This window comes from Eucalyptus grandis, chromosome 4, assembly GCF_016545825.1.
Source record: "Eucalyptus grandis isolate ANBG69807.140 chromosome 4, ASM1654582v1, whole genome shotgun sequence".
Taxonomy (NCBI): domain Eukaryota; kingdom Viridiplantae; phylum Streptophyta; class Magnoliopsida; order Myrtales; family Myrtaceae; genus Eucalyptus; species Eucalyptus grandis.
The window spans coordinates 19,853,522-19,925,610 of record NC_052615.1 but is presented as its reverse complement, the minus strand read 5'-3'; the positions used below and the strand labels follow the sequence as shown (position 1 = coordinate 19,925,610).

Sequence of the window (72,089 nt, the reverse complement as noted above, 5' to 3'; positions counted from 1 at the left end):
CCTCTCTCTCTCTCTCTCTCTCTCTCTCTCTCTCTCTCTCTCTCTCTATTCGCTTGCCACTCGGCAATCGCGATCTCTTTCAACTTCCTGTCGCTGGCTGCCGTCTCCTTGCCCCACTCCTCGACCAGGCTCTCTGCCGTCGCGCGCGCCGGAATTTTTTTTTTTTTTTAATCAAAAAATGTTGTCATTTTTCCTTTTAAAAAAAAAGAAACAAAATAAAAGATACGATTTTTTTTTCTAATCAAAATCAAGTCCTTTCTTCTCTTTTGATCATTTTCCCGTGGACAAGGTCACTGGAGCATAGGCTGGAGCCTCATATTGAATCCAGTTTTTATAGGTTGGTCCACTCGTTCATTTAAGATAGTCTTTTTCTTCCTAGCAAAAAAAAAAAAAAAAAAAAAAAACTCATATACAAAATGTAATTAAATCTTAAATTTTTTCAATTGACCGTTGCATAAATAATATAGGGTGAAAGTATTATATTACACTTTTTAAAAGATTCAAGCTTCTTTGTATTGGTTTAAATGATGGCATTTATTAAATAAGATCTAGTAAACTTTCTTCCTTTGTACATGGACTGTTGCATCACTAGCATGATAGCATGAGCTCGTCTGGTGCACAATAGTAAAGCTTGTGACAAAGCAATGCTTTATCTTGAAAGGGGTATGCACTCCATCTTGATTCCTTTTGCATTTCTTCCAGATGATCAAGTCGTTAGCTCGGCAGAGGGATGTAAATGTAAATGTGAAGAACTTCGATAAGAAGACCGCTCTCGAAATCTACCAAGTGCATCCTCGTAAAAAGCAAGATGTCGTGGACGAGTTACAACAAAAAGGACATCGAGAAAGATTTGGAGAAAGATTATATAAAGTATTTTTTATTCCTAACCTCGACCTCTCTCTATCAAAGTTTTTCACCGTGAGACTAACTTTTCTTGAGAGATCGGCAATCTATTTCTATATCGAAGATAAATCTACTCGCGAAGTGATTCTTGTAGTGTCTACCTTAATGGCGACTGCCACTTACCAAGCTGCTCTCAGTCCTCCGGGAGGATACTGGCAGGATTCCTCTTCAAATCCCCTGACCAATTCCACTGAAATTGCTCATGAAAAACCGCATCAAGCTGGAAAGATGATCCTCAGCGGCTCACATCTATATCTTTTCACTTCACTCAACAGCATGACTTTTCTCATCTCCATGTGCATAATCTTAGCCGCCTCTGTTCCGCTGTTTCCTGGCACTTCTTTGGTTTGCTGTTCTATGTTTGTTCTCGCCGCTACCTACTTTTCATCCCTCACAACGGGATTCCAGAACTACAATGATGTTGGAAAAAAATTGATAGTGGGTGTTTTCACGGTGGCAATGGGTTTAGTCTTTGGATTATCGGTTTGGATATGGCTAAGGCGCGCCCGAGTCCAACGGAAAATCAATGCCTCAATGAGACGCATCGGCGATTTCTAAAGATCGAAGGATCAGAGATAATTCCCATGCATATTTTACTTTAACTACTCTTGTCCGGTAAGCATATCTTGCATGTTTCTTGTCTTGAGGTTTGCAAGAACTAGACGCTTTTGTATTTGTTGCACGTGATGGACTCATGTAGCAATTTATTAATGCTGAGAGGCTTTAATCTTGCTTGAAGTCGAGACTTCGAATTAGCTTTTTTTCTTTTTTCTTTTTTTCTAATTTAGACTTCGATGCAGTGGAAATGAACATCAACGAGTTACAAAAGGTAAGATGGAAATCTCTTCGGCTTTTTAATTTCTAGAAAGAGGCAAACTGGATGATTCTATAAAACATGACGAATAAACACATTAGCAACCGTTTTTCTAAAAATTACTTCTAAATAAACTACCAGAAAAAAAAAATACTGAGAATATAGTAAAAGCCTAGCCAAATGTTTGTTTTTTTTTTTAAAGATCGTATGATATCTTCCAATCAGAATATTATATTTTAACCCGAAGTTAAAATAATGAAAATAATAAATTCAATTATTCTACACTCGAAGCCCCTCCCCCAACCCCCTCAAAAAAAAAAGAAGGTTCTGTACTACAAATCGGCTTAATTAAAGAAGGAAAAATCAAATTTCAATATCCTAAATTCGTCAAATAAAAGATGTAAATCCAAACTTAGGGCGTCCCACATCATATTCCCTTTATTTAAAAAAAAATTTAAAAAAAAAAAGAAAAAGCCCGGCCTTGAGTATTTCATGTCGGGTTATCTTACAAGCCGCTCTCAAGCGACGTCCCCATCTCGAGTAACGTCCTTCACCCGAAGCTCCTACGTTTTTTTTTCTTTTTTTTTTTAAGACAAATCTCGGCCAAAGCTCAACCCGCCGCCGAGTTATTACCCTCCTTCGGGCGGTCACTCTGACTGCCACTCGTCGGCCAACCTCCCCGCCACCAAACGCCCAAAACAGTGAAGCCCGCGGCCTCTGAGGACCGCCACGGCAGCTGCCAAGGACCAACCAGCTCCTAGCCACCTCTACGGACTCACTGACCGGAGGGTCACCATCGTTCCGAAGCAGACCATACCCGGAGAAAAAACTATGGATCTCGTTCGGACATTATGTCGAATAGCTAGTATATGCTACGGGAACAAGAGATCTTTGGCTCGACCGAAGACCAGAACCCGCGATAACAACAGCACACACAACAGCAGCAAAACGAAGGATGGACGGAGGCGGAGTTCGCATCAGCCAGACGGCCGCGAGCCTGGGCCCGGGATGCCCAAAGAAGGCAAAAACGGGGTCGAGGCTTATCGAAGTTTCGGAGCAGGAAAGGAGGTACGGCGGCAGGTTGTCGGCCGTGCGGTGGCCGGCGGTCTCTCCATCCAACTATCTTGCCTCACTCGCGCTCTCCGTTTCTCTACCTCGAACTCTCTCTCTCATCTCTCCCTCAAAACCAACCCCCGGTCTCCTCCCTTTTTCTCTTGCGGCCCCTCTCTCGCTTTTAAGGGCTAGCGACAGACGCGCATGGCTTCCGCCACCGCCAGCCTGCCGCGGCCGGCCTGATCCCCGCCCCTAGGATCACGGCTGCTCTGCCTTTGCTTGCGTACGTCTCTGTTGCCGCAGACACGCGGGAATGTCGTGAGGGAGGAAGGAGGAAGAGATAGGTACGTGGGGCGGGCCGGGTAAAGAAAAGAGAAAATGGGGCCGGGCCTGAAAGAGAAAGAGGAAGAGGGAAAAGAAAAAAAGGCCGGGCCGGCCCGCCCCAGGCCCGGTCTAGTTTTCTTTTCTTTTCTTAATAAAAAAATAATAATTGATAAAAAAATTTAATGTTCTTAATTAATTTTAGATGAACTTTTTAAAATTTTAATACTAGCAATACAAATGCTCCTAATGTTTATATGCCATGTAATTTAATGAAAATTATTGTCGCTAAAAATTAGAAATTAATACCTAATTTTTCTATCCAATTATTGAATGATTAAACATGTTGCCAAGATTTAAGTGTCAATACTCACATGCATGCTCGAAACATATATGCACTAAGGGCCTAGAGAGAAATCTCTTGATGCCAACACAATGGTGGTGATGGTGATTTTGTTGGTTGAAGGCAATCTGCAAAGGTAAGAAACAGAAGCGATACGCAGTGCTGGTAATGGTGTTTTTGTTGTTGGTTGCAAGACAATCAAAGAAGGTAAGAAGCAATGGCGCATTGGATGACTTGCAGGACGCAGCGGTGGTCATGATGGTGGTTTTGTTGTAGGTTACTTGGAAAGAAGCAAGGTGAGCTCTCGAATGTGCACATGCACGATGAACACAAATGAAATGCTTGACTCTGTCTTAGCATCCTGATCTTGTGACAAATTTTGTATCCGTTTGCTTGGCATAACCTATAGATGGTGTTTGTAGGCACCCCAATTATTATACAACTAGCCCCTAAATTTTGCCAGTATTCAAGGTTGAAGATTGAAATAGCAAACCACCGCCCGCGGTGGCCTCGGTGGCCTAGGACTTAGTACCCCAAATGCAGGGGGAGGAGTTCGAACCTCGGGGTCGCGTTGCTTCAATGCAAAACGCGCGATTCATCCGTGCCTGGGTCTGTGGTGGTGGCGGCCCAGTCCACCCTAGGGTTTACTCTCCGCCGCGAAGCGGCACACGGAGGTTCCCTGGGTCACCAAAATAAAAAGATTGAAATATCAAATTAGAGGTTTTTGGAGTGATTCCCACATATTAATTAATAATTGTTGAAAGTACGTGGATTACATGAGTTGACAAATCATATGCAACTAAGCTCGATATATGTAAGATAAATAATCATAATGGCATATTTAAAATAAAAAATTCAAAACAAAAAGAGAGCAATTGACTGAAATACTATATAGAACTACCACAAAATAGAAGGTTGGATGTGAAAAGGATAATTTACAGATCCAATGTGATCAATTTTGCTTTCGACATCTTGTCTTTAAAATCCACCTCCCTTTCAACCGACTTACCATGAAAGAGAAGGTTGGATGTAAAAAAGATGGAATCGACCATAGCTAATGAACCCGAATCCATTGCTATATACCACTACTTATCAAGAAAGTATGATATGATACATTCATCGGATGAGCATTCACTAGTCAAATTTAATCATAAGTTACGAAATGTGTAAAACCTTGTATTCTTTTTTAGGGACCCATTATGAATCTTTCTATCTCTAAAATATTATTTGTTGCGACTAGCCTGGAAGCGTGAATAAAAACACACAAAACTAATCGAGTAAGAAATAAATTGCATAAAAAATAAAATTTAAAGACAACAAATTTATGTGGTTCTACTATGTGCCTACTATATGGAGAGAGCTCAATAAGATGATTCCATTATAATTGGTAAAGAAGATATTAGAATCGTTCAATCATACTCGCTCGTAAGTGTTTTTCAATTCTAGATTAAACCCGAAATTACAATAATCAATTACAAAAAAAGAATTTTATTACACTGTCACACTCTTGGATGAAAGTTATCAAAGCTCTCGTATCTCATGCAAGTTTTCATATATGTTAAGCATACTCACTGTGCACCCGAGACCAAACTCAACAACAAAATTATTTATATGCAAAACAACCATAAGCCATTCGCCAATGTCAACGTGGGCTTCATCTTCAATGAAGAAAAGAAGTCTTACGGGAAATTAGTTTCGTTTTTCCATCGTGGACAATTCTGTTGGCAAGAGTGCAATAATATGGCCTAAGATTTTTGTGATTCAATTATAGATCGAATTTAAAAAAATAAAATAAAATCTTAACCAACTTCAAGCCATGATCAATGAATCTCCACCTTGGTGAGAAGTCCAATTTCATCTCTTCGGTTGTCATTTCTCCCAAACCCGTATGGGCTCCTTACTTGTTGTAGAAGCTAACCAAGTCCGAATATTATTGAAATTTAGTCAATGCCATATGCTTTGTTAGATTATCCGCCATGTGTACTTTTTGAACGAGTGTGGTTCCTTATGACACAATATCAGATATAAAATTGTACACGACACTAATGTGTTTCACCCACCCGCAATACATTTGATTTTTGATAAATGTCTTGCACTCTAATTGTTGCTAAAGATAACAATCTTCTCCTACAACAATCCTAGATGACTGAACAAATCTTTGAGTTAAATAACTTTCTTGATTGTCTTGGTTGGCATCATATACTCTGCTTCAGTCGCAACCATGCGATTTCCGACTATAACCGCGCCGTCCAACAAAATATGAACACATAACTTGTCAACGACCTCAGTCCATTCAAGTGAGAGGAAAGTCTAAATCCACATAACTTGTTATATTACAATTTAATTTGATAAGTTGCATCTTCTCAATAGGTTAATTAGAACAACTATGATGCATCGTACCTATTAAAAATATTGCACCTTTTGGAGTGAAATTCTCGTCATTTGTTTCTTTGCACTCTTTCATGCAACTGAAAAATCATTTCACTTCAATAGTCAACCGGCTCAACGGTCAGTATTTTATCAACCCGTTTTGCTCCTCCTTTCTTTTTCTTTCTCCTTCGAAATAAAATCTATAAACAAACACAATGTGAGCACTAATCAATTATACACACACACACACAAGCACAAACATACACAACACACAGGGTAACTATGGCGAAAGAGGCGCAAGCGGTAGTGGCTCAAACAAGAAAAGTACTAACAAAATTCTAAACCTATTATATTAGTACCAATTTAATTCTAAACCTTTTAATTATATCAAATTAGTCATAAACCATTTCACATTTCTATAAATTTAGTCTATCTAGCCAAATTAGGCCAAAAATTCTGACGTGGACACTGGTCATCTCTCTTGGCACATTAGGCCTTGACGTGGACATGTCCTTTATAATTTTTTTTTTGAAATTTTCAATTCTTTATTAATTTTTTCTTCTCTTTTCCTTCTTTTTATTTCCCCTACCATGGCTAGTGGGGCTAGAGCTCTCTGGCCACTAGGCAAGGGCCTCAAAGCCCTCACTAGCTGCCGGCAAGGGTCATGGGCCTCGCCTAGATATGGGTGAGCCGTTGGCGGCTATAGGTGAAGGTGACCTCGCCCGCGGCTGGCAAGGCCATAGCCATTTTCGCCTGCGATTGGCAAGGCCAAGAGAGGGCTTTGCATTGCCCAGTGGCTAGTGAGCTTTGGTGACGCTTGTTAGCCACAATGGAAAAGGAAAGGATAAGAAAGGAAAAAGAGAAGAAGAAAAAAGGAAAAGAAAAATTAATTGAAAAATTGAAAAAATAAAAAAAAATATTTAAAAAAATATCCACATTAGTGCTAACCATGCCATATAGGATATATGATATACACCCCAATAAATTTCGGTTTAAATTGGTCAGATGAACTCAATTAGTACTAACATAAAATGATTTAGAATTAAATTGATTAAATTAAAAGGTTTGTGACTGAATTATTACTAATACGATAAGTTTAGGACATTTTTTGGGATACTTTTCACTAGCTCAAATTGAGGGTAGATAGAGAGAGCTGCAATGACAGAAGGGGAAAAAAAGAAAGAAAAAAATCGGAAAGGGACAAAAAATTTAAACAACCAACATCACGTGTAGTAAATATTGTCACTTTATCGCGTAATTTTGGAGATATCAATTGGTCGATTTAGAACCCACATCACCCCTGTCCCAAAAGTCTCTCACCCAGAACACATAACCCAATTCAGACCTATTAGCCTATGTAATTTTACCTACAAAATTATTGCCAAAGTGCTGGCCAACCGGCTTAAACCATGGCTGCCACTGTTCATTGCAAAAGAACAAACAACTTTTATGACCAATCGGCTGATCCAAGACAATATCTTTATTGTTCAAGAAGTGATCCATCAATTAAGGGTGAGGAAAATGACCTGCAAACATCAAGCTATTCTTAAATTAGATATGCAAAAAGCATATGACAGAGTGGAATGGGATTTTCTCTGTGATTACATGCTGAAGTTGAGCTTTCATGCGAGATGGGTTCAATGGATAAAAATGTGCATCTCTTCCGTGTCTTTTAACATCTTAATTAATGGCGAGCCATCAGCTGAGTTTAAACCTACGAGAGGTATCAGATAGGGGGATCCCCTCTCACCCTATCTCTTTATCATCATGACAAATCTCCTCTCCTCCCTAATGCGCACAGCTATTCAAGATGGAACTATTAAGGGCATTCGAGTAAATCCTACCTGTCCAACTCTATCTCATCTCCTATTCGCAGACAACGCCATTTTCTTCCTAGACGGCACAATCCGAGAAGCTCAGAATGTTTCTAATGTTCTAAACCAGTATTGCTATGTCACAGGCCAAACGATTAACCTCAACAAGTCTGGCCTTTTGTGGGTAAGAGCTGCCCTCCTCAACTTCGACAGAACCTAGCTTCAGAGTTGAGAGTAGCTATTATAGAATATATAGGGAAGTATCTTGGCATTCCAGCTGATTGGGGGAAAACAAAAAAGCAAATGTTTGCTTGGCTGTTGACAAGAGTTGAAAGGAAATTGGAAGGGTGGAAAGAGAAGTTAATTTCAAAAGCTGGCAAGGAGATCCTTATAAAAATAGTCATCCAGGCCATTCCTCAATACGTGATGTCTATATTTAAAATTCCAACTTCCATATGTCATACCATAGAGAAAAAAAACAGCTTCTTTCCGGTGGAAACAACACGCTGATAAAAGAGGAATCCATTGGAAAAAATGGGAAGAGTTGAAAATCAAGAAGGATAATGGTGGTTTGGGTTTTAAAGATTTGCAGAATTTTAACTTAGCCATGCTGGGAAAACAGGCATGGAGGATTATAAATCAACCAAATGCTCTATGGTGCAAAGTGCTGAAAAGTATCTACTTTCCTAAAAGTGATTTTTGGGCAGCAAGAAATGGAAATCGACCATCATGGGGCTGGAAGAGTATTTTACAGGGGAGAGTAGTAATTGAACTAGCTATCAGGTGGGAGATTGGGGATGGAAAATAGATCAAAATTCGAGAAGACCTATGATTGCCTACTGGAAGACTCATTGGTCCAGCTAACAAGGAAGAACCACGATTTGTGGTTGATCTCATCGACATTGATAGCAAAATGTGGAATGTGAACAGAGTTACAGCCCTGGATTAGGAAGATATCGCTAACGAGATACTAGCTCAACCCCTCTGTCTACATCCTCAACAAGACAAACTTGTATGGACCGCCAACAAGTCTGGCATCTACACTGTCAAGAGCGGATACAATTGCATACAAAGCTCAGTCATGCATCCCAGCAACCAACCACCCTCCACATCATACCATACACCTAAATCACTTTGGCCTACAATATGGAAACTTCCTACATCCCCAAAAATTCGAATCCTAATCTGGCAGATATGCGACAATTCACTCACAACCAAAGAAAACTTTCACCGAAGGAAAATGTTACCTGATCCATTATGCCAGATATGCGGCCAAGCCCTAGAAACCATGAAGCACCTCTTCATCCTTTGTGCTTGGACAAAAACTGTATGGTCAGATCCTCAAAATCAAGCCGACACCAACCCAGAACACATAACCATAATAGACAAGTGGATTCTCGAGAATCCTACCACCAGAACTGATGATGGATCAAAATCCCTCTTCGTAGCTCTTCTATGGAACATTTGGTTGACCCGCAACACTGCAATCTTTAGGGGAATCAAGCCAGCCCCTCCCACACCAAAGAAAATGCTTGGATTCTAGTAGATCTACACCTGAAATGGGGAAAACAGGGGAAGAAACTGTCAAAGAGGGCTGCGACAGACACAACCAGCTGTAAAACTTGGAAACCCCCTGACCCATCCTCGTTGAAGCTCAACATTGATGCTGCTTGGAGTAGCTCGGACCACACAGGATCGGTGGCAGGGGTGTGCCGAACTGCTGCTGGTCGCCTCGCCGCGGGCTTTGCTGAATCGATTTTCGCTCCATTAGCCCTAATTGCAGAAACCCTAGCGATGCGTATGGCTTTGATGTGGATAAAGGAGAAGAGAAGAAACCTAGCCGCATGAACTGAAGTCTCTCACGGCTTTAACTCTCTCGATCTGCCCATCCACTTATCAACCGACTGCTTATCACTAGCTGAGAGTGTTATGGGCCGCGAAGACCCCTTGGCAGGCTCAACCTTTCATTATGGATTGCAAGTTTCTTGTAGCCCAAATGGATGACATTTCTATTCAATATGAGCCCAGGCAGACCAACATGGCAGCGGATTGGGTCGCAAGTGCACATCGAGCAAATTCCCTTCCGTGTAATTGGGTTAATTATCCTCCTATGCCTCTACTTTCAATATTATGTCTAGATGTACCTGCTTATGGTGCCTATTTTATGGGCTAGTAATGAATATCAACTCTTTTCGACCAAAAAAAAAAAAAAAAAATCAGTCGATTAAAAAGCAATTCGTAAACGTTTCTTTGAACAAAAGAAGAATTGCTTCCACTTTTTAGAACGTGCTCTCTCCAAATTGGGTGTGGCTTATTGGTCTTCTTTGTTTTCTTTTGTATGGTAGGGCAGACGATAGGCTGAACCTTTATTATATGATGGATTGAAGAAGATCCAACTAGTGATATATTTAGTCTCGTCAGTTATCATCATTTATATGGTTCCGAAATTCCAACTAAAGGTCGACTTTTCATAGTCATAGAATATGGGATAATTAAGTTTAAATATGAGAGAATTACCAAAGAAGTCTTAAACCTATTGCAATTATGCCAATTCAGTCCTAAACTTTTTTTTTTTTTTTTGCCAATTGAGTCATAAACCTTTTACAATTGTGTCAATTCAATCCATCCGGCCAAAATTGGCCGGTCGGTGCTAACGTGGATGCCGGCCAGGGACAACTAGCCGGTGAACCAATTTTCAATATATATATATTTTTTAAAAATCGAATTTTTAAATTTTTCTTTGAATTTTTAAGTTTTTTTTTTTTTTTTTCCCCACCTTCTTCTTCCTTTGGTTGGCCGGCGCCGACCAGAGGTGAGGACCTCGCTAGCCACTGGCGAAGGCGAGCCTCGCCCAACGACGGCGAGGCTCGATCTCGCCAGATCTAGCGATGGTAGCCTCGCCGGCCGCCAACGAGGATTGTCGCCATGGCGAGGTCAACCTCGCCATCTAGATCTAGCAACCTCTCGTGCTTATGGTCGTCGATGACCCGGGCCAAGCCCCTGCCGCCCCCTTCGGACTTGTCCACCATTCGTACCCTCTCCAAGGATGCCCTCAAGATCTGGCAACATTCCTCGCTGGTGGCCGGCAAGGCCGTCGTCGCCAGATCTGGCAAGGCTCAGCCTCACCCAACCATGGCGAGGCTTGCCTTCGCTAGTGGCCAACGGGGGCAAGCCTCGCCAGTGGCCGGCGAGGCTAACCTGGCCGGCCCTCGCCGCTTGCCAGAGGAAGAAGAAGGCGAGGAAAAGAAAAAAGAAAAAAATTCAAAAAATTCAAAAAAAGAAAAAATTAGAAAAATAGAAAATATATATATTAAAAAATTGGTTCATCGGCCAGCTGTCCCCCTACCGGCATCCACATCAACGCCACCGGCCGGCCAATTTTGGCAAGATGGACTAAATTGACATAGTTGTAAAAGGTTTAGGATTAAATTGGCCAAAAAAAAAAAGTTTAGAATTGAATTGGCACAATTGCAATAGGTTTAAGACTTTTTTGATAATTCTCTCGTTTAAATATCTAACCCTCCCCCAAAATAAACTAGTAGCTATGTAAACTAATTTTGCATTTCGGTTTTTGCAATACGCAGTCCTGATTCACGAGAGTATTCTTGGAACTTTGGGTTAAATGCTTAGAGATTAAAAGCAAGTGAATTATTTAGCAGCCATCGGATACATGCTTATGGAAAGCTCAACTGCTAGTTTCATTAAAAAGGACCAAGTGGTGAAGAATCCACCAATGATTCACCCCTTTATAGATAAATTGTCAAACTTGTCATGCACCCATGATTAAAAGAGCTTTATTTGCCGAGCTAATTCGAGTTAAACTCAAAACTCAAAATCTTCATTCAATAAATTGTTATAGTAACGAATAGAGAACTTGCCTCCATTTATTGAATTGAATCAAGAACCAATGTGAGGTCTTGAGCTCGAGGAGATAATCGTGTATTTAGGTTTATAAGTGGATTCGTTGCAAATAGAGGAGGGAGGAGATCTGGTGCTATTAACTCCTCAAATATATGATTAAATTCTGCAAATTATCTTATTTGTTTGGGATTAGGCTAACAAGTAAGGCGTGAATGCTTTTCTATTACCTGGAAAAGATTCGATGGGTTATAGGTAGGGAAGTGGCACTTTTGCTTTCTTCTTTTCTTTTTCCTTTATTTTTTTTTTCTCTCAGCTTCGTTCTTTTTTCACTTTACATGGAGAAATGAAAGAGAGGAAAAAGGAAATAGTGGAGAGAGAACTCCCCCGTGAACAAAATCGCAGTTCTTTTGGATGAAGCAAAGAATAATGCAGCTTTAGAAACAAGTATCCATCGCATTTACTCATTTCACAAGCATTGCATATATTCCAACATATCATAAAATATACACCTTATATAAACAATGTAATATAGTATAGTTAGCATGTGTCAAACTCATCCTAAGCTCATGTCAAGAAGACCTTACAGTCACACTACGCCAGGTAATGAGGCACACAAATTATATCCACTATAAAATTAGCTTTGATTAAGTTTCAAATGATACGTTAGTCACGATTAAGCTCCGAAATAGAATTGGTCAGTACACATGTACATCATGTTGTGTCTCAATAAGTAGATTGACTACAAGCATCAAATCGAAGCGATAATACAACATGCCATATTAACATTCCATTTAAAAAATTTCCAGACAAAACTTATCCGAGGCTCCAGAGTATCCTTGATCCAGTTTTGAGAAAGACATACCACACGGTACTTTACAGTTCAACTTCAACATACGGGTCATGACCCACTATAGTTTTTTCCCTCTTTGTAAATCATGTTGTGCAATTCTTGCAAAACATAAAAACTGACCCGTCATTTCCTAAGAATCTGACCAGTACGCAATACGCATTGGTCTAAGATGTGTTGTCTCAAATAAAGTTCGGGTCAGATTTGGGACAACACCTAAAGTTTGTACTTTTTTTTTTTTTGAGACAAAATAAAGTTCGGGCCAGATTTGTGACAACACCTAAAGTTCATGCTTTTTTTATAGAGTTGGCCTTAAATTTATCTGTGCAAAAATCAATTTTGTCTATCTGAATAGAGTCTTGTTCATATAAATCAGGACAGATAGTGCAATTCGCAATTAATGACTTGCGTGAACACTTAAGATGTAATTAATTGTATTTATTGTGAGCATTCTATAAACAATAAAGCCCACATAAATTGCATTTAATTTAGACTTTTTTAGCACTACATGCTTAATTAAATTATCTGGAATAAGCCTGCAGAAGCATGAAATTTGGTCAAGCCCATTGGATAACCCTTATGGCCAAAAACTGCTTGGGCTTAGCACGTGGGCATGCCAAACTAATTAAGATTGCATTATCGAATTACATTTAAGGAAAAGATATATTATCGTTGAGGATTTTAATTTTACGGAAGTAATTACAATGTGATATAAAAAATTCCTAAGGTGAGGAAGTCCATATATCTATTTAGTTTAAAATATGAAAGTGATGTATTGATTGGTATCTTGAGATAACCCTAATCCTCCATATATCTATTTAGTTTAAAATAGGAAAGTGATGTATTGATTGGTATCTTGAGATAACCCTAATCCTACGCCTATAGAAGCACTATATTCTCTCAAAATTGGGGGGGCGACAATATAAATGGGAGGCACAGATACAAAAACTAGGACGTTAATGTTCAAAAACCTGAAAAAAAAAAAAGAGGCGGACCTCGTCTCCTTGGCAACAGAACAATTCCAGCGTATAGTTCACGGGATCGACAAATGGACCTTTAATAACTGTTGGTTCGTGGTTAAATTTTGCGAAGACACAGTAAAACATTGTTCTTGATGTTGTCTGGTGGAATTGATGAGAAAAATTTCTGGAAGTATGTCTTTGACGGAGATTTACTATCGTTTTGTACATCAAGCTTTTCCTATTCACTAAATAATTTATATATTGCTTTGATTATTGAGTGTTAAATTACTGTCTGTGTACCCATATGATCACTCATCTGTGCTAAGTTGGCATGGATTTAGGAGAGTCCTTGCTAAGTATTTACTTAGTAACTCATTAGTTTATCTTTGGTGGTTCATTTCTAGTGAGGGTAGTAATGAGAAGGAAAAAGGAAAAGGGAAGAAAAATGGGAGGAAAGGATCAAAAGTATAAAAAGAAAGAACAACAAATTTGAACAGCCAATAGCACATGACTTTATCTCACAATTTTAAAGGATATCAATCCATTGGTTAGATAGGAATTCATAAACGTGTTTCGTGCATAAAGAAGAATTGCTTCCACTTTTGAGCATGTGCTCCTCCAAATTGGGTGTGAACTATTGGTCTTCTTTGTTTTCTTTTGTGTCGTAGGGCAGACAATAGGTTGAATCTTTAATATATGAATTGATGGTCCGACAATTTATTGTCTTCTGAACACATGGATGACTTGAGCATATTTGGATTCCAAATCTTGCCCTGTGCCAACATCATAAGAAACAAAGAAACACTTTTAAGGGGCTGGAGCCTCACACAATAATCAAGTTTGAAGATGCCATTAACTAGTCAAGGATGTAAAGTACTTTTCGCGTCCAATAATTCTCCAAGAATTCTCCTTTTTTCCCGACAAGGAGAACAAACGATTTACATGTGACAGCAAATTTAGCACTTTCCTTTTTTTTTTTCAATGATTACCAGCACTTTGCTTTTTGGTCTTTCGCGTAGTCATCGCAATTTCGACTTTTAGGAAAGAAAGTGAGACACTATTCTTCTTTTACAAATGGTGTTTGATCATTGATATGTATATTTTTTTTAAGGGGTGATTGTGTATCATGGGAATTAGGACTAGGTTTCTTTTTCTTTCTCCATTTATTATTTTTATTATTGTTTTTTTTATTTTCACACACACACATAGACCTCTCATTTATTGAATTTTTAAAATTGATCTCGATATCGAAATCATGTGTCGGAAACTCATATGTCAGAATTTCGACTCGAGTGTCGGAGAATGTCGAGAAAGTTGATAAAGTGTCAAATTTTCTGACATGTGTTGACCGAGTGTTGAAGAGTGTTGTAGAGTGTTGGACACATGTCGAAGTGTCTGACACAACATGTGTCGAAGTGTCTGACACCACACGAAGGCTCTTGGAGAGTGTCGGTGTTTCATAAGTAATATGTAGAGAACTAGCCTCCATGTATTGAATCGAATTGAAGAATCGATGGGAGATTATGCGCTCGAGGAGATAATCATGTGCTTGGGTTTATAAGTGAACTCGTCTTAAATAAAGACAGAAATAGGTCTGGTGCTATTAAATCCTCATATGTATTATTAAATTCTACAAATTATCTTCATTAGTTTAGGATTAGCAATAACAAGTAAGGTGTGATTGATTTTTTCTTACCTTGGAAAATTCGAGGGCATGACGGGAAGGAAGTCACAATAACAAGATTACCTTACAGTCACACTTTGCGAGGCATGAAGCTCGGTAACCATAGCTGCTATTTTTAAGCCTTAAAAGTGACATCGCTTTGATTAAGTTTCGAAAAACATGTTAGTTACAGTTAAATCTCGAAGTAGATTCGTTCTGTAGCATCAAATCGAAACCACAATATAACATGCCATCGCATATATCACCAATATAAATAACGTTCTATCCAAAATATTTCAAGAAAAAATTCATCAGAGGCTCCAGAATATTAAATGCTTGAATAAGTTTTCAGAAAGAGAATACCATACAGTACTTTACAGTTCGACTTTAACGCACAGGCCATGACACGGTATAATTTTTCCTTCTCGATGAACCATGTCATGCAATTCTTGCAAAACATGACAAGAAGCGAAAGAGCAAAAGTGGAAAGCAAAAGGCACATAAAATTACAAGACTTCGATTTCTTAAGAATCTGACCATGACGCGCCGGTCCCGGTCTAAGAAATGGTGGGCCCTACTCAACCCCCACCTGCCTTTGGGCCCACCTGTACACCTGTTGACTCCCCTAAATCAAATATTCATTGAACAGTGGCACTATATAATATATGATTTTGCAAGTTCGCTACTTCCATCGATCATCGCCAAACAAAGCCCCTCTTCTGCTTCTACATTTCCCTAGAAACACGATGGCCAGGGGTTTGCCCGAAAAAGAAGAAAGAGAGGCTAGGGAGTCTTGACTTCAACTAGCAATCGAGCATGACGATATTGATTTGCTACATAACTCAAATGTGGAGGAGCAAGAGCTCTTAGATCACGTATCTAAGGACCCCTTCCGAAATACTCCACTACACATCGCCGCGGCTGAAGGAAAATTCGAGGTTGCCATGGAGATGTACATCTTGTGGCCAAAGTTCGCTCGGAAGCTAAATCTAGAGGGGTATAGCCCCATGCACTTGGCTTTGCAACATAAGCAGTACTCAATTGTGAGGGCACTAATGACCCTTGATCCTGAGTTAATCCGAGTTCGAGGACGATGTGGAATCACCCCTTTGCATTACATCGCCGATGAAGCAAAAGACAATGAGGTGGAGCTCCTAGCCGAATTCCTTTGCACTTGCAAATCATCCATTGAAGATTTGACGAGTCGATGTGAGACTGCAGTTCACGTTGCCGTCAAAAAACACAACAGCAAAGCATTCGATGTTTTGCTAGGATGGCTTAAGCACGTTCGTCTGACAGAAATCTTGGACTGGAAAGATAAAGATGGTAATACCGTCTTACATGTTGCTGCGTCCAAAGAGCCGCAACATGAGGTATAGTTCACCAATTTCATGGTTTTTCATGCTTTTATCATATGATCCTTGAATTTGACATTATCTAACCCGAGAACAAATTATATGATAATGAAATGCTGGGGTTTGAAAATACATGGATTTAGAAACACACAGAGAGAGGAGATTTGAAACAGCATTTTGTGCAACCGTATATTTTATAGTATTATCATTTAACGGTTAACATTTGTTGATAAATGTCCATCTGAGATTGACATTTGAAATGGTCTAGCATAGTGTTGTAAATTGTAGAAGTATTCATAAATTTGCTTGCTTGGAACGATCAACCGGAATCACAAGGAATTGACTGACAAAAATCATTGATCAATGGATATGACATATTAAAGGTGAATATTGTGATAATTATATTGTATTGAAGCTTCCACAATAAATAAATAAAAAAATCCATCACTTCCTTTTATAAAAGAGAAAAAGAAAAAAAAAATGTTGTGAATACTAATGTATGTTATCAAGATATTATGCGAATCCAGATCTCTCTATATGAAATTTGAACCTCAAGTTTTTGCTAATAAACTTCGTGAAAAAAAAAACCCATTTGTTAACCTCATTATACTATTGTAATGTTTATTAAGAATGAAAATATTTTTGAATGTTAAATTCAGATATAATAAAACTTGACGATGTAGATTTAATCCCTCTCTTGTCATTTTAAATACATATCGAGTCCTATTACAATCATTATATTGATAAATACATGTTTTTCTCTCTTGTGTAGTCGCATAAAAATATTATAAAAGGACTTCAAGTGGTAGGAATGAGTTAATAAATTCATCAGCCTGAAATTTTTTTTACCTTCAACAAATATGGATTGGTTCAAACAAATCAGACGGGATCTTACAATTTGCACATTAGAATGTGTACGGGATAATTGGAAAAATAAATTGACTTATTTAGGTTATGTTTGTTTTGAGGAAAAAAATTGAAAAAAAAAACTTTTTCCTCATATTCTAGCATTTAGGGCGTGCAAAATAAGTAATAAAAAAACGTTTTCCAATCAATAGAAAATATCCTTCTAGAATTGGGAAGATTGATTTTCCTTTCTAAGAAAAAGAAAATTCCTCTTTCTCACGCTTCCTCTCCTCCTCTTCCTCGGCCCTGAAATCCCTCCCCGACCTTCTATCACTCCTCTCGACTCTTCTCTCTGAAATCCTCTCCCTCCCTCCCTCTCTCTCTCTCTCTCTCTTCTCTCCCTCTCTCTTCGCTTGCCACTCGGCAATCGCGATCTCTTTCAACTCCCTGTCGCTGGCTGCCGTCTCCTTGCCCCACTCCTCGACCAGGCTCTCTACCATCGCGCGCGACGGAAATTTTTTAAAATTTTTATCAAAAAATGTTATCATATTCCCTTTAAAAAAAAAAAAGAAACGAAATAAAAGATACGATTTTTTTTTTAATCAAACTCAAGTCCTTTCTTCTCTTTTGACCATTTTCCCGTGGACAAGGTCACTGGAGCATAGGCTCGAGCCTCATATTGAATCCAGTTTTTATAGGTTGGTCCATTCGTTCATTTAATATAGTCTTTTTCTTCCTAGCAATAAAAAAAGAAACTCATATACAAAATGTAATTGAATCTTAAATCTTTTAAATTGACCATTGCATAAATAATTTAGGGTGAAAGTATTATATTGCACTTTTTAAAAGATTTAAGCTTCTTTGTATGGATTTAAATGATGGCATTTAGTAAATAAGATCTAGTAAACTTTCTTCCCTTGTACATGGGCCGTTGGAGCACTAGCATGGTGGCATTAGCTCATCTTGTGCACAATAGTAAAGCTTGGGATAAAGCAATGATTTAACTTGAAGAGGGTACGTACTTCATTTTTATTCTTTTTGCATTTCTTTCAGATCATCAAGCTATTAAGTCCGTGGACGGATGTACAAGCGAAGAACTCCCTTGGTGAGACCGCTCTGGATATCTTCCAAAAGAATTCTAGGAACGATCAAGATGTTATGAAGAGGCTACGCCCTCCAAGACTAGTGCCCAGATTTTCATATGCTCCCCTCTCTCTATCCCAGCTTATCACCAAGAAACTATTTTTCCTTGACATGTTGGAACACATTTTCTATGTCCAAGATGAATCCGCTCGCAACGTAATCCTTGTAGTGTCCACCTTAATGGCGACCGCCACTTACCAAGCCGCTCTTAGTCCTCCGGGAGGATACTGGCAGGATTCTTCTTCAAATTCTCCGACCTACTCCACTGTTGTCACCGCCAATTCCACTGAAATTGCTAATGGAAAGCCACATCAAGCTGGAAAGATGATCCTCAGCGGCTCACGTCTATACGTATTCACTTTACTCAACAGCTTGACTTTTCTCATCTCCAGCTGCATAATCATAGTCACCGCTGTTCCGCTGCTTCCTGACACTGCTACGACTTGCTTATCAATGTTTATTCTCGCCGCCAACTATTTTTTATCCCTTGCAATGGGATTCCAGAACTCCAATGATGTTGGACTAAATTTGATAGGGGGTTTTTTCATGGTGGCAATGTACTTCTTCTTAGGATTATCCGCTTTGATACAGAAAAAGCACTTCCAAGTCCGACGACAAATCAATGCCACAAGGAGACGTGTCGGCAACTTCTGAAGATCGGAGGATCAGAGATAATTCCCGTACATATTTTACTTTAACTTCTCTTGTCACGTATGCATATCATGCATGCTTCTCATCTTGAAGTTTGCAAGAACTAGACTCTTTTGTGTTAGTTGCAAGGGATGGACATGTGGCAATTCGCTAATCCTGAGAGGCTTTACTCTCGCTTGAAGTCGAGATTTCGAATAACTTTTTTTCCTAATTCAGACTTCAACGCAGTGGAAATGAACATCATCGAGTTACAACTTGCAAACACGAATGCGCGAAGCGTCCGTGCACAAAACGCAAGACGGAAATCTCTTCGGCTTTTTAACTCCTAGAAAGAGGCAAACTGGATGATTCTACAAAACACAACGAATAGACACAGTAGCAACCTTTTTTTTTTTTTTTGAAAAATTACTTCTAAATAAAGTAAAGAAAAAAATACTGAGAACATAGTAAAAGCCTAGCCAAAAAAAATAAAAATTCCTACGATATCTTCCAATCAGAATATTATATTTTAACACATAGTTAAAATAATGGAATTTATAAATTCAATTATTCTACACTCCAAACCCCCCAAAAAAAAATATTCTATACTCTAAACCAGCTTAATTAAAGATGGAAAAATCAGATTTCAGTATCCTAAATTCGTCAAATAAAAGATGTAAATCCAAACTTAAGGCGTCTCACATCATACTCCCTTTATTAGGGGAAAAAAAGAAAACGCTCGGCCAAGCGACATCCCCATCTCGTGTGACGTCCTTCACGGAAGCTTCTACGTATTTCTTTTTTTTTTTTCAAGACAAACCTCAGCCAAAGTTCAAGCTACAGCCGAGCTACCACCCTCCATCGGGCGGTCACTCTGACTGCCACTCGTCGGCCGACCTCCCCGCCGCGGAATGTCCAAAACGGTAAGGCCCGAGGCCTCCGAGGACCGCCACAACGGCCACCAAGGACCGACCAGCTCCTAGCCAACCCTACGCACTCACTGACCGGGGTGTCACCATCGTTCCGAAAGAGACCATACCCGGAGAAAAAACTATGGATCTCGTTCGGACATTTTGTCGAACAGGTAGTATATGCTACGGAAACAAGAGATCTTTGACTCGACCGAAGACCAGAACCCGCGACAACAACAGCACGCACAGCAGCAGCAAAACGAGGGACGGACGGGGCCGGAGTTCGCCTCTGCCGGACGGCCGCGAGCTCCGGCCCGGCATGCTCAAAAAAGGCAAAAAGGGGGTCGAGGCTTACCGGAGTGTCGAAGCGGGAAAGGAGGCACGGCGGTGGGTTGTCGGCCGTGCGGTGGCCGGCGGTCTCTACCTCCAACTCTCTTCCCTCAGGCAAACTCTCACTCGCGTTCTCTGTCTCTCCCCCCTCTCTCGGTTTCTCTCACTCGGACTCTCTCTCGGATCTCTCCTTCAAATCCAGCCCCCGGTCTCCTCCCTTTTTCTCTTGGGTCCCCTCTCGCTTTTAAGGGCTAGCGACAGACGCGCATGGCTTCCGCCACCGCCAGCCTGCCGCGGCCGGCCTGATCCCCGACCCTAGGATCACGGCTGCTCTGCTTTTGCTTGCGTACGTCTCTGTCTCCGCAGACACGCGGGAATGGCGCGAGGGAGGAAGGAGGAAGGGATAGGTGCGTGGGCCGGGCCGGGGAAAGAAAAGAGAAAATGGGGCCGGGCCTGAAAGAGAGAGGAAGAAGGGAAAAGAAAAAAAGGCCGGGCCGGCCCGTCCCAGGCTCGGTCTAGCTTTCTTTTCTTTTCTTAATAAAAATAAAAATAATAAAATTTTTAATGTTCTTAATTAATTCTAGATTATTTTTTTAATTTTAATACTAGTAATACAAATGCTCATAATGTCTATATGCCATGCAATTTAATGAAAATTATTCTCGTTAGAGATTAGAAATTAATCCCTAATTTTTCTATGCAATTATTGAATGATTAAACGTGTCGTCAAAATTTAAGTGTCAACACTTACATGCATGCTCAAAACATATATGCATGAAGTGCCTAGAGGGAAATCTCTTGATGCCAACACAATGGTGGTGATGGTGATTTTGTTGTTGGTTGCAGGCAATCGGTGAAGGTAAGAAGCAGCAACGATATGCAGTGGTGGTAATGGTGTTTTTGTTATTGGTTGCAAGGCAATCGGAGACGGTAAGAAGCAGTGGCGCATTGGACAACTTGCGGGATGCAGTGGTGGTCATGATGGTGGTTTTGTTGTAGGTTACTTGGAAAGAAGCAAGGTGAGGCCTCGAATGCACACATGCACGATGAACACAAATGAAATGCTTGACTCTATCTTAGTGTCCTAATCTTGTGTCAAATTTTGTGTCTGTTTGCTTGGCGTAACCTATAAATGGTGTTTGTGGGCACCCCAATTATTATTCGACTAGCCCCTGAATTTTGCCAATATTCAAGGTTGAAGATTGAAATATCAAATTAGAGGTCGTTGGAGTGATTCCCATAGATTAATTAATAATTGTTGAAAATATGTGGATTTCATGAGTTGACGAATCATATGCAACTAAGCTTGATATATGTAAGAGAAATAATCATAATGACATATTCAAAATAAAAAATTCAAAATAAAAAGAGAGCATTTGACTAAAATAGATCCAATGTCATCAATTTTGCTTTCGACATTTTGTCTTCAAAAGCCACCTCCCTTTCAACTGACTTACAATGAAAGAGAAGGTTGGATGTAAAAAAGATGGAATCGACCATAGCTAATGAACCTGAATCCATTACTATATATCTCTACTTATCAAGAAAGTATGATACGATACATTCATCGGATGAGCATTAAGTTGCTAAATTTAATCATAAGTTAGGAAATGCGTAAAACCTTGTATTCTTTTTTAGGGACCCATTATGAATCTTTCTATCTCTAAAATATGATCTGTTGCAACTAGCCTAGAAGCGTGAATAAAAACACACAAAACTAATCGAGTAAGAAATAAATTGCATAAATAAAATTTAAAGACAACAAATTTATGTGGTTCAACTATGTGTCTACTACATGGAGAGAGAGATCAATAAGATGATTCCATTATAATTGGTAAAGAAGAGATTAGAATCATTCAATCATACTCACTCGTAAGTATTTTTCAATTCTAGATTAAACCCGAACTTACAAGAATCAATTACAAAAAAAAAGAATTTTATTACACTGTCACACTCTTGGATAAAAGTTATCAAAGCTCTCGTATCTCATGCAAGTTTTCATATATGTTAAGCATACTCACTGTGCACCCGAGACCAAACTCAACAACAAAATTATTTATATGCAAAACAACCATAAGCCATTCGCCAATGTCAACGTGGGCTTCATCTTCAATGAAGAAAAGAAGTCTTATGGGAAATTAGTTTCCTTTTTCCATCGTGGACAATTCTGTTGGCAAGAGTGCAATAATGTGGCGTGAGATTTTTGTGATTTAATTATGGATCGAATTTTAAAAAAATCTGAATCAACTTCAAGCCATGATCAATGAATCTCCACGTTGGTGAGAAGTCCAATTTCATCTCTTCGGTTGTCATTTCTCCCAAACCCCTATGGGCTCCTCACTTGTTGTAGACGCTAACCAAGTCCGAATATTATTGAAACTCAGTCAATGCCATATGCTTTGTTAGATCATCCGCCATGTGTACTTTTTGAACGAATGTGGTTCCTTATGACACAATATCACATATAAAATTGTACACGACACTAATGTGTTTCGCCCACCTGCGATACATTTGATTTTTGATAAATGTTTTGCACACTAATTGTTGCTAAAAATAACAATCTTCTCTTACAACAATTCTAGATAACTAAACAAACCTTTGAGTGAAATAATTTTCACGATTGTCTTGGTTGACATCATATAGTTTGCTTCAGTTGCGACCATGCGATTTCCGACTATAACTACGCTGTCCAACAAAATGAACACATAACTTGTCAACGACCTCAGTCCGTTCAAGTGAGAGGAAAGTCTAAATCCACATAACTCATTTTATTACAATTTAATTTGATAAGTTGCATCTTTTAAATAGGTCAATTAGAACAACTATGATGCATTGCACCTATTAAAAAGATTGCACCTTTTGGAGTAAAATTCTCGTCATTTGTTTCCTTGCACTCTTTCATGCGACTTAAACATCATTTCACTTCAATAGTCAACCGGCTCAACGGTCAGTATTTTATCAACCTGTTTTGCTCCTCCTTTCTTTTTCTTTCTCCTTCGAAATAAAATCTATAAACAAACACAATGTGAGCACTAATCAATTATACACACACGAGCACAAACACACACAAAACACAGTGTAACTATGGCGAAGGAGGCACAAGCGGTAGTGGCTCAAACGAGAAAAATACTAACAAAATTCTAAACCTATTATATTAGCACCAATTTAGTTCTAAACCTTTTAATTGTATCCCATTAGTCATAAACCATTTCACATTGATATAAATTTAGTCTATCTAGTCAAATTAGGCCAAAAAATTTTGACGTGGACACCAGCTGTCTGTCTTGGCACATTAGGCCTTGATGTGGACATGTCCTTTATAATTTTTTCCTCTTTTCCTTCCTTTTTTTTTCCCTACTGTAGCTAGTGGGGCTAGAGCTCTCCGGCCACTAGGCAAGGGCCTCGAAGCCCTCACTAGCCACCGCAGAGGTTGTGGGCCTCACCTAGATGTGGGTGAGCTGTTGGTGGCTACAGGTGAAGGTGACCTCACCCACGGCTAGCGAGGCCATAGCCACTTTCACCTGTGATTGGCAAGGCCAAGAGAGGGCTTTGTATTGCCTAGTGACTGGCGAGCTTCAGTGATGCTTGTTAGCCATAGTGGAAAAGGAAATGATAAGAAGGAAAAGAGAAGAAGAAAAAAAGAAAAATAATAATTGGAAAATTGAAAAATATAAATAAAAAAAATTAGAAAATATCCACGTCGGTTCAAACCATACCACATAGGATATATGAGGTGTTTTTTCTGTTTATGAACAAAAATTCTGTTTTTTGTTTCCAGAACAAAAAAACATAAACGCGTTTGTTTGCGTTTTTGTTCAAAATCTATTTTTTTTTGCTCCCGGAACAAAATTAGAATAGAAAAAAAAAAAAAAAAAAGTTGTTTTTTTTGTTCTAGAAACACTTTTGAAGAACAAATTTTCTCTCTCCTTTCTTTTCTTCTCTTTTTTTTTTCTTCTTTTCTTCTTCTTTTTTCTTTGGCCGGTCACCGGCCTCGGCCATGGCCGGCGACCTTGCCGGAGCGTTGTCGGCCCCCGGCGATGCTCGGCCTCGCCTTGGTTGGGCGAGCTCGAGCTCACCTAGATCCGGTGAGGCCAAGCTCACCCAGCCAAGGCAAGGCTGCCGGCCCTCGTCGGCCGATTGCGGCCTCGGCATGGCCAAAGACCGGCCAAAAGAAGAAAAAAAAAAAAAGAAAGAAAAAAAGGAAAAATAAAATAAAAATATTAAAAAATTAAAAGAAACAAAAAAAAAAAAAGAATATAAATTTACCAAACGTGTTTCTATTCATTTTTTATTCCCGAACAAGTTTACCAAATGTGTCTTTTTAATCAAAAATTGTTTCTCGGAACATAAATAGTTTTTTCTATTTTTGTTATCTGTAATAATTTTTGAACAAAAACACAAACAAACGCACCCATGATGTCCACCTCAATAAATTTCAGTTTAAATTAGTCAGATGGACTTAATTGGTACTAACATAAAAAAGATTTAGAATTAAATTGATTCAATTGAAAGGTTTATGGCTGAATTGTTACTAATACAATAAGTTTAAACATTTTTTTGGATACTTTTCACTAGCTCAAATCGAGGGTAGAGAGAGAGTTGCATTTGTTCGGGTTGTATTGTAGGGGTTGTTTCATGAGAGAAAGAGAGAAGGGGGCGAGAGGCAATGACGGGAAGGGAAAAAAAGAAAGAAAGAAAAATCGGAAAGGGACAAAAAAATCAAACAACCAACATCACATGTAGTAAATATTGTCACTTTATCTCGTAATTTTGGAGATATCAATCGGTCGATTAAAAAGCAATTCGTAAACGTTTCTTCGAACAAAAGAAGAATTACTTCCACTTTTTAGAACGTGCTCTCTCCAAATTGGGTATGGATTATTGGTCTTCTTTGTTTTCTTTTGTATGGTAAGGCAGACGATAGGTTGAACCTTTATTATATGGATTGAAGAAGATCCAACTAGTGATAAATTTAGTCTCGTCAGTTATCATCATTTATATGGTTGTCCCGAAATTCCAACTAAAGGTCGACTTTCCATAGTAATAGGATATGAGATAATTAAGTTTAAATATCTAACCCTCCCCAAAATAAACTAGTAGCTATGTAAACTAATTTTGCATTTCGGTTTTTGCAATACATAGTCCTGATTCACGAGTGTTCTTGGAACTTTGGGTTAAACGCTTTGAGATTAAAAGCAAGTGAATTATTATAGCAGCCATCGCATACATGATTATGGAAAGCTCAACTGCCAATTTCATTAAAGAGGACCAAGTGGTGAAGAACCCACCAATGATTCATCCGTTTATAAATAAATTGTCAAACTTGTCGTGCACCCATGATTAAAAGAGCTTTATTTTCCGAGCTAATTCGATGTCAAACTCAAAACTCAAAATCTTCATTCAATAAACTATTATAGTAACGAATAGAGAATTTGCCTCCATTTATTGAATTGAATCAAGAACCAATGCGAGTTCTTGAGCTCGAGGAGATAATTGTGTATTTAGGTTTATAAGTTGACTCGTTTCAAATAAAGGAGGAAGGAGATCTGGTGCTATTAACTCTTCAAATGTATGATTAAATTCGGCAAATTATCGTATATGTTTGGGATTAGCAATAACAAGTAAGGCGTGAATGCTTTTCTATTACCTGGGAAAGATTCGATGGGTTATAGGTAGGGAAGTGGCACTTTTGCTTTCTTCTTTTCTTTTCCTTTATTTGTTTTGCTCTCAGCTTCGTTCTTTCTTCACTTTACATGGAGAAATGAAAGTGAGGAAAAAGGAAATTGATAGTGGAGAGAGAACTCCCCCGTGAGCAAAATCGCCATTCCTTTGGGATGAAGCAAAGAATAATGCAGCTTTAGAAACAAATATGTATCGCATTTACTCATTTCACAAGTATTGCATATATTCCAACATATCATAAGATATACACCATATATAAACAATGTAGTATAGTATAGCTAGCATGTGTCAAACTCATCCAATGCTCATGTCAAGAAGACCTTACAGTCACCCTTCGCCAGGTAATGAGGCACAAAAATTATATCCACTATTGTTAAAGTTTCGAAAATCACTTTGCTCTGATTAAGTTTCAAACGACACGTTAATCATGATTAAGCTCCGAAATAGAATTGGTCAGTACACATGTACATCATGTCATGTCTCAATATGTAGATTGACTACAAGCATCAAATCGAAGCGATAACACAACATGTCAATTAACATTCCATTTAAAAAATTTTCAGACAAAACTTACCCGAGGCTCCAGAGTATCCTTGATCCAGTTTTGAGAAAGACATAACACACGGTACTTTACAGTTTGACTTCAACATACGGGCCATGACCCAGTATAGTTTTTTCCCTTTTCGTAAATCATGTCGTGCAATTCTTGCAAAACATAAAAACTGACCAGTCATTTCCTGAGAATCTAACCAGTGCGCAAAACGCAACGGTCTAAGATGTGTTGGGCCCCCCTCACCCCCAACCTGCCACTGGGCCCAACCGTACACTTGTTGACTCAGCTAATTAAATATTCATTGACCGCGGCACTATATGATATATGATTTTCCAAAGTTTGCTACTTCCACCGATCCTCCCCAATCAAACCCCCTCTACTCCTACATTTTCCTGTAACACGATGGCCAGGAGTCTGGCCAAAAAAGAACAAAGAATGGCTAGGCAGTCTTGGCTTCAACAAGGATTAACAAATGATAATGTTGCTGAGGTACGTAACTTAATGGCGGAGGAGTGAGTGCTCTAAGATTGCCTATCCACTCCACTACACATTGCCTAGGCCATCAGAAAAACTGACGTGGCCATGGAGATGGGCATCTTGAAGCCGTCGTTTGCTTGGAAATGCCTAATGCACTTGGTTATGCAACATGAGCATCATCACACTGTGAGGACATTGATGAACCTTGACCCGAAGTTGATTCAAGTCTGAAGATGAGGTGGGATCTCCTGTTTGCATTTTGTAGCAGGGAAAAAAAGGAGACAACAAGCAGGAGAACGTGGAGCTCCCGAAACCCCTATCCAAATTTCGATTTGCTTGCAAATCGTCTATCGAAAATGTGACAATCCAATGTGAGACTTCAATTGACGTTGCTGTCAAGAACCACAACCTCAAAGCATTCAAAGTTTTACTTAAATGGCTTAAGTGAGTCTATTTGACACAAATCTTGAAGCTAGAGATATGATCCATTGATTTTGTAAATATTCTTGCTTTTATTGTTTGATCCTTGAATTTGACATTATGTAATCCAAGAACAAATGTCTATCTGACGATTGACATTTGAAGTTGTATGGCATGGTCTCGTAAACTATAAAAATATCCATAAATTTACTTGCTTGGAGTGATCCGCCGGAAACACAAGAAACGACCAACAAAAATGATTGATCAAGGAGTGTGACATATTATAGGTGAATATTGTGATAGTTAGATTGTATTGAAGCCTCAACAAGAAAAATCTAACATGTTTATACATCAATTGTGATCAATAATATATATCATCACGTTATTTTTCGACTTCCTCTCTATATTAATTAGACTCTTCTCAATTAACTTAGTAAAAATCCATATGTTGAGTGTCTTATCATATAGTAATATTTATTAAGAACGAAAATTGTTAGCTGTTGGATCATCATCATCATCATCATCATCATCATCATATTTATATGTCAAAGTTCGATTGTTATATTGAAAAGTCGACAATTTGTCGATTTGATCTCTTTCTCTCTCTCTCCCCCTCCCTGTTAAGTTCTCATCGTATCCTTTCAGAATCACTATATTGATTTGTACACGTCTTTATCTCTTGTTGAACTTCCCACCATCGCATAAAAATATTAAATAAATACTTCATGCGAGACATTAATTTGACCTCTCTCTCTGTACATATATAGTGATAGAATTCGATTTAATTAAAGGAAATAAATGTTTGATTTTTCTATTTCCTCGACTCCCATATGCTTGTTACGTAAGAGGGATGGAATTAATATAAATTTATCTGCGCAAAAATCAATTTTGTCTATCTGAATAGAGTCTTGTTCATAAAAATCAGGATATATAGTGCAATTTGCAATTAATGACCTGCATGAACACTTAAGACGTTATTAATTGTATTTATTGTGAGCATTCTATAAATAATAAAGCCCAGATAAATTGCATTTCATTTAGACTTTTTTAGCACTACAAGCTTAATTAAATTATCTGGAATAAGCCTGCAGAAGCATGAAATTTGGTCAAGCCCATTGGATAACCCTTATGGCCAAAAACTGCTTGTGCTTAGCACGTAGGCATGCCAAACTAACTAAGATTGCATTATCTAATTACATTTAAGGAAAAGATATATTATCGTTGAGGATTTTAATTTTATGGAAGTAATTACAATGTGATATAAAAAGTTCCTAAGGTGAGGAAGTCCATATATCTATTTAGTTTAAATAGGAAAGTGATGTATTGATTGGTATCTTGAGATAACCCTAATCCTACGCCTATATAAGCACTCTTTTCTCCCAAAATTGAGGGGCGACAATATATATGGGAGGCACAGATACACAAACAAGGACGTTAATGTTCAAAAACACACACACACAAAAAAAAGGCGGACCTCGTCTCCTTGGCAACAGAACAAGTCCAGCGTATAGTTCACGGGATCGACAAATGGACATTTAATTACTGTTGGTTCGTGGTTAAATTTTGCGAAGACACAGTAAAACATTGCTCTTGATGTTGTCTGATGGAATTGATGAGAAAAATTTCTGGAAGTATGTCTTTGGCGGAGATTTACTATCGTTTTGTACATCAAGCTTTTCCTATTCACTAAATAATTTACATATTGCTTTGATTATTGAGCATTAAATTACTGTCTGTGTACCCGTGTGATCACTCATCACATATGAGTAGTAAAAACAAATTAAAATTGACCAAGACTTCTTCGAACTATATTTTTAAATAAAGAGAAAATATATTGAAAGAGCGTAATATTTATTTAGTGTAATCAAATGTCCATATCTATGAAATCTCTAGTTCATAAAATAAGATGTTTTTCGAGGTTTTACTTGGATTTCTAACAATCCATTATAGATTAATGGAAACTCTAAAATGAAATGATTTTCCTGCTTAATTAATTAAATTAAAAATACTAAAATTGTGATTGGCATGGATTTGGGAGAGTCCGAGTTAAGTTGGCATGGATTTAGGAGAGTCCTTGCTAAGTATTTACTTAGTAACTCATTTATCTTTGGTGGTTCATTTCTAGTGAGGGTAGTAATGTGAAGGAAAGAGGAAAAGGGTAGAAAAATGGGAGGAAAGGATCAAAAGTATAAAAAGAAAGAACAACAAATTTGAACAGCCAATAGCACATGCAGTATCGTATTAATTTTTCGAGAAGATAGATATATGTGACTTTATCTCGCAATTTTAAAGGATATCAATCCATTGATTAGATAGGAATTCATAAACGTGTTTCGTGCATAAAGAAGAATTGCTTCCACTTTTGAGCATGTGCTCCCTCCAAATTGGGTGTGAACTATTGGTCTTCTTTGTTTTCTTTTGTGTCGTAGGGCAGACAATAGTTTGAATCTTTAATATATGAATTGATGGTCCGACAATTTATTGTCTGCTGAACACATGGATGACTTGAGCATATTTGGATTCCAAATCTTGCCCTGTGCCAACATCATAAGAAACAAAGAAACACTTTTAAGGGGGCTGGAGCCTCACACAATAATCAAGTTTGAAGATGCCATTAACTAGTCAAGGATGCAAAGTACTTTTCGTGTCCAAGAATTCTCCAAGAATTCTCCTTTTTTCCCGACAAGGAGAACAAACGTTTTACATGTGACAGCAAATTTAGCACTTTCCTTTTTTTTTCAACGAGTATTAGCACTTTGCTTTTTGGTCTTTCGCGTAGTCATCACAATTTCGACTTTTAGGAAACAAAGTGAGACACTATTCTTCTTTCACAAATGGTGTTTGATCGTTGATATGTATATATATATATTTTTTTATCGATTATCATATTTTTAAGTTACCGATTGTTTTTTGAAAGTACTAATATTCTTTTGTACTTCCAGGATTACTAATTGTTTTCATAATTAAACAATCTTAATTTGTATAACTTACCAACATGATAAGGTGCTAACTTTTATTCAAAATTATCAATCTTAATTTAAGTGATTTTCCCATTTTTCTTCCATTAAGTCACCTATTAATTTTAGCTTAACGACTACTGTTGGAGTCGCTTGTTCGCTTTTATTGGATTGTTTCGTAATTACTGATTGTTTTAGTGTAATGCCAACATTTATTTGCGCAGTTTAACAGCTAATAATGCTATTGTCTATCATATATAATTACCAACTCTTACATGAATCCACTCACATTGCCACAAAATTACCAACTATTCCAATAGTTCACAACATTTATCTTAGAAGATATCATTGGGTTAGAGTTACCAATTCTTACACAAAATTACCAACTTATTTCAAAATTAATGGTTCTCTTAAGAATTGACTGACATTTATTTGTGGAGCTTAAATTATAAACACTTACATGAAATTACCAACTTTAATTTAATCAATTACTGAAAATTACCAATTGTTCCGATATTTTTTAGACGTTTTTTAGGATTTTAAAAATGTGTTAAAATCACTTGTTATTATAAAAAATTAGCAACTCTTATTTGGGTTAACTTACCAAAGTTTATTTCATTGTTTCAGCAGTACAAATTATTTCAATAATTTAATTATTTATAGAGCTTACTAATGGGTTAAATTTACCAACACTTTTAAACCATACCCGACTTTATTTGGGAAGCTTGAGTTACCAACTCTTATTTATATTATACCAACGAACATTTGGTTATTTCGAAATTATTAATTGTTCCAATAATTTACCTAGATTCATTTGTAGAGTTGATAGACGTGTTAACATCATAAACTCTTATGCGAAATTACCAATTCTTATTTAAGTCCACTTACCATTATTATTTTTAATTGTTTCAAAAGTATCAACAATTCCTACAATTTACCGACATCATTTTATAGGAGCTTATCAATTAGTTATATGTAGCAAACACTTTTCAAAATAATCAACGCTTTGTGACACTCGAGTAACCAAATGTAGAAGACAGTTACAATCTCACTTGAGTCGGTTATCATCATTTATATGGTTGTTCCGAAATTCCAACTAAAGGTCTGCTTTTGATAGTCACGGGATATGAGATATTTAAGTTTAAATAACAACTCCTCCCCAAAGTAAGCTAGTTGCTATCTAAACTAATTTTGCATTACCGTTTTGCAATACGAAGTATAATTCACGATAGCATTCCTAAAACTTTTGGGTTAAAAATTTTGTGATTAAAAACAGGTGAACTATGATTAGCAGTCATTTGATTTATGACTATGGAAAGCTCAATTCCCAATTACATTAAAGAAGAGCAAGCAATGAATCACTGTTCAGTGACTCACTAGTTAATATATAAATTGTCAAATTTGTCATGCATCCATGATTTAAAGGTCCTTTTTCAATGTAATTCAATACTAAACTTGAAAGTCAAAATCTTCATTGAATAGACCATTTTAGTAACGAGTAGAGAACTTGCCTTCCTATATTAAATCAAATCGAAGAACCAATGCGAGGTCATGAGCTCGAGGAAATAATCATGTACTTAGGTTTATAAGTGGTCTCGTATCAAATGAAGGAGAAAACAAGTGCTATTCACTCTCAAATGCATTACTAAATATTGCAAATTATCTTCTTTAGTTTGGATTTAGTTTTAACAAGTAAGGCGTGAGTGCTTTTCTATTACCTCAGATTCGATAGGTTATGGTAGGGAAGTGGCACTTTTGCTTTGTTTTGTTTTTTTTTTGTTTTCTTTTCCTTTATTTATTTTGCTTTCAGCTTTATTCGCTCTTTATTTTATATGGAGAAAAAAAGAAAAAGAAAAAAGGAATTGACAGGTTGGAGACAAAAGCACTGTCTAAGCCCCACTTGGCAATCGCCCTAACCTGGCATCGGACCCACCTGTACACCAGACGACTCACCTAATTGAAATTTCAGTGACCGCGGCTCTATTTATGATTTTGCAAGTTCAAGCGCTACTCGAACTTTCATCGACCATCAACAAGCAAATCTTCTCTGCTCCTACATTTCCCTAGAAACACGATGGCCAGGGGTCTGGCCCAGAAAGAAGACAGAGAGGCTAGGGAGACTCGGCTTCAACAGGCAATAGCACATGATGATGTTGATGAGCTACACAACTTAATCGGGGAGGAGCATCAACTTCTAGATCGTCAATCTAGGGGTCCCTTCCAAAACACTCCACTACACATTGCCGCGGCTGCCGGCAAAACTGACGTGGCCATGGAGATGGCCATTTTGAAGCCGTCATTCGCTCGGAAATTGAATTCAGATGGTTACAGCCCCATGCACTTGGCTTTGCAACATGAAAATTATCTCACCGTGAGGGCACTTAAGACCTTCGACCCTAAGTTGATCCGAGTCCGAGGACGACGGGGTATGACCCCTTTACATTTTGTTGCTGAGAAAGAAGGAGACAATGAGCTCGAGCTCTTGGCGGAATTTCTATTTGCTTGCAAACCATCCATTAAAGACTTGACGAACCAAGGCGAGACTGCGGTTCACATTGCCGTCAAGAACGGAAACCTCAATGCATTCAATGTTTTGTTTGGATGGCTTAAACGAGTCAATCTAATACATATCTTGAAATGGAAAGACCACAGTGGTAATACCGTCTTACATATTGCCGTGTTAAAAAAGCAGCCCAAGGTATAGTTCATGCCACTACAGTTCATGATTTTGTGGTTGTTCATGCTTTTATTGTACGGGATCAACTTGTTTGGTTTCTTTTAATAGGCCTAACAATATTTTGGTTGGAGGATAAAGGAGTGATGTAGAGATCACCTTGTCTGCAGTTTATTTATTGGAGAGTAAAGGCATGATTGAATTTATTTCCCTTCGAACCCCTATAAAATTCAGTTTTTAGTGAGATCAAAATCTCTAAGTTATACCTAATAACTTAATTCATCATCGTCTATTCTTCGTTTTTACTATTGATTAGCAATTTTTTTTCCGTCTTTCGAAATCGGTCAATCCAAACATATTGTATGAGATAGAAACTAGTGCGGTGCAAGCTAACATGGACAATCCCATACACCCATAGAATAATCACTTTGTAGACCGGAAAATTACTCCCTGACCAGTTGAATGTTATGTATAAAGGCTATAAATATAACTATCTAAGCTAGTCTTCCTCTTCACAGCTTAATAAATATACACGAAGCAAATTGTAATTGAATTCTAAACCTTTTAGTTGATGTGATTAAGTTCTAAACTTTTATGAATAATCATAGTCATTTGATTCATCGCTTATGTGATCATCTATGTTATAACTCACTTGGGCAACTCCTACTCATCATGTGGATAATTCCAGGTGAAAGGACTAAATTACACTTTTTGAAAAGATTTTGGATTTTGCTACATTTGTTGAAATGATTGTGTTTGATAAATAAGGTCTAGTAAACTTTTTTCCTTTGTATATCAGTTGTTGGATCACTAGCATTATTCAAACTTATGGCATGAGTTCACTTTGTGCACAATGGTTAAGCTCGTGACAAAGTACTGATTCAAATTAAAGGTATACATACTTCATTTTGTTCCCTATATTTCTTCCAGATCATCAAGCAGTTGATTAAATATACGGATGTAAATGTGGAGAACTCTCAGGGTGACACAGCTCTGAAAATCTTTGAAGAGAATCCTTGGAATGATCAAGAAGTTGCAAAGAAGCTACAACCCAAAAGATGTTCTACTCGTGAACCCCCCCTCTCTCTATCAAAGTTTTTTAGCTCGCCACTAACTAGCCTAGAGAAGTATGAATTTTTCTTTGGCTTCGGAGATGAAACGGCTCGCGACATAATCCTTTTAGTGTCAACCTTAATTGCAACCGCCACTTACCAAGCTGCTCTTAGTCCTCCGGGAGGATACTGGCAGGATTCCTCTCCCCCTTCAAATTCCTCGGCCGCCAACCCCAACGGCACTGATACTGAAAATCTACATCAAGCCGGAGACATCATCATGAAGGGCTGGAGTCTATATTTCTTCTCGATTGTCAACAGCATGGCTTTTTCACCTCCATCGGCGCAATCTGGGCCTCCGCTATTCCACTATTGCCTCGCACTAACATGGTTTGCATCGCTATGGTCATTCTCGGCACTGCCTTCTCTTATAGTCTTGTGTCCCAATTCCCCAAATCTGAGGAGGGCCCAGCAAATTTGCTCAGGGGATTCTATGTGTCGTTGGTGTTCGCCGGGTTGGTGATCCCCGTGGTTGTTTGGAGAGTGCACGCCGGAATCATAAAGCGAATCGATGCCAAAGGAAGACCCATCGACACCCTCCTAGGGTCAAACGGTCGAAAATGCAAGCCTTGATTCCTTTAGCTATCTTTGTCGCATATCCATGTAATCCGTGTGTCTAGTCTTGAGGTTTGCAAGAACTAGATTCTTTTCATTAGTTGCTTATTGAAGTCGGGTATTACTTTCTCAATTCCTAGACCTTTAGTCTTGCTTGAAGTCGGGACTTCAAATAGCATTTTTCTACCGCAATGAAATCAAAGAGCACCGAGTCGATGCTCGGAAACACGAACACCCAAAGCTTACACGGACGAAACGTGTAGAGCGAAACTTCATAATTTTTTGTACTTCTATAAAGAGGCAAACGGTGATGGTCCTATAAAACACAACAAATAAGCATGGTTCCAACCTTCCTTTTCTTTTTTCTTTTTTTAAGAAATTATTTCTCAATAATAACAGAAAAAGAAATACTGATAATATAACAAAAACCCCCTTACCAAAAAAAAAAAAAAAAAAAAAAAAACAAAAACAAAAACAAAAACCTAGCTAAATCTAAAAAAACAACTAGATGTTATTGTATTATTTAGTTAAAACAGTAAAAACAATAACTTCAATGTTCCATACTAAGTGAATATCCTAAACTAACTTAATTAAAGAAGGAAATATCGAGTTCCAAATTCCTTCCATTTTTCATGTATGTTTATTTAAATTTCTTGTGGTTATTTTTTTTAAATATATTCATCAGAAAAAGGATGTAAATCCAAACTTAAGGCGCCCCCATCATTCTCCCTTTATCAGAAAGAAAGCTCAAATTTGATTTTTTAAATTGTCGGGTTATCTTATAAAGCATATTTTCTACAATTCTCATGGAATTTTGAACAGTATACTACAAAATCACACAAAATTTCTTGCTTTAGAAAAAACGTCCCAATCAAAACATCAAGATCGGTCTTTCAGTTGACTTTTGACATTTCCTGGTATATAATGCTGTTATTCTTTCCCTTCAATTACCTATGCCAGGATATCAACTACATCTAAGTTCAGATCAACATGAGAGGGACTTTTCCCAAAATCATCTCTCCATGTCATGGAAAAAATGCTCACCCGGAGATTCTTCATCAAGCTCAAAATCCTCCAAATCCTCCTGTTCTTGAAAAGGAATAAAAGACTTGGACTTCTTGTTCTTGAGGCTCAACAACGACCTTATCAACGGGATGGTCGAACTGTAGCTGTTTCCGCAACTGTATAATCAAAGCCAAAAGAATTTTAAAAAAAATCAAGAAGTTATAAAAAATAGAGACGGCATGAGTCTAAAAATTGCGCAACCTTTCGGTAAATGACGAGTCATATTTGAGTTCAACCATATATGGTATATTGACTTATATAACACATATCAAGCTAAATATTGTAAATATTTTTCAACATATTTTTGTGAATTATAAGGTAATGTTTTGCTTGAGATCGATCCTCCTAGGCTTATGACACATCAATTGCAGAAGATAATAGTAAGGCCCATCGGGCCCTGTACGTAAAGAGAAGTAAAACCATATTTTGTGGGACCGTCATTTATATACCCGACTTGGTAAACGGTCGGATCCAATGTTTCATGTGCAAATTTGAAGTGGAATTAATGATAATTATTTCGCTCTGCAAGTTCATTAAGGGCAAAATAAAAATAAAAATAAAGAATGAATGGATAATGTGTTGACAGTATCCAATCGAGCAAAAATTTAGATAGCATCCTTGGTGTTTTAGAAATTAGATGACCTAGTTGATTACTTTATCTATTGGGTTCAAAAATGTAATAAGATAGGTCTAACATATGCTTACATTGAACTGTTATTGACCCCAACTCGAATTGGCAAACGTATATTCACGTGTTTATTGTGTAGAAATGTGTTTGAACGCATATTGACATGTTTAAATATATCTAAAATCATATCAACCCGAGCAATATGTTAACCTATTCAATGAAAGGGGTCTAACTATGTATAAAATGGTTGAAAGCATGAAGCATATGTTTGTTGTTTGTGTATTAAGTTGGGCTGATCTGGTCATGTCCATGGACATAATTGAGCTCCGACTCAGCACCCATAATCAACTACACGACATGTAAACAAGTTTACCTCCAAAATAATGTTTTTTTTCAATTTAGTTTTCTGCTTTTCTCTTATGCAATGACGTCCCTTAACAGGCCCATTTGTGCACTCAATTATATCTTCATCACTAAACAACATTAATCTGCCATTGGGTCCATTTCTATGTGATATAAAACGGATGGGGTCTTTACGAATATTGGGACACGAGAAGATTTATAAGAGAAAAATAAAATGAGGAACAGTGAAGATGAACACGACAGATTTATGTGTCAGAATGTACGCCCATGAGGAGGGTTAGCAAATAATTCGCTATAAAATCGGAGCATCACAGAGTTACAATCTCTTACACTCAAGTGTTTTCCAACCTTATAATTTATACCTGAAATCCACGCTGTTTGATCCGACTCAAAACGAAGGAAGTGGAGACTCTTATACCCCGAAGCTGAAGTTTTCGCAACCATAGCCCTTTATTATTACATCGTGCAACAGAATTAGTAAAGAGACGAAGGGAGTTTTGCTTTGAGGCTTTTTGGATAGAGGGCGCTGAATGTAAGAAATCTGCAAAAGTGGCTTGGGAGCAACGACTGCTGGACGATGCTGGTTTAAAGGAAAAATTGCTAGCTATTACAAAGGCTTTAATATGCTGGAGCAAAAGAAAATTTCCCAACAACTCTCGTCGTATTGAAGCACTTAAGCAATAGCTACAGGTTTTAACTAATGGAACCAACATCCGCAGGATAGTAGTAGAATTCAAAATATTAAGGAGGAAATTGAAAATCTATGAAGGAGAGCGGAGACATGTTAGGGTTTAAGGTCTAAGATTAAATGGCTGAAATGGGAGGAAAATATGAGATATTTTCATGCCACCACTATCCAAAAGAGGCAACTAAACAGAATTTTGATGCTGAGATCCTAAGAAGATAACTAGATAATAGACAAGCAGCAACATTAAAACTCAACAATTTCCTTCTTCCTAGATCTATATACCTTGCTAGGGCCTAGAAACTTTGAACCTGTACTGAATCTATGTCCCAGAAGAGGTGGTAATGAAATGAACAATCCGTTAGTGGCAGAACCAACCATGAAGAGGTAAGGATTGCTGCATTTCAACTTGGAGTGAACAAGGCTCCTAGTCTAGATGGTTTAAATTGATTATTCTACCATTATCACTAGGAAGTAATAGAAGAGGACATTTTTAAGGCAGTTAATGGTTTTTCACATCGGGAATATTGGATTCGGCTTTGAACAGAACCCATATTACTCTTGTACAAACAATTCCCAACAAAAGACTTGAGTAGTTTCGTCCAATTATCCTTTACAATTTTGCATATAAAATAATTTCAAAGATAATGACAAATAGGCTTAAATCCTAGATGCTTGAGTTAATTTCTAGAGAACAAAGTGCATCTGTTAGTGGAAGACAAATCCAAGACAATACCTTTATCGTGCAAGAGGTGCTACACCAATCGAGTGTAAGGGAATGAAAGGAAAAATTCCAGGTTGTTCTAAAATTAGATATACAAAAGGCTTATGATAGGGTGGAATGGGAGTTTTTGAAATCGTGTTTGCTAAAAATGGTTTTTGTGAGGGATGGGTAAGTTGGGTTATGCAATGCGTCACCACAATATCTTTTAGTGTGAAATTAAATGGAGAATCTCTACCCTTTTTTCACCCAACTAAAGGTATCAGACAAAGGGACTCTCCATCACCTTTCCTCTTTATCCTGGTATCAAATTGTTTATCCCTTTACAATTTTGCATATAAAATAATTTCAAAGATAATGACAAATAGGCTTAAATCCTAAATGCTTGAGTTAATTTCTAGAGAACAAAGTGCATTTGTTAGTGGAAGACAGATCCAAGACAATATCTTTATTGTGCAATAGGTGCTACACCAATTGAGTGTAAGGGAATGAAAGGAAAAATTCCAGGTTGTTCTAAATTAGATATGCAAAAGGCTTATGATAGGGTGGAATGGGAGTTTTTGAAAGCGTGTTCGCTAAAAATGGTTTTTTGTGAGGGATGGGTAAGTTGTTATGCAATGCGTCACCACAATATCTTTTAGTGTGAAATAAAATGGAGAATCTCTACCATTCACCCAACTAAAGGTATCAAACAAAGGGACCCTCCATCACCTTACCTCTTTATCCTGGTATCAAATTGTTTATCCCCTTTCAATTTTTGAAATCAGGTTTAATTTCGCAGTTAATTTCAACCGGGCACGATTTTAGCGTGACTTAACCTACCGGATAGCTTTTATGAATTTTTAACGCATTTGATCTGTGGTCGATCATTTTGGAACCACATTGTACATCTTTGACTCATTGGCAACTCTTGATTGTCATGAAAATCTCAAGATTTCAAATACGGACAAAGGGTACATAAATGATAGAAAAATCGGTTTAGTGCTATTCGACGAGAATTTTGCAATTATGTGGAATCACTCACACTTTAATCACATGCCTTTGTCGAAATGACCTATCTCCATTCTCTAATCGATTTTGACATTGCTGTATTGACCCTTGCTAATTAGCACGGTCGAGCAATCGTTTTCTGGTCGAATTCTCAAGTTTATTACGTTTAGATTCCTTAACGGTTTTACCTGATAGACAAGTTATCTTGTGAGTGATCAGCTTAAGGAAAAGAACTATAGGTGTGTAGATGAAAAGCCCAACTCATTCAATTGAAAACAGAATCAGATAATCATGATGTCACATAAGGTTTCTTATGATAAAAAATATAACACCTTAATGCATAAAAATTCAAAATAATGAAAACAATAAATTCATATATTATATTAAGTGAATATCCTAAACTAGCTTAATTGAAGGACATCAAATTTCAATATCCTGAATTCGTCAAATAAAAGATTAAAGATGGTATTGGTAGTCAAGTCTGCAAAGTAGATTGCTTTTCGTGTCTCCAAGAATTCTCCTTACGGAGATGATAATCCATGCATTACATATATGATAGCCAGGTGAAAATATAAAAAGGAGCTGACATGTAGCAAGACAAACACTACAAAGAGAAGAGGATAGAAGAGGAAGTCTGTCGGGTAAATGAAATGGAGCATTTACATATGCAGATACATATACTGCATATACCCCTCACCATATCACAAAGGCTAGGGTCGGTCATGGAGTAAATGGTCCACGGAGTCTTGGCCTTGCTATAAAAGACTCATTTTCAGTCTTCTATCATCCTAGCTTTATAATTCTTGGGCCTTTAGACCATCAGGAGAAAGGAAAGAGAAAAAGGAAGCCTTTTGCATGTGGTTCCATATGCACTCCCTTTTTCAGTTCATTGGTCAATTAATAACCGATGATGCCATGATTCTTTTGCATAGAGGCACGCGGGTTTATCAAATACAATGTGCTAAAAAGCAACTTTTACCCATACGCAGCTCCATGCATACAGCTGTGAGCTCCACACGCTATCTCTATTTCACTTCCTATTTAAAGGCTTTGTAGGTCTTGGCTTTATTGCTGTGTGGTCCTCTCTCTCTCTTTCCTCCCCCCCCCTCTCTCTACACTAATGGAAGCTAGCATATGACTTTCTTAGATACTTTTTGGTCACGTATTGCTGCAAATTCTGTATGATGTTCTTTAATGCTCTTTGGTCTTGATTTAGTTTTCTTCGTAGAGCACAATAGGAGGAAAATATGAAAAATAATTTGTTTATGCAGATAATTTCTGAGTAGTTTTTAGGATAAATATGTTGAATGTAGTTAGATACGCGTATGCTATATCACTTTTGTTCTAGAGTAGCTTAAATTTGTGGAAAAGTAAAACAATTTCTTTTCTATGACAAGATTTAACGTTCTTATCGAATTTGATGAGTCCGCATAGACTTCAAGATATAATTTGTACAACTTGTTAGATGAAGTGCCTAATTTTTTCACTTACTTTTTGTTAATGGAATGCCTAGCTATTAAATTATTACTCGGTGAGACTTGGCCAACTTGAAAGAGTCATAGTTTCTTTAGAATACATGCATTTAGCTAGACTGCTCTTTTTTTTTTTTCAAATAAAAGAAAAAGTAGGCAAATGCAATTTTGTAATAAAAGATGATTCATATTTGAGTTCAACTAACTTATTCTAAATCGACTTATGTAACCCAGACCAAACTAAAGATGTAAAGATTTATGAACATGTATTTGTGCATTACAAGGTAATGCTTTGCACGAGATAGAACCAAGTAGGCTCATGACATTGACTCATCCATGATAGAAACGAACCAAGAAGATAAAAGCAAGGCCCATCGGGCCCTCTACGTAATAAAAGACGATTCATATTCGAGTTCAACTGACTTATTCTAAATCGACTTATGTAACCCAGACCAAACTAAAGATGTAAAGATTTATGAACATGTATTTGTGCATTACAAGGTAGAGAAGTAAAACCATATTCAGTGGGACCATCGTTTTTATAATTTACTTGGTAAATGGTCGGATCCAATGTTTCATGTGCAAATTTGAAGTGGCATCAATGACCATTAATTCCTTTCTGCAAGTTCATTAGGGGTAAAAAAACAAGAAACAAAATAAAGAATGAATACCATGGATTGATAGTATCCAATGGGGCAAAAATTTAGATGCCATCCTTGGTTTTTAGAAACTAGATATCGCCGTTGAATAGTTTTTATTTATTGGATTAGAAGCTCTAATAAGATAGGTCTAATATATGCTTAGAATTATACTAGGAATTGACAAAAGTCCATTGTCATGTTTAATGTGTAGAAACGTGTTTAAATGTATCTAAAATCATGTTGATGTGATCAACATGTTAACTTATTCAAGTAGACATGCCTATTGCCTAGTATGTCATAAATGGGTTAGAATGGTCATTCGGCGAACCGCACATTTGCTATATGTGTTTATAATTGGGTTGACATATTCATGACATGAACTTAATTAAACCCAAATCGAGCACTCTTAATTAACTAATGACGTGTAAATAAGTCACGTCCAAAAATCGCTACTGTTAGGTGTTGCATTGAGTCATGTAGCATTGAATACACAAATTATATCTTTTCACGCTAAAACTATAGCACAACAAAGCATAGTCACAGTACAAACAATAGATTGGACGGAAGTTTACCTCTGAAGTAATGTTTGTACAGTTTACTTTTCTAACTTTTCTTTATGCAATGAAGTCCCTTAACGTGCACATTTTGTGCAATCAAATTTTTCCGTCACTAACTTCGTGTTAGGGTGCACATGACAACGCTTTTTGGCTGGGGAAGAGTTTTTTTTTTTTTTTTTTTTCAGAAATAGTTCTTTTCTATTTATATTCCAAAAAATAATTTCTAAGTGAAAGAACCCGTTTGGTAACTATACAAAATTTCTACTCTTGGAATAGAAAAAGAATAGGTAACGTAATAGTTTCTTTTTTGTATTTATTCGTTTTTTATTCTTGCTCACGAATCGCCGGCCACTGCCGCCGCCCTCCGCCGCCTGCCGCCACCACTGCACGATCGCTGGCTGCCGACCGTCACCGCCGATTGCCACTGCACAGCCCATCGGCCACCGACGACCACTAGCCGCCGGCCACTAGTTGTCGCTTGTTCCCGGTCGCCGCCGCCCTCCGCCGCTGATGGGTTGTGCGATGGCGGTCAACGGTGATGGTTGGCGGTTGGCAGTCATGCAGCGGCAGCAATGAGTGGCGGAGGGCAGTGGCAGTTGGCGCTCGGTGCTTGGTGGCGACCGGCGGCAGCGGCCGGCGGCGCGTGGCGGCAACCGGCGGTTGGCGATGGGTGGCGGCGGTGGCCGGCGGTCGGCGGTGGCTCTGGGCGGTTGGTGGTGGTCACAGCAAGAGAGAGGAATAAAAAAAATAAAAAGGAAAATTGACTTGTTTCTAAAAATTGTTCCCGGGAATAAGAAGTAAATCTTTTTTGTTTTTTGTTTTTGTTCCAAATCTATTCCCAGGCTAACTTTCTATTATAGGGAATAGAAAAACAACTTGGCATTATCAAACGGATTTTTGTTCTTTTTTTGTTCCGGGAAACAAAAGAACAGAAATTCAGAAGAATAGAAACTTTACCATGTGCTGCGTTAATCCACTGATGTGTCACTTTCTATTATTAGGGAAAAGAATAGAAAAAGAGAATTCCGTTTGTTGGTAAAGATATTGAGGTGTGATGCAATCTTGCTCGTTTCCTGATGATTTTACTCCTTGTCAGCTTCGAGTCAGACATTAGTGGCGACGTAGAGGGTCATCCATCCTAAGCATTTCATAGGGGGAGAGAACTTGCCGAAAGCAGGAATGGGTCGCAAAGCTACTCTCTTTGTACTTGGCACTATTGTTAAACCTTTCATATCGACTTAACTGCATCATGAGAAAACATTGACAGACATTGAAACAAAGAATATAGTACTGTTCATTATTGAGATTGCAAAAGAAAAGCAATCAACGTATCCAGTCAGTTTCCCGTATAAATATTCATTTTTATAAGCAATCAACGTATCCAGTCAGTTTCCCGTATAAACATTCATTTTTATAAGCAATCAACGTATCCAGCCAGTTTCCCGTATAAACATTCATTTTTATACTGTTTATTTATCCTACCGCAATTTGACATCGACCCACTCCGGCCGGCCCTCTCCAGTGTACAGACAAGAGACGACGCGTGAATGCGGGCCTTGAAGGGAACTACGTGGATGGAGATTGTAATGAACACATGGAAAAAGACAAAGCATGTGGATATGGCCGTCCAGATTTGTCTATTAATTTCACATGACTTCTTGACTTCCAAAAGGAATCTTTGCAGATTCAGCTCAATACCCATTCAACAGCAACATAGAGAGGTCCCAAAAGAATCAGACCACTAACATTCTCTCCTTGGACTGTACTCAGAGCCTGAAAATGATCCATCATGACCAGCTGTATGTAGAGACCACCGAAAATGAAGGCATAATCCAAGCGAAGTTGACAAATGTGAACGTTACTTATATACCCGTATTTCTCTTGCAGGCAGATGCTATAAGAGACTAGGATTACTACAGCGTGTTAAGCCCGTCTTCTTTAGGAAGTGAAAAACAAAATTGTCACTGATAAGAATGGAGCAACCCGATGATTACTCCGGAGTTTCCCTCTCCTATCAGCCCAAGAAGCTTGAACCTGATGGTCACAACCTTGAAAATTCTGATGAATGAATCTTTCTTTAGTGAACTTTTGATGTTGGGTATCGAGATAAAGCAACTTCTTTTCGTTGTATGATGTTTGTGTTGAGTTATGTTTTTGGATTTTTCTTTGCTCTCTGCTGAATAAAAGGTGTCTGATCTGTATATGAATACCACAGTGAGTTTTTACGGCAAAGCCAACTGAAGCAGAAGTGCAATTCAACTGGGAAATTGGTTATTAGTATAATTTTCACTGCGAGTCAATCATGGGGGTTTAAATTTGAGAGAAAATGCCCTGCTTAGAACTCAACTTACTATTTGCTTCTGCATCTGTTGAAACATGACCAAACCTCTTAATCAGCATGCGTGTTAACATAATGACCTTTGATAACTGAGCAAAAGCATGTCTCAGAACCGATTGTAACAAGCAGTTCGAAAGGTGAAGGGGTTCATTCGCTTTGTTTGATGAATGGCATGAGCAATGTTACATAACCCATCTTTTATTGGAACTTTTATTAACTGTTGCCAAGTTGCTCTCAACAATCATTCACCAGTGGATGATGAATTGTCTGCAGATGAAATAAATGATTCTCCAATTGAGGAAGTGAGGTTGACCGTTTCAATTAAGGATGATCCGACCTTACCCTGCTTGACATTTCGAACATGGTTTCTGGGAATCACCACGTGCGCAATTCTGGCCTTTTTGAATCAGTTCTTTGGCTTCCGCCAAAACTCACTCTCTGACATCAGTTTCTGCTCAGATTGTGGTACTTCCTCTGGGAAAATTTATGGCAGCAGTTCTACCGCAGGAAGTGATTCGTGTCCCAGGAACAAAATGGTCATTCTCATTGAATCCAGGACCCTTCAACTTGAAGGAACATGTCATGATAACCATATTCGCCAACGCAGGCTCAAGCGGCGTGTATGCTATCAACATCATCACCATTGTCATCACCTTTTATCACCGTCATATTCATCCTCTAGCAGCTATGTTGCTGGCACTCACTACGCCCGAAGCACTGGCTCGGCCAACGTGTGCAGCACACGCGTCGGTCGGCGAACCGGCACGTGCGCGCCGCCGGCCGGCGAAACGGCACGTGTCGGTCGACGGACCGACGCGTGCTGACGTCAGCATGATGTCACCCAATGATCGGTAACCGCTGGGACGACGCCATCGATGACGTCAGCGCCGACGACGGTTGGCCGGGTGGCCACTAGCCGGCGACCCGACCCGACTCGACCCGCGGACGCCTGGCACGCGCGGCACGTGTCGGTTGACGTTTGCGTGACATCAGCCCACGCACGCGCGCGGCACGTGCGGTCGAATCGTCCGACCCGGCCCGACCGACCCGACCCGACCCGCGGACACCAGGCACGCGCGCAGCGCAAGCTGGATGACATCTGCATGCCGTCATCCCACGCACACGCGCGGCACGTGCGGTCGGCCCGACCGAACCGACCGACCGACATGAGCAATGTTACATAACCCATCTTTCATTGGAACTTTTATTAATTGTTGCCAAGTTGCTCTCAACAATCATTCACCAGTGGATGATGAATTGTCTGCAGATGAAATAAATGATTCTCCAATTGAGGAAGTGAGATTGACCGTTTCAATTAAGGATGATCCGACCTTACCCTGCTTGACATTTCGAACATGGTTTCTGGGAATCACCACGTGCGCAATTCTGGCCTTTTTGAATCAGTTCTTTGGCTTCCGCCAAAACTCACTCTCGACATCAGTTTCTGCTCAGATTGTGGTACTTCCTCTAGGAAAATTTATGGCAGCAGTTCTACCGCAGGAAGTGATTCGTGTCCCAGGAACAAAATGGTCATCCTCATTGAATCCAGGACCCTTCAACTTGAAGGAACATGTCCTGATAACCATATTCGCCAACGCAGGCTCAAGGGGCGTGTATGCTATCAACATCATCACCATTGTCATCGCCTTTTATCACCGTCATATTCATCCTCTAGCAGCTATGTTGTTGGCACTGACTATGCCCGAAGCGCTGGCTTGGCCAACTCGTGCGGCACACGCACCAATTGTCGAACCGGCACGTGCGCGCCGCTGGCTGGCGAAACGGCACGCGTCGGTCGATGGACCAACGCATGCTGACATCAGCATGACGTCACCCAATGGTCGGTAACCGCTGGGACGATGTCAACGCCGATGACGGTTGGCCGGGTGGCCACTAGCCGGCGACCTGACCCAACCCGACCCACGGACGCCTGGCACGTGCGTGGCACGTGTCGGCTGACGTTTGCGTGACATCAGCCCGCGCACGCGCGCGGCACGTGCGGTCGGATCATCCGACCCCACCCGACCCGCGGACGCCTGGCACGCGCGAAAGGCATGCTAGATGACGTCTGCGTGCCGTCATCCCACGCACGCGCGCGGCACGTGCGGTCGGCCCAACCGAACCGATCGACCGACCCGACCCGACCCGCAGATGCCTAGCACGTGCGCGGCACGTGCCGGATGACGTTTGCGTGACGTCATCCCGCGCACGCGCGCGGCACGTGTGGTCGGTTCGTCCGACTCGGGCCGACCGGTCCGACCGGTCCGACGACCGTTGACCCGTTGACCGTTGACCGTTGACCGACGACCATTGACCGTTAACCGTTGACAAAAAAAAAGAAAAGAATTTGTTTCTTTTTCAATTATGTATGTGTGGGTTAGAGGTAATCCATTTTTTATTCTGCATTCGTTGTATGAATCATGAAAAATTATGTATTTTCCATTTTGTTTATTGTGGATTACAAGTGATCCATTTATTGGTTCTGCATTTGTTGCAGGAACTATGATGCGTTATGCAAGGATACCTACAATCCCGAGAACGGACGAAGGAAGAGCTAGACAGAAAAGGCTGTTAAAAGAGTTAGCTGATTATCGGTGGCATGACGGTGATTTAGTATCACACGTGATCAGGGTCAATCAGATGATACAGGAAATCATCTAGAATGGTTATCTTATGCCGGATTTTGAGAAGGTGCCGGCTTTGATGAACACTCTTCCACCTGAATGGCAAGCAGTATTAGATCGGCTATGGGAGGTCAACGTGGTCCCGGGTTATAGGAGGCTAGTGGAAGCTTTTGTAAGAGAGCATTATAGGATTGAGTTGGACTAAGCTTCAACTCTTAGATTGAGCGCCACATGGCGCAAAGTGAATGCGCCTTGGAGGTGACATGCGAGCTCTCCAAAAAAATTTCCATGGTTGGCAAATGTGCCTTCAAATTTTCTCAGATGTTTTGACTGATAGATTAGAAGGGACATTCCTTATTTATTTCTTAGATTAGTTTGAGATTTTTTTTTTTAGGTGTGAATATCTCTTTCTATGTTGATATTTCTTTTTGGACATATTACTTAGTGTAATGAATTGTTGTATTAGTTGAAAGCATTATTATTTTATTGGATGTCAATTATCTGTTTCTTTATGTTAATTGCCGATTGCTGTGGGTAATTAGCTGTGGGTAGTTATAGAAGTTTTTGTAACTTCATAGAATTTATTTTGCATAAGACAATTATATTAATGATAGTTTTAAGTTAGGATTTTTTGAGGATGATTGGAAACATAGTCGAGATAAAACAACTTCTTTTTGTTGTATGATGTTTGTGTTGAGTTATGTTTTTGGATTTTTCTTTGCTCTCTGCTGAATAAAAGGTGTCTGATCTGTATATGAATACCACAGTGAGTTTTTACGGCAAAGCCAACTGAAGCAAAAGTGCAATTCAACTGGGAAATTGGTTATTAGTATAATTTTCGCTGCGAGTCAATCATGGGGGTTTAAATTTGAGAGAAAATGCCCTGCTTAGAACTCAACTTACTATTTGCTTCTGCATCTGTTGAAACATGACCAAACCTCTTAATCAGCATGCGTGTTAACATAATGACCTTTGATAACTGAGCAAAAGCATGTCTCAGAACCGGTTGTAACAAGCAGTTCGAAAGGTGAAGGGGTTCATTCGCTTTGTTTGATGAATGGCATGAGCAATGTTACATAACCCATCTTTTATTGGAACTTTTATTAACTGTTGCCAAGTTGCTCTCAACAATCATTCACCAGTGGATGATGAATTGTCTGCAGATGAAATAAATGATTCTCCAATTGAGGAAGTGAGATTGACCGTTTCAATTAAGGATGATCCGACCTTACCCTGCTTGACATTTCGAACATGGTTTCTGGGAATCACCACGTGCGCAATTCTGGCCTTTTTGAATCAGTTCTTTGGCTTCCGCCAAAACTCACTCTCTGACATCAGTTTCTGCTCAGATTGTGGTACTTCCTCTGGGAAAATTTATGGCAGCAGTTCTACCGCAGGAAGTGATTCGTGTCCCAGGAACAAAATGGTCATCCTCATTGAATCCAGGACCCTTCAACTTGAAGGAACATGTCCTCATAACCATATTCGCCAACGCAGGCTCAAGGGGCGTGTATGCTATCAACATCATCACCATTGTCATCGCCTTTTATCACCGTCATATTCATCCTCTAGCAGCTATGTTGCTGGCACTGAGTACGCAGGTATATTTATTAGTAATCACTCGAGACCTGGGGTTTGACAATCATTATTGTTGATGTTTTCTTGCTCTATGATTATCAACCCTCCATGATGGACCAAAATGTACGAAAATTGCAGATGCTCCGATATGGATGGGCGGGGATTTTCCGGAAGTTCCTTGTTGATTCGCCATACATGTGGTGGCCAGCGAACCTGGTTCAGGTCTCCCTCTTCAGGTATGCCTCGAAGACCATTTCTTTATTTGCTTCTTTCTTCTCAGTTACTTCATTCGTTGTCACAAATCCTGTTTCTTGGACATTCAGGGCACTGCACGAGGAAGAAGTCAGGCCCAAAAGAGGATTGACGAGACTGCAGTTCTTCCTCGTAGTCCTAATATCGAGTTTCGCGTACTATGTTGTTCCAAACTATCTGTTTCCATCCATAACTGCCCTATCATTCGTATGTTGGATATGGAAGCACTCAGTCACGGCACAACAAATCGGTTCTGGACGTCGTGGTCTTGGTATTGGCTCTTTTGCCCTGGATTGGGCTACCGTTGCTGCCTGGAATGGATCTCCATTAGCCTACCCGGGCTTTGCAATTATAAACATAAGCATTGGTTTCTTCCTCACGCTGTACGTGTTAATCCCGATTGCTTACCAGACCAACGCATTCGAAGCCAAGCGGTTCCCCCTTATCTCGTCACCCGTGTTTGATGCTAACGGAAACAAATACAATGTCGGATTAGTCCTGAACGAGACAAACTTCCAATTCAATCAGCATGGATATGATGATTACAGTAAAGTTCGCCTGAGTATCTTCTTTGCTTTTGTTTATGGATTGAGCTTTGCGACCTTGGCAGCTACAATATCTCATGTCGCTCTCTTCCATGGCAGGTGAATGCTTTTTACTCTTCTGCTGATCATGAGTATCACTAGATGGATCGATAACTACATCGATTCTTTCTTTTAATCACCTGCAGAAAATATAAAGACACCCCACAAAACTTTTTCCGTAAACCAGAATAGTATTTATTAATTAAATGATAAAGACCATGAGGTTCACAAAGTTAATGGTGCACAAACTTGCATTGGGAATGAATTATCTCAAAAAACGGATTCCGACATTCCATTTACAGGACTATTTGGCAACAAACAAGGACAACTTTTCAGGACAAGTTTGATGACGTGCATACTAGACTGATGAAGAAGAACTATGATGCTGTCCCACAATGGTGGTTCTATTCGCTGATGCTGATAATGACCGTACTCGCCATGGTTGCTTGTGAAGGATTTGGCAGACAGCTTCAACTTCCGTACTGGGGAGTCCTCCTAGCACTCGGATTAGCTGTATTCTTCCTGTTGCCAATTGGAGTAATCACGGCCACCACAAACCAGGTATAGTCAAATATAAATCGTTTCCAATCTTCTGTGAAAATCTCCTCTCGTTATTGATGAGACATGGACTTTCGTGTTCAGCAACCCAGATTGAATGTCATCACCGAGCTGATAATCGGTTTCATGTATCCTGGGAGGCCTCTGGCAAATGTGGCATTCAAGACATATGGTTACATAAGCATGGTGCAGGCGATAACTTTTCTCTCAGACTTTAAGTTGGGCCATTACATGAAAATCCCACCAAAGTCCATGTTCATTGTTCAGGTAATTTCCTGAGTTTCAATACTACACGTTACCATGTCTCGTCTTATGTTTAGTACTGTTGTCAGATAATTATACACGTTCAAACAGTAGGAACTAACATTGACTTATTTCTCCTGAATGAAGCTGGTGGGAACGGTAGTCGCATCTTCAGTCTACTTTGGCACGGCCTGGTGGCTCCTCGCATCTGTGGATAACATCTGCGACCCTTCCAAATTGCCCGAGGGAAGCCCGTGGACATGCCCTGGGTATGATGTATTTTACTATGCCTCCATCATTTGGGGCGTGGTCGGACCACTCAGAATGTTCGGCCGCCTTGGGGTATATGCCAGGATGAACTATTTCTTTCTCTTTGGAATTCTCGCTCCAGTCCCAGTCTGGATCCTCTCTCGGATGTTTCCCGAGAAGAAATGGATAAGGCTCATCAACATGCCTATCATCATAAGTGGCGCGGGGAATATGCTGCCAGCAACGTCCGTGAATTACATTTGCTGGATCACCGTCGGAGTTCTCTTTAACATATACGTGTTCAGGAGGTACAAAAGTTGGTGGGCAAGGCACAACTATATTTTGTCAGCTGGGCTCGATGCCGGCGTCGCCTTCATGGCCATACTTTGCTATTTCACATTGCAGATTAAGGACATCAACGGGATGAGTTGGTGGGGCCTGGAATTGGACGATCACTGCCCTCTCGCTAGGTGTCCTACGGCTCCGGGCATTGAGGTTAAAGATTGCCCCGTTTTTCGTTGATCAGAGGACATCCTGAGTTCTTCGCTGATGTGCAATGTCATGTGGAATAAAATCTGTACTGCTCACTTCATGCTCAATTGCTAGGAACACTAATACTGCCCAAATCTTCAAGTGCAAAAGAAAAAAAATACGAAATAGATCTTGCTGTGGGGATAGATCTTTCGCCCTTCTTTTTGGCTACAACCATTAATTTGATGAACCAATTAGCATCATAAGTTAGTGACCATGGTGAAGAGAATGAGAGGTGTAGAAGCCGAACCAAAAAGAGGACACGCTTCTGCTGACGATATCATAATATCAGTGACCCTAACAATCTACATCACGCTAATCTTGCTATAATTCTTGCTAGTAACCAAGCATTTGTTGGTTTTGACAGGCTTTTTTTTTCTAATTTGAATCTGGAGTTCGCTAAAAATGCTATTGTGATAATTCAATGGAACGAAACCGTGCTGAACGAGAGATGTGTTTATGTGAACGATACTTAGACTTTGTTCATTTTACAGAAAATGTAACATTTCCGGAAAATATTTTTCTAAAATTCATTTTTCAAGAAAATAATGATATTTTTCAGTGTTTGGCAAAAACATGAAATTGAAATGGAAAATATTTTCCATCGTCCAATATCTAATTTGATTTTTCTCCATGCACTTCTTTTGATCATTTATTTTATTTTTATTTTATTGTGTTCTTTTTTATTTTTTTTATATTTAAAATATTAAATATTAAATTATTTTTATTCTTCTTTTCTTTCTTTCTTTTTTTCTTTCCTTTTCTTTTCCTTAGTCGGTTGCCCGCGATAGCCAACAAGCACCACCTCAGGCCTCGAAGCGTTGTCAATCTAGTGACACAAGCATCGCCACCATTTGAGGCCCGCCTTGCATACCATCTAAGGCTCAAGCATATTATCAATTTGCAAGGCTCAAGCCTCATCATCGTCTAGCGATGCTTGAGTGTCACTAAACTAGCGAGCTATAAGGCCCGCAACCAACCAAAGAAGAAGGAAAAGAAAAAGAAAAAGAAAAAAAAAAAGAAAAAAAAAGAAAAAATAAAATTAAAAGATATTTGCCGAAAGAAATTGAGGTGAAAGAAAATATGGAAAATGTTTTCCTCTTTGTCAAAACTGAAAAATATTTTCTCATTTTTAGAAGACTTTTTTCCTTGATGTAAAATATTTTCCAAAACTAGTTCATTTTACATGAAACAAATACTAGACAATTTGGAAAATATTTCCCTTAAAGTTATTTTCGGTTAAACAAACAAAGCCTTAAGACTGAATTTGAGAATGGGATGCAGACAAAGATAAAGAGGCCTAATATTCCTAGATCTTCATGTTGTGAACCATTAAAAGTCTTACCTTCTACGATGGGGGCATCCCGTTATATTCGTTTTTTCGTGAAGCATTCTATACGATCGCTTTTTTTCTTGTGATGATGCATATTTTTTTTATTGACCTTTCAATATTCTTTGTTTATCAAAATAGATTGATATTTTGACATTATTTTTTTCCCCAATATGAGACCAATTTGAGATGTTCTTTTAATATTACTATTTGTCAACGATGAGTCAAATATTAGATGGGGATCCCTATATTGCAAAACTCTTTTAAAATCTTGTCATGAACATTTATTTTTAAACATATGATATATAGGATATAGGTATTGTAAAGTAGAATCTATATATGCATAAACCATTGTATTTAACATTTTATTACTAAAACATTTATATTTCTATTATTTCTTGTACATTAGTTAAAGATATATTATATGAGAATTAGAGATCTGTTGAAGTGATTATCAAAAGCAAATTGTTTAGTATGATATGATAATTTGACACCAACCACTTGGCCAGGCACCTGCCTTTTTTGTCTCATAAAAAAGCACAAACTTTAAATTAAGTGACAATTTTGGCTTTTTTTTTTTTGGAAAAAAATCATCAACTTTCACTTAAATCCTAAATCTAGCCACCCTTAACTTATATTCATTGATTGTCCTTAATCAGACTGCACATTTTTCTTCTTGTTTGACATGTGAACGCGTGCCTTGAAGGGAAGGATAGGGAAGGGGAAATTAACGTATACATGGAAGAAGACAAAGCCTGTGATGCAAAATTTCACAGGTGAAATAGCCCCATCACAACTTGTGGATATGGCCGTTCAGTACAGACTTTTGTGAATGCGTGCCTTGAAGGGAAGGATAGTCTTTTAAATACCACAAGACTTCGTTGACAAAAAAAAAAAAAAAAAAAAAAAAAGAGGAATCCTTACAAATTCTTCTCACATTCATCCAACAGCAACTTGAGAAGTCCCAACAGAATCAGACACCAACCTTCTCTCCTAGCATGTTCCTTCGTCTCTTACTCTTGAGTCTGAGAGTGATCCATCATGTGCAGCGTGTGGTAGAGACTACTGAAAAATGAAGGCATAACTCAACCTGACATGCCAATATAATCCATGCAAAGATGACAAACTTAAAAGTAACTTAACCGATATTCTTCTCGCCGGCAGATGCTATTTAAGAGACTATGATTTTTGTGACATGTTAAGCACTTCTTCTTTAGAAAGTGAAACAAAATTGGCACTGGTCAAGAATGGGGCAACCGGATGACAACTATGGAGTATCACTCTCTTATCAGCCCAAGAAGCTTGAACCTGATGGTCACAACCTCGAAAATTCTGGTGAATGAATCTTTCTTAAGTGAACTTCCGACGTCAGTTTTGAGACAAAGCGGCTTCTTTTCATTGTATGATGCTCGTGTTGAAATATGTTCCAGGATTTTTCTTGCACTCTGCTGAACAAAAGGTGTCTGATCTATAAATGAATACTACAGTGAGTTTCAACCGCAATACCCAATGAAGCACAATTCAACTGCAAACTTGGATATTATAATTGTTTTGCAGCAAGTGAGTCATGCAAGATAGCTTCTGAATCAGTGTTAACATAATGGCCGTTTGATAATTGATCAAAAACATGTCTCAGAACCGGTTGTTACGAGTAGTTTGAAAGGTGACAGGGTTCATCCATTCTGTTGGATGAAAGGCATGAGTAATTATAATATATAACCCATCATTCATTGGTTCTTTCACAAATTGTTGCCTAGTTGCTTTCAACAATCATTCACTATAGGATAATCTGCAGATGAAGTGAATGATGCTCCAGTCAAGGGAGTGAGATTGACTGTTTCGATTAAGGATGATCCAACCTTGCCCTGCTTGATATTTCGAACATGGGTTCCGGGAATCACTGCATGTGCAACTCTGGCTTTTCTAAATCAGTTCTTCGGCTACTGCCAAAATGCACTATCTTTGATGTCTGTTCCTGCTCAGATTGTGGTACTTCCTTTGGGAAAATTTATGGCAGCGGTTCTGCCAAAGAAAGCGGTTTGCATCCCAGGAACAAAATGGTCATTCTCATTGAATCCAGGACCTTTCAACTTGAAGGAACATGTCCCGATAACCATATTTGCCAACACCAGCTCATATGGTGTTTCTGCCATGAAAATCGTCACCATTGTCCTGGCGTTTTATCACCGGCATATTCATCCTCTAGCAGCTAAGTTGCTGACGCTAACTACACAGGTTTATTCATTAGTAATCACTCTTGACCTGGGATTTGACAATCATTAGTCTTCATGTTTTTTTGCCCTGTCCACACATTACTGTGATTATGGACCATTTCTGATGGAACAATATGTACCAAAAATTGCAGATGCTTGGATATGGATGGTCGGGGATTTTCCAGAAGTTCCTTGTTGATTCGCCATACATGTGGTGGCCAGCGAACCTGGTTCAGGTCTCACTCTTCAGGTATGCCTCTAAGACCACTTCTTTATTTGCTTCTTCTCAGTTACTTCATTTGTTGTACTTTCAGGGCACTGCACGAGGAGGAGGTCAGGCCCAAAAGAGGATTGACAAGACTGCAGCTCTTCCTCGTAGTCCTCATGTCGAGTTTTGCCTGCTATGTTGTTCCAAACTATCTGTTTCCATCCATAACTGCCCTGTCCTTTGTACGTTGGATATGGAAGGACTTGGTCACAGCACAACAAATTGGGTCTGGACATCATGGTCTCAGTATTGGCTCCTTTGCCCTGGATTGGGCTACTGTTGCTGCCTTCATTGGATCTCCTTTAGCCACCCCAGGTTTTGCAGTTATAAACATAAGCATTGGTTTCTTCCTCACGCTTTATGTGTTTATCCCGATTGCCTACTAGACCAATGCATTCGAAGCCAAGTGGTTTCCCATTATCTCATCACACATGTTTTGATGCTAGTGGAGGCAAATACAACGTCAGATTAGTCCTGAACGAGACAAACTTCCAATTCAATGAGCAAGGATATGATGACTACAGTAAAATCCACCTGAGTATCTTCTTCGCTTTTGCTTATGGATTGAGCTTTGTGATCTTGGCAGCTACAGTATCTCATGTTGCTCTCTTCCATGGCAGGCAAATGCTTTTTACTCTGTACTGATCACTGAGTATCACTCCCTGGACAGGGAACTGCCTCTATCCGTTCTATTCACCTGTGAATTTTATCAACAAATCCTACAAACTTTTGCAGTAAAACAGAATAGCATTTAGTAACTGAATAATGAAAACCATGCGGTTAGCAAAGTTCACGGCACACAAAGTTGCAGAGCCGTGAGGATTAATCATCTCAAAAATGGATTCTAACATTCCATTTACAGGAAGATCTGGCAACAAGCAAAGGCAGCTTTTCAAGATAAGTTTGATGATGTGCATACTAGACTGATGAAGAAGAACTATGATGGTGTTCTACTCACTGATGCTGATATTGATCAGACTTGCCATGGTTGCTTGTGAAGGATTTGGCAGACAGCTTCAACTTCCCTACTGGGTAGTCCTTCTAGCAATCGGTATAGCTCTATTCTTCACATTACCAATTGGAGTAATCACAGCGACCACAAACTAGGTACAGTCGATATAAATCATTCCTGATCTTCTATGGAAAGTCTCCCCTTCTTATCGGTGAGACCTTGACTTTCTTGTTCAGCAACCTGGCTTGAATGTCATCACAGAGCTGATAATCAGGTATATGTATCCTGGAAAGCCTCTGGCAAATGTGACATTCAAGACATATGGTTATGCAAGCATGGTGCAGGCCATAACTTTTCTCTCAGACTTTAAGTTGGGCCATTACATGAAAATCCCACCAAAGTACATGTTGATTGTTCAGGTAATTGCCAAGTCTCAATATCTGCCATCATGTCTCATCTTATGTTTAGTACTATTGTAGAATAATTATACACATTCAAATAGTTGGAACTAACAGTGACTTATTTCTCCTTAATGAAGCTGGTAGCAACAGTAGCTGCATCTTCAGTATACTTTGGCACGGCCTGGTGGCTCCTCACATCTGTGAATAACATCTGCAATCCGTCCAAATAGCCTGTGGGAAGCCCGTTGATGTGCCCTGGGGATGATGTATTTTACAATGCTTCCATCATTTGGGGTGTCTGGACCACTCAGGATGTTTGGCCGCCTTGGGGTATATATGCAAAGATGAACTATTTCTTTCTCATCGGAATTCTCTCTCTGGTCCCAGTCCAGATCCTCTGTTGAGCGTTTCCCGAGAAGAAATGGATAAGGCTCATTGAAATGCCTATCATCATAAGTGGCGTGGGGAAAATGCTACTGGCAACGTCTGTGAACTACATATGTTGGATAACAGTCGGAGTTTTCTTCAATTTACATGTGTACAGGAGGTACGAGAGTTGGTGGGCAAAGCACAACTACATTATGTCCACAGGGCTCGATGCCGTGTCGCCTTAATGGCCATACTTTGCTATTACACATTGCAGATTAGGGACATTAATGGGATGAGTTGGTGGGGCCTGGATTTAGATGATCACTGCCCTAGTTGTCCTACCGCTTCAGGCATTAAGGTTGGAGATTGCCCTGTCTTCCGTTGATCAGAGGACATCCTGATTTCATTGCTGTTATGGAATGTCAAAGAAAAAAAAATTATTCTGTACTGCCATGTGCTCAATTTCTAGGGTCTGATATAGCGTCAAATCTTAATTTTACTACAACCATTGACCAGCATCGTAAGTTAATAACCATGGTGAAGAGAATGAGAGTGTAGAAGTCGAACCAAAAGGAGAAGACACGTGCTTCTGCTGACATTATCCTAATATCAGTGAGCTTAACCATCTATGTTATGAATCCTTTGCATCATGCCAATCTTGCTGTAATTTTGGCAAGTAATTAAACAAGGGTTGGTTTTTACAGACTTTTCCTCTCTAATTTTGATTCTTGATTTGGCTAAACTGCTGTTCTGATCTTTTCAAAGTAGCAAAACCGTGCCAAACGAGAGTTAAGTATAGATGCATTATAGTTAATGACTGAATTTGAGAGCAGGATGCAGACAAAGATGGAGAGGCCTAGTGTTCCTTGATCTTCACATTATAAACCATTAGATCGTCGCAACACGCAAGTAAAAATCTGAACTGTTTGATGTACTTCATCTGCATAGATTCATTTCTCAACAAAAACTTTGCTGCGTAGTTTAGCCCAGGGCAATTCCAATTCTTTTTCCAACGATAAAGAACATCATCTAGGTTGGAATCTGTTGTAATCGGCGTCGCAGCGGAAGTGGATCGTAAGTTTGCAATTATGTCAGGAGCTATAGAAATCGAAAATAGAAATCGATCGAAATAAAATGAGGAACAATAAAAGAAAGGACATTAGAAATTTACGTGGTTTTGTCCGAATATCGGAACCGGAGAATTACAGGATTACAATCACTCAATGCACTCAAGTATTTCCCAGCCCTACTTGATACCCAATACCCACGGTATTTAACAAAACAACTCAATGGATTCGACTCCGCACAAATCTCTCTAAGCTCACGTCTCTCGCTCTCGGTCTCTGGAGCTCTTTTCCTTTCGCTCTCTCTGCCGAGCTCTATTCTTTCGCTCTACCTTTAGCTTCAGACGTCTTTACCTTTTATCGGTTGAAGGGGAGGAAACAAGACAAAATAAACTTGTATTCTCCAATTGTCAGAACGTTGCCGATTCAAAGCATGCGCCTCAATGCATTTAATGTTAGCGTGTGAGCTGAGCAGCATGTACTGACACACGTAGAAGAGCTTCTGCCTTCTCGCTTTCTTTATCCGCAACAAGACGAAAGAAGTCCCAGAAAAGATGACCAAAGAGAGGGAGAGAGTTCGGCGCCTGCATGATAGGCTTCTGAGGCCACAAATGCTGACCAACTTGTTTTCTACGAGCATGCATGCACATCCATTTAATGATGTAGAAAAAATAGAGGATGAACTCTTCAGAGGATAATTTCATGCTGAAAAAGTGAAAAGGGCCACAAAAGTCAACACACGGATTTGTGGCCTTCATTTCCGACGCCAAGGGCTGGATCTTTTTTTCGGCTCCTATCGCGCACTCCTTAATTTTAATTAAATGCTTTGCAACGTTCTTCCTCGTTTCAGCATGTAAGTGTTTTGCACATATCGGGTATCATATAATGGATTTAAACTTGAGATATAATTCAACATAATCACCCATACCTCGGCAGTCAAAGGCAAACTTTGCGTGTGAGATGCCTGAAAAATGGCCCTTTTGTTTATTGGCACCAAAGAGAGAGGATCAGATTTTTGGTAACTAAAAGTGCTGTCTTGGACTATAAGGACAACTCATCTCTAGGCAGATTTCTTTCATTGGCCTGCAAATATGTCTTACGTGCTAAACGCAGGTAACAAGTGTGATGGTGACTAGAGAATCATCGTTAATGTTCATCTGAAAGAAAGGGAAGGTCCAAGTATAGCTTTGGAACATTGAACAAGAAAAACCAGCCTACAGTAAAAATGGACCAACTGAACTATATAGTGATTTCTATATAGATGTTCTAGCAACGGTATACCGTGGATCCACCAATTGACAATGTATTCACCGGCCGGAACTAGTATATAGAAATCCTTCGGCAAGATGGGGTGGACAAGGAACAAGTAATTGACAAAAAGAGCGGGGAGGAGAGGCAAAAGATGCATTCGAGTATGATAGGAATGCGAAACCGGTCAGGTCCATGACTGTGTTGAGAAAATTAGAGCAAGGGGAAGGGAAGAAAGAGTAGAATTGCTGTCAGAAAATGGCGGTCCCCAGAACATGCGGCTAGCGCCATGAATGTTTTTATTTTTTTATTTTTTATAGAAATTACACAAAGGCCCTAAACTTAGGTTCAATATGTAATGTGATCCATGAACTTTTAGTACATATTCAATTTAATCCTTGGACTATTTGAAAATATTAAATATTGATCCTAATCTTGAATTCATAGAAGGATTAAATTCAATATTTTCATATAGTTCAAGAACTACATTAAACATTTGGTTAAAGTTCAGGAACTGCATTGTATATTGAGCCAATGTTTAGGGATTATTTATGTCATTATCCCCTTTTTTTCAGGCAAATCCGTCTCGTGAGTTAGACGTTTGCTTTCAACTACATAGTCTATCCCAAGGCACTCGGACAAAAGTTTAGAGAGATTGTTCGTTCTTTGTCTGAAACTTCCATACTCTGTTTTTCTCTCGGTGCAGAGCTCGCGGCCTATGTCCATGGAGGTCGCGACCTCCGGATGCTAGCCTCGCGTGGTCATAGAACGGAGTTAATATTTTTGCATTCATCTTTTTTTTGATAAAAAATATCTTTTTTGCAGTGATAATTTGTTTGTTATTGTCATCACTTTCTCTAATGAACGTTTATCATTTCATGATAATACTCTAAGATTTGGTAGATCATTAGTTGTCCCATTTTGCGTAATTTTCACAACAAAATTTTAGTTTTCGTTTTTCTTCACGGTCCTCTTCTGAGTTAAACAAGTAACATGTGTGAATAAAACCAAACGTCTAATAAATAACCATAAACTTTGCTAAACCAAATTCGGTTTCTAAATTTGTATTCATCTTGAAGCATAATTGATATGCCTTTACTTATTATTTATAAATCAATAAAATGGTAACTTAGATCAAGAGATTATAAACATATGAACCCCTAAGAGATTACTTTTTAAGATTGAATAGATTCATATGTTCGAGAAAGAAAAAATATGTTGTTCTGAAAAATATCTTAAGTCGCTAGAAAAATGATGTCAGTGATGAAATTAAAAAAAATAGAATTATGTTATTTGATGCTTTATAATTAACATATATAATGAATAGATGTTCTGTGTAACAAATTAGAACAATTTTATCTGCATCTTCTGCGTAGATGCTCTAGACAAGAGACATAATTTGAAACCAAATTTTTTGTGTTTCCAAAATTATAGATTATTGTTCTTCATACATGACTATATGTTTGCAAAATGTGTTCTAATTTGCCGTTGAAAACACTGTGATGTAAGATAAGATGCGGCCCCATTTGCAACGCAATGTGACTCTTTACTAGTTAAAAAGAGCCAATAATTGCCCGAGAGTGCTAACAACCGTTGATAACTCACTAGACAAGAGTACGTGAGCATGTCGCGTCGTTCAACCTCGGCCGACTTTTATGTAGTAAACATACCCCTTTTCAAAGGCTAACATTATAAGTTTGCCCTTACCAAAAAAATAAAAAAATAAAAGCCTTACCAAAAAAAAAAAAAAAAAAAAAACATTATAAGTCTGACAACAACCCATTCGGCCCCGTGACCTTCTACTGGTCTTTAAAAAGAGCTAATAATTGTCCGGAAATTCTAATAATTATTGATAACTCAATAGATAAAAGCATGTGAACATGTCGCATTGTTAAATCTCGAGTGACTTTTATATAAGATATATACCCCTTTTTAAAGACTAAAATGGTAATAAATTAATTTGACACCAACCCACTCACCCTGTGATGGTCTTCTAATCTTTAAAATGAGCCAACAATGTCCGGGAGAGCTAATAACCATTGATAACTCAATAGACAAAAGCATGTGAGCATGTAACATTGCTCAATTTCTAGCATGATGACTCAATTTGACCACAGGCTAGAAAAGAATGCATGCAAACGCTTGTCTTGAAGGGAAGGATAGGGGTGCAGCAATTAATGAACACATGGAAGACGACAAAGCTGGTGATGCCAAAATTTCACATGTCAAACAAGCCAGTTCCCTTTGGAGGATATGGCCGTTCACCAGGTGACTCGTCCACTTCGAACGAGGATTCTTTGCAGATTCTTTCTCAAGCCCATCCGGCAGCGACTTGAGAGGGTCCCAAAAGGATCAGATCACCAACAATCCCTCCTTGGACTGTACCTTCGTCTGGTGCTCTGAGTCTCAGACTGATCCATCATATGCAGCTGTCTGCAGTAGACAAAATGAAATGCACCTTGACCAATGCTCTCCTTGCCAACAGATGCTCTATAGGAGCCGGTCATCTCTACGGCGTGTTATGCCCTTTGTCTTTAGAAAGTGACAAAAAAAGGTTTATCACTGATGAAGAATGGAGCAACCAGATGACGACCATGGAGTATCACCCTCTTATCAGCCCAAGAAGCTTCAACCCGATGATCACAGTTTCGACAGTTCTGGTGAGTGAATCTTTTCTTTAGCCAGCTTTTGATGTTGAGTTTCGTGACGAAGCGACTTCTTTTTCATTGGTTGATGTTCGTGTTGTATTATGTTTCTGCAATTTTCTTTGCACTCCGCTGATTAAAAGGACTGATCTATATATGAATACCACAGTAAGCTTCAACTGCAAAACCAAGTGAAGTAGAAGTGCAATTCTAACATTACACTTGGTTATCAGTATTATTTTCACGGCAAGTCAGCCACGGTAATTTTAAACTTTTAGAAAGTTCACAGCTAAGAACTCAACTTACTATTTGCTTCAGGATCTGTTGAAATATGACCAAGTCTCTGAGTTAGTGTGTGTGTTAACATAGTGGCCTTCTGGTAATTGAGCAAAAGCATGTCTCAGAACCAGTTGGAACAAGTGGTCTCAATTGATTAATGGAGTGAGCAATAATACATAACCCATCCTTTATTGGAACTTTCATATATTGTTGCTGAGTCACTTTCAACAGTCATTCACTAATGGATGATGAAATCTCTGCAGATGAAGTGAATGATTGTCCAATCGAGCAAGTGAGATTGACTGTTTCAATTAAGGATGATCCAACCTTGCCCTGCTTGACAATTCGAACATGGATTCTTGGGATCACCGCATGCACAACTCTGGCTTTTCTAAATCAGTTCTTCGGCTACCGCCAAAACGCACTCTCTTTGACATCAGTTTCTGCTCAGATTGTGGTACTTCCTCTGGGAAAATTTATGGCAGCAGTTCTGCCGAAGAAAGTTGTTCACGTCCCAGGAACAAAATGGTCATTCTCATTGAATCCAGGACCCTTCAACTTGAAGGAACATGTCCTCATAACCATATTCGCCAACACAGGCTCAACCAACGTGTATGCCATGAACATTATCACCATAGTCATGGCGTTTTATCACCGTCATATTCATTTTTTAGCAGCTATGTTGCTGACACTAACTACACAGGTATATTCAATAGTAATCACTCTTGGCCTGGGGTTTGACAATCATTAGCGTTCATGTTTTCTTGCCCTGTCTACACATTTACTGTGATTATGGACCCCCCCCTGACGGAACAAAATGTATGAAAAATTGCAGATGCTTGGATATGGATGGGCGGGTATTTTTCGGAAGTTCCTTGTTGATTCGCCATACATGTGGTGGCCAGCGAACCTGGTTCAGGTCTCTCTCTTCAGGTATGCCTCTGAGACTTTCATATTTGCTTCTTTCTTTTCAGTTACTTCTTCAGGGTCGCAATTCCAATTTAGTTGAACTTTCAGGGCACTGCATGAGGAGGAGGTCAGGCCCAAAGGAGGATTGATGAGGCTGCAGTTCTTCCTCATAGTCCTCATATCAAGTTTCGCCTACTATGTTGTTCCAAACTATCTGTTTCCATCCATAACTGCCCTATCCTTTGTATGTTGGATATGGAAGGACTCAGTCACAGCCCAACAAATCGGTTCTGGACGTCGTGGTCTCGGTATTGGCTCCTTTGCCCTGGATTGGGCTACCGTTGCTGCCTTCATTGGATCTCCTTTAGCTACCCCGGGATTTGCACTTATAAACATAAGCATTGGTTTCTTCCTCATGCTCTACGTGTTAATCCCAATTGCCTACTGGACCAATGCATTCGAAGCCAAGCGGTTCCCCATCATCTCATCGCATGTGTTTGATGCTAATGGAGGCAAATACAATGTCGGATTAGTCCTGAACGAGACAACCTTCCAATTCAATCAGCAAGGATATGATGATTACAGTAAAGTTCACCTGAGTATCTTCTTCGCTTTTGCTTATGGATTGAGCTTTGCGACCTTGGCAGCTACAATATCTCATGTCGCTCTCTTCCATGGCAGGTGAATGCTTTTTACTCTTTGTACTTATCGCTGAGTATCACTATATGGAAAAAGAACTACCTTTATTCTCTCTTTTTATCACCGGCAAAAATATATCAAGATACCCTACAAAACTTTTGCAGTAAAACAGAATTGCATTCCGTAATTGAAATATAAAAACACTGTCGTTTTACAAAGTTGGTTTCCACCGCCTGTCCAGGGTTGAGTGGTGCAGAAAGTTGCAGAGCTGTGAGGAATAGTAATCATCTCAAAAACAGATTCTAATATTCCATTTACAGGACTATTTGGCAACAAACACAGGCGGCTTTTCGAGATAAGTTCGATGACGTACACACTAGACTGATGAAGAAGAATTACGATGCTGTGCCACAGTGGTGGTTTTATTCACTGTGGCTGATAATGATTGGACTCGCCATGGTTACTTGTGAAGGATTTGGTGGACAGCTTCAACTTCCATACTGGGGAGTCATCCTAGCAATTGGTGTTGTACTATTCTTCATGTTGCCAATTGGAGTAATCACAGCCACCACAAACCAGGTATAGTCAACATAAGTCGTTGTTAATCTTCAATGAAATTTTCCTCCTGCTATTGTTGAGACGTGGCCTTTCATGTTCAGCAATTCGGATTGAATGTCATCTCGGAGCTGATAGTTGGTTATATGTATCCTGGAAGGCCTCTGGCGAATGTGGTATTCAAGACATATAGTTATGTAAGCATGGTGCAGGCAATAACTTTTCTCTCTGACTTTAAATTAGGCCATTACATGAAAATTCCACCAAAGTCTATGTTCATTGTTCAGGTAACTTCCGAGTTTCAGTATTTTTAATTACCATGTCTCATCTTATGTTAAGTACTGTTGTCAGATAATTATACAAATTCAAATAGTAGGAATTAACATTGACTTATTTCTCCTGAATGAAGCTCGTGGGAACGGTAGTTGCATCTTCAGTCTACTTCAGCACGGCCTGGTGGCTCCTCACATCTGTGGATAACATCTGTGATCCATCCAAATTGCCCATGGGAAGCCCATGGACGTGCCCTGGGGACGATGTATTTTACAATGCCTCCATCATTTGGGGCGTGGTTGGACCACTCAGGATGTTCGGCCGCCTTGGGGTATATGCCAAGATGAACTATTTCTTTCTCTTTGGAATTCTCGCTCCAGTCCCAGTCTGGATCCTCTCTCGGATGTTTCCCGAGAAGAAATGGATAAGGCTCATCAACATGCCTATCATCATAAGTGGCTCGCCATCTATGCCACCGGGAACGGCAGTGAACAACATATGTTGGCTAACCGTTGGAATTTTCTTCAATGTATATGTGTACAGGAGGTACAAAAGTTGGTGGGCGAGGCACAACTACATTTTGTCTGCTGGGCTCGATGCCGGTGTTGCCTTCATGGCTATACTTTGCTATTACACATTGCAGATTAGGGACATTAATGGGATGAGGTGGTGGGGCCTGGATTTGGATGATCACTGCCCTCTCGCTGGTTGTCCAACCGCTGCTGGCATAAAGGTTGGAGATTGCCCCATTTTTCATTGATCGAAGGACATCCTAAATCTTCACAGATATGCAATGTCAAGGAAAAACAGATCTGTACTACTCAAAAATGCTCAAATTATAGGGATAGATATAGTGTCAAATCTTTAAGTGGACAAAAAGAAAATGAAGCAGAACTTGTAGTGTGGGTAGAGCTTTTGCTGCTGCAGCCATTAATTTGATGAACCAATCACATCGTAAGTTAATAAGCATGCTGAAGAGAATGACAGCATAAAAGTTGAACCAAAAGAAGACACTTCTGCTGACATTATCCTCATATTAGTGAGCTTCATTATAGAACATTTACATCCTGTCAATCTTGCTGTAAATTTTGCTGATAATTAAACATTGGTTGGCTTTGACAGACTTCCCTTTCTTATTTGAATCCTGATTTAGCTAAAATGCTGTTCTGATCATTTCAATGTAGCGAAACTGTGCTGAATGAGAGTTGTGTATATATGCACTATAGTTAATGACTGAATTTGAGAACGGAAGCAGACGAAGATGGAGAGGCCAAATTTTCCAAGATCATCACGTTGTAAACCATTAGATCGTCACAACACACTATTAAAAGTCTTAACTGAATGATGTACTTCTTTTCGTTGACTCATTTATCAACAAACTTTATGGTACAGTTTAGCCGACATGACAATTTTTTTCCATCAGAAAAAAAACATCATTCCAGGTTGGTATCGTGCATATGTTGGTGTTCGAAGGCTAACTCTGTGTTAGATGCCTGAAAACGAACCCTTTTTTTTATTGGCACTCAAGAGAGAGAATCAGCTTTTAAGTTTGAGAAGTAGCACATCATTTGGCAACTAAAATTGTTGTCCAGGACTATAAGGACGAGTAATCTTCAAAGCAGTTTTCTTCATTGGCCTGTAGAAGTCTTGTGTGCTCGGTGCATGTAACAATTGTGATAGTGACTCTTCTTTAGTACGGTTGTTCTTTATAGATAAGAATCTCAATGATCATCTGAAAGAAAAGAGAAGGCCATGTACAGCTTTGGAACATTTATTGACAGACACTAGTTTACAGTAAAAATGGACCAACTGAACTATATTGATGTCAATATCGAATTGAAGCTTCGAAGCAGACAAGAGTCGTATAAGATTTTGAAGCATTCGAAATCCAATTCTTGTCTCCACATACTATGGATCCACCAACCGACAATGAATTCACCAACCTGAACTACTTTATAGAAATTTTTCCAACAATATATGGCGGAGAAGGAACAAGTAATTGACAAAGAACCGTGAGTAGAGGCAGAAGATATCGATGGGAATACAAAAACGATCGGTGATGCTGATGAGAAAATGAGAGCAAAGGGATGGGAAACAGTGTAGAATTTTCTGGGAGATTGCGGCTTCACAGTAGGTGGCACCGGAATATGCGGTCGGACCAAAAGATGTCCTAACCTTAAGGCTTGGGTCACAAGAAAACGATATCAAAAGGGTCCTTTCGAAGATGCGAAAAGACGAGAGCTAACGAAAATCAAGAACAGAGTTGGTGCTGCTCGTGCTTTGGACAAACAGAAGGTAATGGTTTGACTTTGACAACCCAAAGTACTGAAGCAGAAATGGCAAAAGTAATAGAATTCCTGCAAACAATTGCGACATGGCTAGAATTTGACATGTTTCCTCGAAAAAGTATTGTTCCAGAAAAAGTTTAAATGTGGGTACATTTTTTTCTTTCCAGATATCTGCACAATTTTGATCCATATAATGTCGATTATTTCATTCCATTGATCGATGATAATTCATAGTAATTTGCAATAAAGCGAATACAAGATCTTTTAATGTCGGGTTTTTCGCTTACAAGCAACGGATGTGCACTTTTGCTAGTTATTCTATTATAAACCATCCTTTTTTAATTTTCAAGCAAACGAGATAAATAATATGATTAAGAGCCCAACCGAGTTAACCAACTGTCCAATAAAGCAGATGAGGAAAACAACAGTACATTAGACCATGTCCCAGGTTCATTGTGTTTTTCCATGGAAAATCTTGGCGCTCTAACTCAGACAAGAGTAATCTAGATGCAGCCCTAATGCAGAGCTGTGTGATGATTGTGTTGTGAAATTGAATTTGTACAGATTGGTAATTACTTATAAATTAGGATTACCCAAAAGTAGCTAGTAAACTTCTTTGATTAAAAAACATCCAGATCCCAAAAGCTCCTCAACAATGCATAATTTAAATTTTTCCTGGAGCATCATGGCACCACATTGTAGTCCACCAAATATGGAGCAAGCATAATTTGATTGATCGACGATGCATATTACTTGCTGCAAGCATTAGTCGAATCCAAAAGTACTTGAATTATAACTAAAGTCTGCGTCTCAACGAAAATTACTTAGGAAATAACTACTATGAGTTTAATGTTCACCATAAACTTCCAACATTGATCAAAGAGTTCAGGGGAGGAGATAGATAATATGCAGGCCGAGAATCAAAGTGGTCCAGAAAAGGTCCTCCTCAAGGGTCTAAAGCCACCAACTTCACTTGGTCCTGGCCCATGCTGAGAGAAAAATAAGATGAACAGGCTATAATCAGTTCTCATAAATGTGATGACAGTATGGAGAGGGAGAATTTGAGCTAAAAAAACTACACTTCAGAGTCAAGAATATATGAAGTTCCGATAATTGATATATTGAATTCTTGCATATTAATTTCTTTATTAAGCCTGTTCCTTCTCTTTCTCCTAACCGAAAGTATCTCAAGAATATCTTTATAGTCAAGGATTTATCTTCGCCGTATTGGCACGAACCGTGCATCTCCAACCATGCTAGCGGCATTTAAAAGACAGACCAAACCTAAATCCGTCCAATTCTGCCTTGTGATTATAGGGTTTAGCTACAAGGGAGGCAAATCAAGTGTAAAAGGGTGCTTCTTGGGTCCAATAATGACTTGACTCATTACTTTGGATGCCTCGCTTGCTTGTCCTTGGTTCTATAACTTAGACTTTAATCACCGTATTAGGCCAATCCAACGAAATTGGGCATTTCAATTACTTATAATCTTGGAGGAAGAAATAGCCAGCGAGCGGTGGTGGATGAATGATAAGTATGTGAATTAAATTGATGACCATCTCTTCAGTTCTTAAAGTGCAGATTTGTTATTAATCTAGCATTAGTTATAAATTCTTTCCAACACCAAAGATAAGCACCTAATAATATTCTTGACAATCAATCGTAGTTTCAGAGGAAAGGGTTGTCCAAGGATGACTACTAATTCATTCTATATAAAAGACAATGCGGATCAGTTTCGGGAGAACAATGAGAGAGACAGACAGAGAGACAGACAGATAGACAGACAGACAGAGAGTTTAAACATGATTACCACCAACAGCTTTCTACGATTATCATTTTCCCTGCGCATCCTCACGACCTTTCGCTCCAATTCGAGGATGTGATTCTGACCAATCAGTGGCATCAACAGATTCAGAACCTCACAAGAAGAAGTATTTTAAACGAAATTCTAGCTTACCAAACAAAGTTTGTAGCGAATACTTGTGATCCGGCCTCGCGGACTGAGATTACAGCAATTGTTGTTTGACTGAATTGATTATACATATAGGGAACTTTTACCTGAACTTTCTCGTGAGAACGAGCAGCAGCCATTCTGTTCTTAATCTTGTTGAACTCTCGCCTTTGAGCATATTCCAAAGTGCCCCTTTTTAATCTTTTCCCTTTGGGCCATTTGTTTTCACTTTCGGTGGCATCTTCCTGAAGGATCTGCAAAGATCGGTCATATTGAGTGCGATCCTTATTTCATATATTACTAAGGAAGACTGCTAAATCAACAAACAAAATGCATGAGGAATAATTGTACAATAAAGTAAGCATATAATTCTAACTGCTATTAGGCCAGAAAAAAACTTGGGCATGACACACAAAATTTGCCTTTCTGGACACGACAATATGCACGAAGTTGTCTTTTGGTCACCATGTGTCCTTCAATTCTCTGCAGGCTAGTTACTTTCCAAGGAGGAAAAAAAAAACATGAACAATGAAAACGATTACTTGAACAACAAAGGAAAAATATATGAAGAAATAACTACGAAACTGTATTCTCTTTTCATCTAGCAGGCACTAGCGATGTGTTTGGAACGGGTGACCCTGCCCAAATTCAATCACATCAAAGCATGTCTAGGTATTTCTAACTCGACCCTCTAACTAGGAAGCAGCTAGAAATGCAAAAAGTGTGTGCACTTCTAACAAAATGCTCATCTTGCTCAATTAGATTAGATTCACCATCCAGTGCAATTTACATCAAAAGCTAGGACTCCTTTTCCGTTACTTTAAGGGAAAATTTCACAAAATGGCTCATGCCAAAATGATCATTTTGACTCAAATCCTAGTTCACAGCCCAAATTATATCTGCTGTAAGTTCATTCGAGATGATTTATCAGGGGTTATCCAGAGTTATTACCTTCCTTTTCTCGATGGCTCTATCTACAACAACTCCATACTTCATATTGTTCGGCTCGCACTGCCGAGCATATTCTGGAAAACCCTTCTTACACCTTCCCTTGACATGTTCAGGTTCATTGTGTTCCTCAAGGATTCGCATGCAGAGGTCATATTTAATGCAGGCGTTATTGTCATCTGGGGGATGATAATCAACAGAACCCAAGTGCTCGGATTCACGTAAAAGCTTCGTCTGCTCCGAAGAGTCTTTTTCTTTGATACAGTTCAGTGAATCCATGATTTACTTTGTAAGGCCGGTATGCTTCCTCAAGCCGAGTTTCACTTATGGCTCAATACCGACGAAGGATGAAAGGTTTGTAGGACACCATCAAACACACCATCACACTTCTTTCATGCATCACGCAATTATTTCGTGCATTAGGCTTATCACTTGTGAAGGGACGCTAAACCAACAAAGAAAATGCATGCAGAATAATTGTACAAGTCTTTCAGAGCACCTTTTCGTTGTTTGTTTTTCCGGAGTTGCCGAAACGTGTTTTGATATTGATTGAAATATAATTCTGGGTCCTTTGTGAAACAAAGAGAATCATTCTCGGGCGGGTCACGCTCAGATTGCCATCAAGACACAATTCTCTTTGAACCCCGGATGGCAATGTACGTAGTAGCTTATATGAAAACAGTTGCAAAGAACTTTCGTTGAATTTCCACGTATCGTGATTAATGAACACTGCCATTAGTATTAAAAAAGAAATAGCGGTGTTCTTGATTTGATGGTGCCATATTTTCAAAGTTCAAGTCAGTTTAAGCTCAACTCGAGCTAATTAGAGTAAATTTTACCTGTAAAACAGGTCAAATCATACTCAATATCTTGACAAATTATGATCCATCGAGCCTCAAGCTATGCATAATCAAGCCGAGTCGAGTTAAATGTTAATTTGTGTAGACTCAACTCAATCACACTTGCACCATTAGAACTCAATTGGACCACGAACTTAGATAAATTGTCATCCCTTGCTTATAATGGGAGTAATCTTCTAGTATTTAGTCAAATTCCTGGTGAAAGTACTTTACGGTCCACATGACTCTCAATTTATAAACTACCAAAGGCTAGGAGTTCTGTGTCGTCATGGGAATAGCAATCCCTTTATTGGTGATGATATGACAAGTGAGAGGTTGAAACCTCAACCTCCAAGTGAAGTAATGATTTCCATTGGAAGCTAAAGCTTCCATTTTGTCCAAAGATTCCTTGGGAAGTGGATGAACAATGTACTGGGAGAAAGAATATTTTGCTTTCATGTGCATAGGCATAAGATTTTGAACCATTCGAAATCCACGCAAAATATCACTTCAAGTACCATAACTTGGCACAAAAGGACACTTAAATGCCACATTCAAAAAGAAATGGATCACTTAAGTGCCACTCCGACCAAAATCCAGCAAAAATGCTGACGTGCGCAATTTTCGGCGAAGTAAGTGCAAAACGACATCGTTTTGCATGTTGACATGACAAAATAATGCAAAAACAACGTCATTTTTTTTGTAAAGTAAAAACAACGTTATTTTGGTGCTGACCTGGTAAAAATATAATATAAAAATTAAATAAATTTATTTAAAATATTTAAAAATAAAAAAATTTAATATTATATTTATAAAAATAAAAATAAAAAAAGAGAGGAAAAAGGGGGAGGCGGCTGCCGCCATCGTTGGCAACAGAGGGGGATGGTTGGTCGGGTCATTGGGCCCTAGCGAGGGCCGGCGACTCCGGTTGACTAGCGATGAGGGCTTGCAAGCCGCCGCCCGCCGGGCGACCCCGGCGAGCGGCGGCCCTTGGCCTGGCCGGGCGAGGGCTGCCAACCCTCATCGAATGGCGAGGGTCGCGAGCCCTCGCCACCGCCAGCTGGGGTTGCTAGCCCAGCCCTTCCCCTAAGCCCTCAACCGCCTCCCCCTTTTTCCTTTTTTTTTTTTAATATTAAAAATTTTATTTTTAGATATTTTAAATAAATTTAAATTTAATTAATTTTTATATCATTCTTTTACTACGTCAGCACCAAAACAACGCTGTTTTACACTTGTTTCATCGGAAAATCGCCACATTAGTATTTTGACCGGATTGGCACTTAAGTGATCTATTTTGCTCCGATTTTGGCACTTAAGTGTCACTTTCGTAACTTTTGGCACTTAAGTGTCCCTTTGTGCCAACTTTTGGCACTCCAAGGGTCCTGGTGTCCGAAATCCAACAAGATGTGGCAGAGAAGGAACAAGTAATTGACAAAGAACTGTGAGTAGAGGTAGAAGATATTGATGGGAATCCAAAAAAGATCAGTGATGCTAATGAGAAAATGAGAGCAAAGGGATGGGAAATTGTCACGCCCCGATCCTCCAAGCACGTGCCCATTCCTCACCTTGGTTGATTAATAGCGGCGTCCCAGGATGTATCGCCGACCCTTTCTTTATAATACACATGCGGAAGCATAATAAGACCTCCAGATAATAAAATAACGGGATTGGAGTAGGACCAAGTTTTTTACAAAAGATCTTTTTATAAACACGTAGGTTTATACACAGAAGCCTACAAAAAGGAATCAGCTTTCAACAAAAAAGAAATGTTCTAGGACTAACTAGTCGAACATGCTTGCCGATTCTTTGGGCTTCACCTTCTAAACTTTGAGCCTCGGGTCCCCCACCGTTGTCAACTAGGGGCTTGAAAATGGTTATACAATAACCAATGAGACAATGTCTTAGCAAGTTCAACCCCCTAAGACCCGATTAGGAAGCAAATACGCCCTAAGAGCTGCCTAAACACACCACGGGTCAGAGGACTTACATTGACCTCAGTTACATCCTGTAAGTCAATATCATTTACAGATGCCTCAAATCACATTAATCAATCAATTTACAACATCATATTACATCATTGATCAATCGACCTAGTCGATTACATGTCACCACAACCCTTTTTTGGTCAGCTCATCTCATACTATCTATAAGTCTACCCATATCAAGACTGCTCACTGCTAAGCTGATAAATAGATAGTATAGCTCACTTTTGAGATGATTGGGTATACTACTCTCTGTTAAGC

At 39.0% G+C, this 72,089-nt stretch overlaps 5 protein-coding genes and 1 pseudogene across 5 annotated transcripts in view; all 6 read left to right on the top strand.

Moving 5' to 3' along the window:
- Positions 1–1,591, top strand: part of LOC104442782 (ankyrin repeat-containing protein BDA1-like) — a 3,442-nt gene extending 1,851 nt beyond the window's left edge. The window contains exon 2 of the mRNA XM_039311000.1: positions 703–1,591. Within this exon, the coding sequence (XP_039166934.1) occupies positions 703–1,461 (759 nt within the window). The 3' untranslated portion in view covers positions 1,462–1,591. The remainder of the gene's footprint in view (positions 1–702) is intronic.
- A 14,070-nt stretch (positions 1,592–15,661) lies between these two features.
- LOC104442780 (ankyrin repeat-containing protein BDA1) lies at positions 15,662–18,970 on the top strand. Its single transcript, XM_039311233.1, has 2 exons — positions 15,662–16,324; positions 18,206–18,970. Exons 1-2 carry the CDS (start codon positions 15,896–15,898, stop codon positions 18,947–18,949), a joined length of 1,173 nt encoding a protein of 390 aa, XP_039167167.1. The 5' UTR covers positions 15,662–15,895; the 3' UTR covers positions 18,950–18,970.
- Positions 18,971–32,248: 13,278 nt separating this feature from the next.
- LOC104428135 (ankyrin repeat-containing protein BDA1) lies at positions 32,249–34,729 on the top strand. Its single transcript, XM_010041118.3, has 2 exons — positions 32,249–32,953; positions 33,860–34,729. Exons 1-2 carry the CDS (start codon positions 32,330–32,332, stop codon positions 34,502–34,504), a joined length of 1,269 nt encoding a protein of 422 aa, XP_010039420.2. The 5' UTR covers positions 32,249–32,329; the 3' UTR covers positions 34,505–34,729.
- A 10,500-nt stretch (positions 34,730–45,229) lies between these two features.
- On the top strand, positions 45,230–50,666 carry LOC104442787 (oligopeptide transporter 1). Its single transcript, XM_039310794.1, has 7 exons — positions 45,230–45,656; positions 48,178–48,281; positions 48,397–48,494; positions 48,582–49,154; positions 49,397–49,655; positions 49,737–49,919; positions 50,043–50,666. Exons 1-7 carry the CDS (start codon positions 45,230–45,232, stop codon positions 50,664–50,666), a joined length of 2,268 nt encoding a protein of 755 aa, XP_039166728.1.
- A 2,586-nt stretch (positions 50,667–53,252) lies between these two features.
- Positions 53,253–56,593, top strand: LOC104442788 (annotated as a pseudogene).
- Positions 56,594–60,884: 4,291 nt separating this feature from the next.
- Positions 60,885–64,943, top strand: LOC104441174 (oligopeptide transporter 1). Its single transcript, XM_010054183.3, has 7 exons — positions 60,885–61,180; positions 61,708–62,147; positions 62,280–62,377; positions 62,462–63,034; positions 63,313–63,571; positions 63,652–63,834; positions 63,957–64,943. Exons 1-7 carry the CDS (start codon positions 61,093–61,095, stop codon positions 64,578–64,580), a joined length of 2,265 nt encoding a protein of 754 aa, XP_010052485.2. The 5' UTR covers positions 60,885–61,092; the 3' UTR covers positions 64,581–64,943.
- The last annotated feature ends 7,146 nt before the right edge of the window (positions 64,944–72,089 follow it).

Bases quoted from the DNA above. Each gene is read 5' to 3' on its own strand.
- LOC104442780 (XM_039311233.1), top strand. From the start codon at position 15,896: ATGGAGATGTACATCTTGTGGCCAAAGTTCGCTCGGAAGCTAAATCTA. The intron at 16,325-18,205 runs GTATAGTTCACC...CATTTCTTTCAG, and splicing joins CCAAAGAGCCGCAACATGAG to ATCATCAAGCTATTAAGTCC.
- LOC104428135 (XM_010041118.3), top strand. From the start codon at position 32,330: ATGGCCAGGGGTCTGGCCCAGAAAGAAGACAGAGAGGCTAGGGAGACT. The intron at 32,954-33,859 runs GTATAGTTCATG...TATTTCTTCCAG, and splicing joins TGTTAAAAAAGCAGCCCAAG to ATCATCAAGCAGTTGATTAA.
- LOC104442787 (XM_039310794.1), top strand. From the start codon at position 45,230: ATGTTACATAACCCATCTTTCATTGGAACTTTTATTAATTGTTGCCAA. The intron at 49,155-49,396 runs GTGAATGCTTTT...TTCCATTTACAG, and splicing joins GTCGCTCTCTTCCATGGCAG to GACTATTTGGCAACAAACAA. The intron at 49,920-50,042 runs GTAATTTCCTGA...TCCTGAATGAAG, and splicing joins AGTCCATGTTCATTGTTCAG to CTGGTGGGAACGGTAGTCGC.
- LOC104441174 (XM_010054183.3), top strand. From the start codon at position 61,093: ATGGAGCAACCAGATGACGACCATGGAGTATCACCCTCTTATCAGCCC. The intron at 62,148-62,279 runs GTATATTCAATA...GAAAAATTGCAG, and splicing joins TGCTGACACTAACTACACAG to ATGCTTGGATATGGATGGGC. The intron at 63,572-63,651 runs GTATAGTCAACA...TTTCATGTTCAG, and splicing joins TCACAGCCACCACAAACCAG to CAATTCGGATTGAATGTCAT.